Source organism: Diplotaxodon limnothrissa, linkage group LG13, assembly GCF_057381915.1.
Source record: "Diplotaxodon limnothrissa isolate DT_005_m linkage group LG13, D_limnothrissa_male_GT1.1, whole genome shotgun sequence".
In the NCBI taxonomy this organism is placed as follows: domain Eukaryota; kingdom Metazoa; phylum Chordata; class Actinopteri; order Cichliformes; family Cichlidae; genus Diplotaxodon; species Diplotaxodon limnothrissa.
This window is the reverse complement of record NC_140608.1, coordinates 26,882,449-26,954,537: the sequence shown is the minus strand read 5'-3', so window position 1 is coordinate 26,954,537 and position 72,089 is coordinate 26,882,449. Positions and strand designations below refer to the sequence as shown.

General features: G+C 40.6%; 1 protein-coding gene across 1 annotated transcript; it reads left to right on the top strand.

Annotated features, from left to right (window-relative positions):
* Nucleotides 1-31,511: 31,511 nt before the first annotated feature.
* LOC146620393 (cationic amino acid transporter 2-like) lies at nucleotides 31,512-43,090 on the top strand. The gene is made up of 12 exons (XM_085369589.1): nucleotides 31,512-31,522; nucleotides 31,652-32,016; nucleotides 32,431-32,586; nucleotides 32,689-32,854; nucleotides 34,065-34,195; nucleotides 35,508-35,730; nucleotides 36,696-36,832; nucleotides 38,843-38,945; nucleotides 41,822-41,946; nucleotides 42,146-42,312; nucleotides 42,712-42,820; nucleotides 42,969-43,090. Exons 1-12 carry the CDS (start codon nucleotides 31,512-31,514, stop codon nucleotides 43,088-43,090), a joined length of 1,815 nt encoding a protein of 604 aa, XP_085225715.1.
* The last annotated feature ends 28,999 nt before the right edge of the window (nucleotides 43,091-72,089 follow it).

The window sequence follows — 72,089 nt, the reverse complement described above, 5'->3', positions numbered from 1 at the left end:
GTTTTCTTCAAATAGAAAGCAACAAAATACATTATATAGTTTAACCTTTTGCTAGGCTCTCTTAACAACCCCCCCCCCCCGTGCTAATTTAGTATTGACTATCTCCAATTACAACAATTTATTACATGTGAACCTCTTGACTAAGAAGTGAAAGCCACAGGCTCAAGTGGAGAAAGATTTTCCTGTAAAATTAACATCATACCAATCGAAGGAATTGATTCATTTTAGGACAGAGAGTGCTTGAAGCATGCAGTTACTAGTCCCATGTGCAGGCAACCACCATTAGCAAGTAAAAAATCAATTACAGCCAAGTGCCCACACCCTTGAAGATTGTGTTAATATGGACAAATATAAAACTGCTAACAAAGGACCAAATTATACCCTCAGAGCTCTCTCTCTCTGAGCACTAAGTCTCATCACCTTGACCCCCCACCTGGAATATTAAGACACATTAATGGTTTAATCAATGTTTAGCGATTGCAAATGACATGTTAGTGCATGTGACAGGTTTTATTGTTATCATGGTGTGGGACAGTGTGCCTGGGTGATTGCAGCAACATCAAGGCTTCAGCTATAGAAGCCTTGATGTTGATGTAACCCGTAGATCAGTTAGGATTGAATAATGTTGTTTATTAGCAGCTGGGTACAAATTGTTTCACAGTTCAGAGCTAATAGCTCAACGAGTGTCTAAGATTTCCCAGTCCACATCTTCCATTGAGGGTTGACCCTCAATATTGCAGCTCCTCAGCCATGTACCAGTGTGCAGGAAGGACATGCCTCATCCTGTATCCATTTTATTTTTTTCTCATTGTTTGCAAGCAGTGTCAAAGCAGTGTGACAGTGTGAAGCTCAACAGTAAAATTTCCTAACAATGCATTCACAGAACAAATTCATTTGTCAGATCTACTTGCACAGTAATGATTTGGAGGTGATATTGGTTACATTGGTGAGCACTCAAAGGATTTTATACAACTTGCCTTGTTCAGATTGAGGCTGGAGCAGCCAGGGATCAAACTACCAACCTTCCAATCAGCAGACAACCCACTCTACCTGAATGAGCTACAGCCCTGTAACCCAGTATGCTTACAAACATATATTGTTACTTCCAGTATCTGTCTATTTGTTTCTATGAATCCAGCATTAAAATATTATGATTGTTTACTTGTTTAACAGAGGCAGCTGTTATTGCTAAATGTCTCAGTCCTCATTTTCTTTTGGTACTGTATAGGGGGGACTATGTCAGAACCTATGGTGTGCTGTCCTAAAATCAGTTTTTGGTGATGATTTCAAGGACTTAGAAACAAACTGTATGAAAGTAGAGTGGATGGGGGTAAGGGGAGGGAGCGAGAGCAACAAAACACAGCTGTGCGCATAAATCCTATACTTGTCTACACAGAGAGAAGCTCTCTCTGTGTAGACTTCTCTCAACTGCTGGTATCATTTGATAAAATGGGTACAAACACAAGTCATGGAAGACTGCTTTGGAATAAAGATAACCATCAACACTCATAAAATACACCAAAAAAATCCAACAGACACCTTAAAAGGAATAGTGTTTTGAACAACGTGAAAATGTAACCCGGATCAGACCTGTTGAGTCATCAACTAGAAACTGAACTGATTACATTTCCAATTGTGTCACTTTTATGTACACAAATGCATACATTTTCTATGTATCCATGTGATGGACCGAGCAGTGAAGGAACGTCAGGCACAGGTTAAAGTCCAAAACAAGTTTTTTTATTTAACCCAGAAACAAATTTGGTTAAATTATACAGAAAAATCCAAATCTTGGGCCCATAAAAGTAACAAAACTCGATTCAAAAGCTGAACACAAACAATACTACTAACTTAAACAAACTGACCTACCTCAACGAGACAAATAGTGGCTGATCAGCACACAAACTTACAAAAAGGGGTAGAACACACAAAACCCAACTGAATCTAACATAACAAATTCCACCCGCCCACCCCCATGATCCAGTGGTATGATCAGGTCTCCACTTACTCATCAACCAAGGGACTGGGAGCAGCTGCCACAGAGCTAACTCAGAAAACAGAGAAAGATTAAATCATACATAACAGTGTAAAATAAAATGTGTGGACTTATCTTAGAATACAGTATTATAAGAGTATGTAAATTAATTCTAAACCAATTCTTTATTATCCTGTAAATTAAATCCTATATTTAAAGAAAGAAAAATATAAGTGTAGTGTTATGAGTAAGCCTCTGCACTGATGTTTGGTATATTACCACTGTGTAGCTGTAACTGCAGCCATCACAATCCATAAAGATTTTACCAACTCATAAATTCTTCTAAAGAGTTGACTTGTGAGATACCTCCCAAGAAAGCAAGAGGAACAGAAGAAAAACATGTTAGTGTACACGTATAAGTGTTTCTTTTCCTTTACAAAAGTTTTTGTTTGTGATATCATGCCATATGCTATATAATTAGCCAGCTGTATGCAAAGTTTTTTGGGCTAGATTTAGTACTGCATTGTGTCAGTGCAATCTGAGTTTTTGTACAAAGTTTTACAAAGCCTGTATTTACGAAGAGCATTAAATGCCAGACAAACGCAGGACTTTGAGAGGCCTCAAAGCTGAACTTGGCTCACACATTAGTGGTGATGAGCTGCAGTTCCTGCTGAGCTGATTCATTTATGTTGTCATGAGATACCAAACTCTCATGTTTGTTACTTCTTCAGTTGTCTATTTTACATCCTTGAAATACGCCAAAATCAACACAATCTACTCACCTACGCTACTCCTGAACTTGACATGCAGGTGTGGCACTCCTTTAAATTTAGGTTGCTCATGAACTAATCAGTCAGCTCATTGCCAGAAGGCAACAGATCACAGAGCTGACAAAATACGAGCCCCTGTTAGTGGTGAGAGATTTGTCAGGTCTCAAGATGCATTTCTTTCATTTTAAAGATTGCTTCTGTGTTTTTTGCTTCACAGCGTCAGGCGTGACAGGACATATGGCGAGAGGATGAAACTTGACAAATGCTAGGGGCTGCATCTCATCCTGCAGCTGTCTTCTCATTTCATGAGTGGACGGTGAATGATGTATCACAAGCTATTAGCCACAGATCAATGTGAAATAACATTTAGCTGGACAGATGCCTAGATTTGTGGATGGCTATATGGTTTAATAAATAACAAAAACGACATTTATCTCATTAAACATGTGTGTTGCATAAGAATATTTTCTCCTACAAAATATAAAATTTGCCTTTTCTTTTCTTAATATTACACTTTCCACTCTGCATGACTAACCAATGAGTAATAACGCCGTTTGTCCTGACTGCTTCCTTCTCAAGTCACTCAGTGTCATCTCTGACTTAGCAACAGAATATCAAGTATACCTCACGCTATTCAGCTAATACAGACTATACATGTACACATAAAACAGGCACTCACTGATGCCTGGAGAGCCAGTGTTTTTCAGTAGGTAAAATAACAGATGATATACAGTCTGTGTTGACTAGAATTTTGTTTGTGTGTTAGGAAATGGGTGGCACATATATAGGATAACTGTGAATTTGTACTAAATGAATGGACACTTGCTATGCAATCAATCAGGATGGTAAATGTTCATTGACTACACCAAGAATAAATCCCCTTTTCATGTCACTGTATTTCAATATTTAATATAGAACAATCTGAATATGTAATAGTACATCATAATTTCCGTACAAAACATGAATAAATAAGTAGCTCCAGTATATTCCTACTGGTCACATTAAAAAAGTATTAAGTCTGTCATCTGCACAAATGACAATAAAATGCTCAAAATTGGGAAAGAAGACTAGGAAAGAGTTGACCTGTGGTCCATTTACTGAAATAAAAACAGGTTTTTGGAATTTGCTTCTGTACTCCCATATGGAAAAGATATATATAAATCTTATAAAGTTTGTATCTGTCTTGTGTGAAACTTGTATGAAAAGCATACAAGAGTGAAAACAGATATAAGATCCATAGAAAAATTATATAAATGAAACTTGTATGTTTTGGATACTTACTAAAACAATATATGAAAGTAATGAGAAAGTGGCCACTTTCATGAGTAAATCATGTAAGCCTTATATGATTCACTATATAAAGTAGGCCACATCTTATGCAAGTCTTATATAAGTTTTTTCTATTTTTTTTCTATATGGGCTTGATCAGTGGATTCTAAATCTAACAATTAAGATTTGATTGAAGTGTAGACTTTCAGCTATGCTTCAAGGAGTTTAAAAAAAGCATTGCATTAACATTTAAGAATTAGTCATTTTATACATAGTCCATCATTTTCAAAGGATCAAAAATAATTTGACAAGTAGGTTCATGGCTAGATTGGAGATGTTCAATCCATGCATTCTCCCAAATAATATCTGATTCCAGGTGTTGAACTTGCATTTTGCAGCTTTTCACCATATGTGGCGGAGGCGTGGCCCCGGGCGCAGCTGCAGGGGAGGAGTGGAGCGGAAGGCTCAACGGGGCGGCGCCGCGAGGCTGGTAAGAACAGCTGATATTGTTTATGGACTAATGATGGTCTCCTCCGCTGTGTTTATAGTGAGACGAGGAGGAGCGGCCAAGGAAGATCAGCTGGGCTCGAGCTGTCAGACGGTGCGACTGAGTCAGCTGTCAAACTACAAATATATCAATAAACGTGGAAGTTGGCTATACCTGCCTGTGTGTGCGTGCGTCTGTGCTGGGTGTACTCTACAAGTGGTGCCGAAACCCAGGAGTGGGGTGGGGGAATGTCCGACCCACAGGCCACGCCACCCGCCCAGCCTCTGCAATTCTTGGCGCAGATGCTGGCGGAGATGGCGACGATGAGCCGGGATCAGGCGGCCGACCAGCGTGCCCACCTGGCCGCGCTGCGGGAGCAGACGGACCGACAGACGCAAGTTCTGGAACGGCTGGTCGGGGCCGCTGCCACGCCAAAGCCCTCGCCGCTGTCGGTGTCGGTGCCCCGGATGGGGGACGGGGACGACCCACAAGTTTTTTTGGAGACCTTCCGTGCTACGGCGGAGGCTTGCCAATGGCCGCGGGAGGAGTGGGCTCCGCGGCTGCTCCCCCTGCTGTCTGGGGAGGCACAAACAGCGGCCCTGAGTCTGCCTCCGGCGTCGAGGAGCAGCTTCCCGGACGTGAGCCGGGCGGTGGTGGACAGGCTGGGGCTCACCGCCGAAGACCATCGCCGGCGGTTCCGGGCCAGTCGGCTGGCTCCAACGGACCGACCATTCGCCTGGGCCCGGCAGCTGCGCGACGCGGCGGTTCGCTGGCTGCAACCGGGACCGTCGGAGGGCGAGACGAAGCTGGTGGACAAGGTGGTGCTGGAACAGTTCACGGAGGGATTGCCAGCGGAGACGGCGAGGTGGGTCCGGTGCCACCGGCCCGCAAGCCTGGAGGTAGCGGTGACGCTAGCGGAAGACCACCTTGCCGCTGGAGCCGGGGAACCCGGGGACGCCGGACGGAGGCCGAACAAACAGGCCCCAGTGCCGGCCCCGAGACGCCGTGTGCCGGCACCAGGGCAGGCAGAGCGGCTGCCGGCGCTGAGCCCCACTAACCCTTTCGCGGCGTTGGTGCCGTCCAGGGCAGCCGAGCCAAGTGGAGCCGCCCCCGAGCCACGGAGAGCAGCACAGACGCCGGGGCCGGAGTGTTGGAAGTGCGGGCAGCCGGGGCACCTGAGGAGGGATTGTCCGCTTATGGAAGTGGGGCAGGTGTTTCGTGTTGCTGGCGCCCCAGCACCCTCCCCCGGTCCAGGAGGGACATACCGTATTCCGGTAAGGACTCGAGGGGGTATACGCCAGGCGTTGGTGGACACGGGCTGCACGCAGACCCTTGTACACCAAAGCTTGGTTCGCCCCGGGGCATTGCTGGAGGCAGAATGGGTGGAGGTGAGGTGTGTGCATGGTGACGTTCACAGGTATCCCATTGTGCCGCTGTTATTAAAGTATAAGGGCAAAACGCATAGAGTAACGGCGGCGGTTAGCCCGCGCCTGTCGCACCCCCTGATTCTGGGTACCAATTGGCCGGGGTTTCATCAGCTACTGGGGCAGTACGCGGGGGTGCGATCACGACCGGAAGCGGGGTGTAGCGTGTGCGCGGCATTCAGCGGTGACGCGGGGTCGTCCGACACCGACTCCGGGGGGGAGGAGCCGGCGGGTCCCTCACGGGACGTCCCGCCGGCCCCGGAAGTGTCCCCCATGGGTGATTTCCCACTGGAGCAGTCTCGTGACGGCACCCTACGCTCAGCCTTTGACCAAGTGATGGCTATTGATGGTCACGTGGTGCGCCCTGAGGCCGCGCAGACCTACCCGCGTTTCGTCTTATTAAACGACCGGTTATATCGAGTGAGTCGTGACACTCAGACCGAGGAAACACACACCCAGTTGTTGGTGCCGCAGGGCCGCCGGGAAACGCTTTTCCAGGCGGCCCACTATAACCCCATGGCAGGGCATATGGGCTACGAGAAAACTCTGGAGCGAATAACGGCCCGATTTTATTGGCCGGGCATCCGAGCGGATGTGCGCCGCTGGTGCGCGTCCTGCCCGGACTGCCAACTTGTTAACCAGCCGGCCATACCGAAGGCGCCGCTGCGCCCTCTCCCCCTCATTGAGGTCCCGTTTGAGCGCATCGGCATGGACCTCATCGGGCCGTTTCACCGGAGTGCACGCGGCTACCGCTTTGTGTTAGTCCTGGTGGATTACGCAACGCGGTACCCGGAAGCAGTTCCGCTGCGCACCATCTCTGCAAAGAGTGTGGCGCAGGCACTGTTTCAGGTCATCTCCCGAGTCGGAATCCCGAAAGAGATACTGACTGACCAGGGCACGTCGTTTATGTCTCGTACACTGCGGGAACTGTACGAATTACTGGGCATTAAATCTATTCGGACCAGCGTCTACCACCCTCAGACTGACGGGCTGGTGGAGCGGCTGAATAAGACCTTAAAGTCCATGATTCGGAAGTTCATTAACGAGGATGAACGCAATTGGGATCACTGGCTAGACCCTCTGTTATTCGCAGTGCGGGAGGTGCCCCAGGCCTCCACGGGATTTTCTCCCTTTGAACTGCTGTTCGGCAGGAGGCCACGTGGGGTGCTCGACCTGATTAAAGAAAGCTGGGAGGACGGTCCGAGCCCCGCCAAAAATGAGATTCAGTACGTGTTGGACCTGAGAGCAAAACTCCACACTTTGGGGAGGTTGTCACGGGAGAATTTGCTCCAGGCTCAGCAGCGTCAGCAACGCCTGTATGACAGAGGGGCTAGGCTCAGGCAATTCTCACCGGGAGATAAAGTGCTTGTGTTACTCCCTACTTCCAGCTCGAAGTTGCTCGCCAAGTGGCAAGGACCCTTTGTGGTCACACGGCGAGTCGGGGACGTGGACTATGAGGTCGCTCGGTCGGACAGGGGAGGAGCCACGCAGATTTATCACCTCAATCTCCTCAAACTGTGGCGTGAGGTTGAAACCGCTTCTCTGGTGAGCTTGGTGAAGGAGAGAGATGAGTTGGGGCCGGAGGTGCCAAATTCTATCATTCCCGCCTCCCTCCCTTGTGATGACCATCTCACACAGGCCCAGAGAGCGGATGTTGTCGCGTTGCAACAGCGTTTTGCGGACGTGTTCTCCCCCCTGCCCGGCCGGACGTCCCTCATCGAGCACCATTTCGTGACGCAGCCTGGCGTGACGGTGCGTTCACGGCCCTACAGGCTCCCGGAGCACAAGCGAAAAATCGTGCAGAGGGAATTGGCGGAAATGCTGAGGATGGGAGTAATAGAAGAGTCGCACAGCGCCTGGTGTAGCCCCATCGTTCTGGTGGCGAAGAAGGATGGGTCTATACGGTTCTGTGTCGACTATCGCAGGGTGAACGACGTGTCACGCTTTGATGCCTACCCCATGCCTCGGGTCGACGAGCTCCTGGACCGGTTAGGCACGGCCCGCTTTTTCACGACACTGGACTTAACCAAGGGCTATTGGCAGATTCCCTTGTCTGCCGAGGCCAGGGAGAAAACGGCCTTCTCCACTCCGTACGGTTTGTACCAGTTCGTGACACTTCCGTTCGGCCTGTTCGGGGCCCCGGCCACTTTCCAGCGTCTCATGGACCGGGTACTGCGTCCGCACGCAGCGTATGCTGCCGCCTACCTGGATGACGTGATCATCCACAGCGACACCTGGGCGGAGCATGTGCTGCGGGTGGCCGCGGTCCTGGAGTCCCTGAGGGGGGCGGGGCTCACGGCCAATCCGAAGAAGTGCGCGGTTGGACGGAGGGAGGTGCAGTATCTGGGGTACCACCTGGGGGGCGGGCAGGTGCGTCCACAGGTGGAGAAGACGGCGGCTATCGCATCCTGCCCGCGCCCCAGGACGAAAAGGAGGTGAGACGGTTCTTGGGGTTGGCGGGTTACTATCGTCGCTTTGTGCCGGGGTTTGCGCAGCTAACCAGCCCCCTGACCGATCTCACTCGAAAGGGTGCCCCGGATCTGGTCCAGTGGACGGGGCCGTGCCAGGCGGCGTTTGTGCAGGTGAAAAAGGCTCTCTGTGGGGAGCCGCTGCTTCACACTCCTAACTTTTCCCTCCCTTTTGTTCTGCAGACTGACGCCTCGGACAGAGGGCTGGGAGCCGTTTTGTCCCAGCAGGTAAGGGGGGCCGACCGCCCTGTCCTATACATCAGCCGGAAGCTGGCGGAGCGCGAGCGCCGGTACAGCACCGTGGAGAAGGAGTGCCTGGCCATCCGGTGGGCGGTCGGCTCCCTGCGCTATTACCTCCTGGGACGCTCATTCACCCTCTGTTCGGACCACGCCCCGCTGCAGTGGCTCCACCGCATGAAGGATGCCAACGCCCGGATCACCCGGTGGTATCTGGCGTTGCAGCCCTTTAAGTTCAAGGTGATCCATAGGCCGGGGGCGCAGATGGCAGTGGCCGATTTCCTCTCTCGCTCGCGGGGGGGGGAGTTGGCTCGGCCGGACGGCTCCCCGGCCTCGAACGGGCGGTGGGGGTGTGTGGCGGAGGCGTGGCCCCGGGCGCAGCTGCAGGGGAGGAGTGGAGCGGAAGGCTCAACGGGGCGGCGCCGCGAGGCTGGTAAGAACAGCTGATATTGTTTATGGACTAATGATGGTCTCCTCCGCTGTGTTTATAGTGAGACGAGGAGGAGCGGCCAAGGAAGATCAGCTGGGCTCGAGCTGTCAGACGGTGCGACTGAGTCAGCTGTCAAACTACAAATATATCAATAAACGTGGAAGTTGGCTATACCTGCCTGTGTGTGCGTGCGTCTGTGCTGGGTGTACTCTACACATATATTTCAGTACAGCATTCAAAGCAATGTCAATGCAACTGAAGGAGGCCTTCAGATGGGAATGTAAATACAGGAATGGCGAGGAACAAAGAACAGGAATCAAGAAAATCAGCTAAACGAGCCTTCCCGGTTCTGGTGAAAAACTTTTTGGACAGATGAAACCAAGATCAATTTGAACAAGAATGGTATAAGTATGGATGCGCACCGCTATAGCTCACCTGGTTGAGCAGATAACCTGTGTTCAGGTTAGTCTCAGACCATTTTGTGCATGCCACTCTTTCCAGCTTTCCTGTCAACTCTCTCCACTATCCTAATAAAATCTTCTAGTAAAATCATTTCAATCTTATTATCCTTTAAAGAAATGTAGATGACAAAATAAATTTCACAAAAGTAGATATAAGGAAAAAAAACAGCATATGATTTGAAATAAAAACACATCTGTCAAACATGATGGGGGCACTGTTATGGTTTGGGCATGTCTGCCAGTGCAAAGAACATTTATATTTTTCAGCGGCAAAGTCAGTCAGCTGATATTTATTCACTAGGGCATGATGTTAAGTTACTGAAGACAAAGCTGAAGAGAGAGACACTCACAAACAAGCAGCAAATGAAGGGAACAGAGATAAAGGTCTAGCATAGCATCTCAAGAGAGTAAATGCATCATGCATCAAGTTAGTGAGTTTAAATAGTGACCGAATGTAAGGATTTTCCTCCAATTATTATTGTTAAAAAATTTTTTTATATTTAAATCTATAATAGTTTGTCCAATTAATTTGAGCCTCTAAAAATAGGTAGCTATTAGGATAATATAATATTGTATAAAAAGGTAATGTAAATTTTCTTGAATTACTAACTCCATCTGTCTGAAATAACCATACAGAACTCACATTTTGTATAATAACATAAAAATTATTTATTCTCTGACTAAAGAAGAAATATTCTGCAAAATGAATTTTGATATTGAGCTATTCTGCAGTCTGGTTAAACACATAAGGTCTAAAAGTAGAAAAGATAGATCTTCTTCATAAACGTTCTTACATTTTAAGAAATATACATAAAAATAGTTTGGTTTATGAATACAAATCGAAAAATAAAAGCATCTGTATATAACAGGAAATGAGCTAAGCAAGCCTTAGCACATCCTGCTGGTGGTGTGTGGTTATATCCAGTGGCGTGTCTAGAAAATTTTTGTTGGGGGGGCCAGGTAGGGGCACAGATTTGGAGAAGGGTGGCAGATGTAATTGGCAGATAATGTTAAAAACAATTCTATTAACCATAATTCAATAACCCTGTAAACCTAATAACCGAATGCGCTTTTAACTCTTATTAGAATGAGATTTTAACCACTACGGTGCAAAGTTTTTAGATACTGCGTTGATAAAGGACAAGAGATACAATCAGTGTTTTGTCAGTGTTTACTCAGCATTCAAAGACAGCAATATTTGCATAGTATTTTTACTGACATATAGTACACATATGTTTTGGGCAAAAACATTTTTTAATATTAAAATATGAACATTTGTAACAAACAATTGACAAATTAGCCAATGCAAAACTTTATCTGCCTGTTAAAAAAAGAAGATAATCTTCTCACAAACTGGTGTTTGATTGTGAAACAGGAAAAAAGTGGGGAAACAACTGAAAAGACTAACATTTGAATAAAACCTAAAGGCAAGTAAATAAGATAAGATAAGATAAGATAACCTTTATTAGTCCCACACGTGGGAAATTTGTTTTGTCACAGCAGGAAGTGGACAGTGCAAAAGTTATGAGGCAAAAATTAGAATACAATAAGAATAAATACAGTACACAACTGTATAGAATAGAATAAAATAAAATACTATATACAGTAGAATAAAATAAAATAAATATACAATAAGATAAAAATAGAATACAAATACTTTCTATGCTGCCTTATGGTAAACTTTGGTAATATTGATAAAGAACAACACTGGCTGATGATGAAATCCAGTCAGCTGGCATGGTGACACTGCCAGTATTAACCTGCAGGGCTGGACTGGGACAGAAAATCGGGCATTTTGACTAGAGACCGGCCCCCCAGGTATTAAAGCCATAAAGCCTTTGACTGAAAACAAATGCTGTTGTGACAGTGATGTACAGTCTTGTTGGTATATGTATGATTTCTATACATTTTACGTCAGATAAAAACTTTGGTTGTAAGATTTAGATAATTATTTAATAAAAGCTAGATATTTTAAATGAGAATAAGAAAGAAAAGTATTTCTTTGTGCCCCCCTTTCCCTGTTAATGCCCTACCTGCCCCCTGGCAACACTTTGCTAGATCCGCCCCTGCACAGTTACCAGCTGTCAGCTGCTTAGAAAAGGATGCTGGTGTTATTTGTCTCTCAGAAACAGATCATAACTTCCCTTCAACTCATTCATGTCACCTAAAAGGTAAACCTGTTTCTCCATCACAGCTCTGATGATTCAGTAAGGACATCTCCTGGTTTCATCTTCATGTTTCCCTCTCACCACATATCCAAACCGACATCATGACCAGCAGCTTTACAGCTGTGGCTCCAGCAAACATCAGCTGATACTAGAAATTAATATTAAATAAATTCTAACAACAGCTGATCAAGCTTAAACGTGCTGCTGTTGTTTAGCGCGACATCTGCTGGTTTCCTCTTTCTGGCACAAAGTGGGCGATAAATAAACAAGAGAGACGATCAGCTGATCATTGATCAGTTTCATGATTGAAGTAGCAACAGGAGAGGGAGGGGGAGAGAATGAGAGAAGAAGAGGCAGCTGACAGCGTAATGACAGAATAACTCCAGCTTTGTGTCTTTTTCCATTCTAGCTAAAGTCCGGGACAAACTGCGTCTCTTCTCAGCTCAATACGAAACGTGTAATATTTTCTCTGATTGAGGGACCATTCCATTTTTTTAAGGAGCCGTTGGCAACTCTACTAACTAACCTTATGAATAAAATAAAGTTCACTATCAGTAACATCATAGCACCCACCCACCTAAAAACTCCATCAAGCTGGCTAGAACGCAGTACGAGTTATTGCAACTGAGGGTAAAAAGTCAGCACAACGAAAATAAACTCCACCTAAACTTGGTTCATATCTGACCCAGATAGACTGCAGCTCATAACTTCTTACCTGAAGTTCAGTTCACCTGACACTCGGACTGGCGGCCGCCTCGGGTCTCTCCTCCTCCTGCCTCCCCTTCCCTCATCCACCTGCTGGCCTCTGTGGAAGCCCCGCCATAGCCACCACCAAACAACTGAGTCATTTTTACACATTGACCTGCATCTGGCCAATCCACCACCTCTCATTGTTCATGCCATTACAAAAAATAAATAAAAAATAAGTCACCGGGCATATCCCCGGTATACCCGATGGCCAGTCCAGCTATGTTAACCTGCAACCAAATCTGCAGCTCCATACAGCAATGTTACGACTTAGATTATATCTTATAACTCATAACTCTTATGTTAGCTCCCCTCAGTAGCATACTGTCAGAAATATTCGAGAGCTGCAATAATTCTTTAAGTGTTATTTTTTCCTTGGGATTCTAATTTCACCGAAGTTTACTAAACTCAACAAACTTAATATTACTTACCGGGACATTTATTCTGTCCTCATTTTCTTTCACCGAAAAATTGTTTCCTGCAGTGCCGTCTTTCTGCTTGGCTCTCCTACCTTTGCTAACGTGATGCACATAGCGCAGAAGCCGATGCTGCATTCACTTACACTCGGATATCTGAGCTTCACCGTGAAAACATAATCGTACATTTGATATTTGATTGAATTTTATTGTTTTGCCTTTGGGGTGGCACCTGGGGTGGCCAGTCTGGTTGGGGGGGTGGCCTGTGCCCCCCCAGGCCACCCCGCTGGACACGCCATTGGTTATATCACCTGATTGATGGCTTTTTTTTATGCCCCTGCAACCCTAGGTTGCTGATGAGAAAATGGTTTGAACCATGTAAGTCAAGTTTGATTTTTGTGGTCACAGAAAAATTGCTATCAGTCAGATCTTATGAAAAATACTTACAAAGTTTGCTCAGAAGTCTGAGTTTTATGTGTAAACCAAAAACATTTCTATACCACTTAAAATCTGGAATACACCACCACCACTTTTAAGCCTTAATTAACTTACATTTACAAAGTATACTCCTCTGCCACAGTTTTTCAAGGAAAGAAAAGTCCGACTTTGTGAGTTTGTGAAAATGAGGAGGCTCTTCAGTGTGTTTTACACAATTATGGACCATAGGCTCCAACTCACAATTAAGCCAATAAATAGTGGTTATGTTAGAATTGATTTTTTTTACCCAGGAGTGTGCCTGCTCCTCTGTATCGGCCCATCACAGCAGCTGTCCCATCAGTTGCAAAGCCAATAAGCCATGTGTGTAACAATTTTGAGACACCATGCACTGCAAAGCTTTCAGCTGCAGGATGTGCATAAATGCAATTCAACAAGTGAAATAAACAGCTGGAAATTTACCCTTTCTAGGGAATTCTGGTTTGGATGATCAGATGTGTTTAACACTAAGCAGAAATATGGGTATGTTTCTTTCTTTGCCTTAATCCTGCTGTTTACTGTTTGTTCACACTGTGGGCTGAAGAGTGTGATTTAATTGATCTCTCCATGAAACATAAAGCAATCATCATGGTGAATGTGATGTCTATGGACAATAAAATGGTCTGAGCTGACTGAGCACCAGAAACTCTGCGAGTTTAGTTTTAACTGCTCCAGCTCTGGAAATCATTTGTCTTCTTTGTAGCTTTTCCAGGACTGCAGGATTACTTTCAGCCAGTTGAACTGCCAGTGCAGTCAGCTGCCAAAGACTCTATATTATAAAGAAAAAACCACAAGCAGAATTGCAAGACTTGGGAAACAAATAGCAGCCTCCTCCCTTCACTTCAAGAAAGAAGGTGAAAAACAAAAACAAAAACCATGAGCTTCTGTAACAGGCTGTTATTCAGCACGCTGCCAGGTTTAAAAAAAAAGAAGAAGAAAAAAGTGTGTTATAAACAGGGTCAGACTGATGATGACATTTATTTATTTTATTTTCATAATGGCTTTCATAAAGTAAACCCCAAATCAGTAAACTGTCTCGCACACAACGACCGATGAATAATAGTTGCTAGCTTTTTTCACATTAATGGTCATGGCCAAAGGTGTTTTGTTGTTTATGGGTTGTGAATTCTTTGAAAATATTGAAAAGCTTTATTGTTATTGTAAGTGTTGGAAGTTTTGGTTTCTGTTGGAGTTTTTTTTTTTTTAATTACTATTATCGTCATAGTAATCATGAGTCATAGTGTATCTGAGTTGCAGTCCCTGTATAGTAATTGTGTTGCTTTGGATTCCTGACTTGATTTCATCATTCTAATTGTAAAGTGATTTTTTTCTTATGTTATTTGTTTTTTGAGTCACATTCTTTGTTTATGTTTTTTCTCAGAATGAGATCCAACTCTTCTTCTCTACATTTTTCATACGATCATTTTTAGTTGTGTGTTTTTGGTTTTGTCTTTAGCGATCAGCATTAGACTAATAGTAAACTAATGTAAAACACAACCTGCACTGAAGGATAATGAGTTGCCATGTCGATGTACACTGGTAAGCAATGAACTGAACATTTAATTTACACTATTTACATACAGTTGGGGTTGGTCCCTAACTACTCACACAGCCCCTCTCTTCTTCTTTGTTTTGCCAACTTCTTCTATTTACAGTGGCACCATTTAGAGCACTTCAGTCTCGCTCTGCAGGCCTACTTGTTGTCCCTAGAGTATTTAAAAGTAGAATGGGAGGGAGAGCCTTCAGTTTCCAGGCCCCTCTTCTGTGGAACCAGCTTCCAGTTTGGATTCGGGAGACAGACACTATCTCTACTTTTAAGATTAGGCTTAAAACTTTCCTTTTTGCTAAAGCATATAGTTAGGGCTGGACCAGGTGACCCTGAATCCTCCCTTAGTTATGCTGCAATAGACGTAGGCTGCCGGGGGATTCCCATGATGCATTGAGTTTTTCCTTTCCAGTCACCTTTCTCACTCACTATGTATTAACAGACCTCTCTGCATTGAATCTGTTATTGTTATTAACCTCTGTCTCTCTTCCACAGCATGTCTTTTATCCTGTCTTCCTTCTCTCACCCCAACCGGTTGCAGCAGATGGTCCCGCCCCTCCCTGAGCCTGGTTCCGCCGGAGGTTTCTTCCTGTTAAAAGGGAGTTTTTCCTTCCCACTGTCGCCAAAGTGCTTGCTCATAGGGGTCATATGATTGTTGGGTTTTTCTCTGTATCTATGAAGCGCCTTGAGGCGACTTTTGTTGTGATTTGGCACTATATAAATAAAATTGAATTGAATTGAATTGGCTTGCAAAAGTATTTGGCCCCCTTGAACTTCCCCAAATTTTGTCACATTACAGCCACAAACATGAATCAATTTATTGGAATTCCACATGAAAGACCAATAGAAAGTGGTGCACACGTGAGAAGTGGAACAAAAATCATACATGATTCCAAACAATTTTTACAAATAAATAACTGCAAAGTGGGGTGTGCATAATTATTCAGCCCCCTTTGGTCTGAGTGCAGTCAGTTGCCCATAGACATTGCCTGATGAGTGCTAATGACTAAATAGAGTGCTCCTGTCTGTAATCTAATGTCAGTACAGCTGCTCTGTGACGACCTCAGAGGTTGTCTAAGAGAATATTGGGAGCAACAACACCATGAAGTCCAAAGAACACACCAGACAGGTCAGGGATAAAGTTATTGAGAAATTTAAAGCAGGCTTAGGCTGCGAAAAGATTTCCCAAGCCTTGAACATCCCACGGAGCACTGTTCAAGCGAGCATTCAGAAATGGAAGGAGTATGGCACAACTGTAAACCTACCAAGACAAGGCCGTCCACCTAAACTCACAGGCCGAACAAGGAGAGCGCTGATCAGAAATGCAGCCAAGAGGCCCATGGTGACTCTGGACGAGCTGCAGAGATCTACAGCTCAGGTGGGGGAATCTGTCCATATTAGTCGTGCACTGCACAAAGTTGGCCTTTATGGAAGAGTGGCAAGAAGAAAGCCATTGTTAACAGAAAACCATAAGAAGTCCCGTTTTCTTTTTTGCCACAAGCCATGTGGGGGACACAGCAACCATGTGGAAGAAGCTGCTCTAGTCAGATGAGACCAAAATGGAACTTTCTGGCCAAAATGCAAAACCCTATGTGAATAATTACGCACACCCCACTTTTCAATTATTTATTTGTAAAAAATGTTTGGAATCATGTATGATTTTCGTTCCACTTCTCACGTGTGCACCACTTTGTGTTGGTCTTTCACGTGGAATTCCAATAAAATTGATTCATGTTTGTGGTTGTAATGTGACAAAATGTGGGAAAGTTCAAGGGGGCCCAATACTTTTTCAAGCCACTGTATGTCCATCAAAGTCAGGCAAGCAGATAACGTTAAGCTAGCTAGCAAGTAAGTGTCTATGGTGAAAGGGCACTCTTGTGATTGAACATAAGCAGTTTTTGGATGTCTCTCTCAAAATGAGTCATGACCCAGATTGAATCAGATATTTTTCTTGAGATATTAAAGCCTAGTTGTAAATAGGGTTGCCAACCGTCCCTTAAAAAACGGAATCGTCCCGTATTTCGAAACAAAAGTACACGTCCCGTATTGAGCTAATAAGGGACGCACTTTGTCCCGTAATACAGTGAGAATCAAAAGTAGTCTATAACTTTTAATGGAATTAACGCTTTGTTGGAAAACATAATTCCCAGCCCCTCTCCTGCTTTGTGACCAATGAGCTGACAGCACACTTATGACAATTCGAGTATGACAATTCAGATTACCGCTTATCTCATTGGTCGAGGAAAGGTCGCTTACGGAGAAAATACCGGAAGACAACAGATGACCACAACAAGAAGCATGGCCAACAGGGAAACAAACGCCGTCACTGCGGTGCAAGTCTCGGACAACAGTACACCTAAAGCTGGGCAGACACTGTGCGATTTTTTTTCAGTCACGTTATTCAGCTCCTGCTCAAACTGCACGATTGACTCGCAGGGGTTAGAAGTTCGTAGGTCACGATGCAGGTCTCACACTATACCGCCCGATGCTCTGATGCGACCTGAGTGCTCACACTGTGCCTCCATAAAATGAAGGTTATAACAGAAATTCTGTCGCTCGCTCTCCCTCTCTGTCTTTCATTCACACAGACACGCACACCACCACCATCAACTTTGCTAAATTGCTTATGAAAAACATGATCAGGCAGCTGTGATTGAGCAGCAATGTAAATCCAACTATTTTCACGGTTGTTGTGGTCGTGATAATTTTGTGATGCCACATCGAAAAGGCTCGGATGAGCTTTCCAAAGTTCTACAAGTTGTGCCTCCATCACTTGTGTCCAGATCACACGCTGCACAGCCGTGCTGCTCTGTCTTTTACACCAACGTTTACGTGTTTGCGCGTGAGCAGTGTGAGCGGCTGTGGTGACACCCTCACGAGCGATTGATGATCGGGAGCTGGTCGTGAGGTGTTAATCGCTTCTCGTTACCCCACGTATACTACACGATGCACGATGAAGGCCAAAATTGGGCCGATCACCAAATCGGCCGCACGACTCAAAAATCGGCTCAAAATGGGCCAAAAATTGCACAGTGTGAGCCCAGCATTAGAGCAGCAATGTTTGTTCCCCTCAGAGAAAGAAAAATAGGCTGCAAAAGTACGGGGAGGAATGGGAAAAGGAAAACACCTGGCTGGAAAAGTGCACGATAACACCTATAAAGCGCACTGCACTGTGTGCCGGCGCACTTTTTCCATAGGCATGCTTCTAATGGTGGGCACATGAAGAACATGAGGGGCGTGAAAGCTCGGGGAACCCTTAACCAATTTCTTGTCCACCAGGCCACGGCAGAAGCAGATATGGTATGTAAACATTGGTTTGTTGTTTTTAAACCCTCTGGTTAAGGTTAATATGGGCATGTGCAGTGAATATCAGCGCTATGTGGCCAGAAGTGTGATAATATCATTTATTTTGTGTAATAAACAACTGCAAGGATAGATGATTACAACAAATAGATGACTAATACATAAAAGTAATACATAAATGAATAATGATGATGAGTTATGATGCGTAATCATGGGAACAAGTGGGTTTACAAACAGGAGCAGCTGATTAGCATTAGAAAAGCTGAAATAATACCTCAACTGAAGCCAATTGTACTAAATGCACTATATGTGCACTGTTACAAGAATGACTTTGTTCTATTGTTTTCTATTAATTTCTATAATTTTAAGTTAAGCAGGACAGAGTTCTTTTAAAGAAAGATTTACTTATATTCTCAAAAGTTAAGCATGACAGGCTTCTGTTTAAGAAAGAGACCTGTTTTACTGTGTTAATGTTGTCATTTTGAGCTAAAAAATAAATGGCTAAATGATCATTTGTTTCCCATATGGTCATATCACAAAGAATATGCATCTGCTTAAATCAAATTCAAGTCAAATGGTTAAAAAATAATTTCACACACAAAAAAAAGAGCTACCACACTGGGAAGGGTGAAGACAACTGGGTTGCCGGGCCCTGGCCACGAGGTGTCCCTTATTTATTTTTCAGGGAGTTGGCAACCCTAGTTGTAAAGTGGGACAATGGAGAGAGGTCATCATTATATACTAACAAATCAATTATTTTAAAGCTCACATTACATATTGTTTCTGTCACACAGGCAGCTGCAGACAGATAGTGGTTTAATGTTCACTGCTGGGATTTTTGTATTCTGGCATGTTTTTGAACATTTTCTTTTCACATTTTGCTACACCAGATCTCCTGTTCTAATGATATCCAGTCCCTAGGCTAATTCACTGAGGTGTCCTAAACCTTTTTTTCTCCTACTGACTACAGATTTGATGCTTATTACTTTGATTATTTATAAGCAATAGCTGTATGGTTTTGGTGTTGCTTTTGACTTCTAATTCTAATCAACCTTAAACTTTAGGGGGCATTAAAGAAAACTGAAAATGTCAGTATTCAGTATGTGTATTTATATGTAAGCACAAACATACTGTACAGTATATTATGTACATAAATTTTTAAAAAAAGCTTTACTGATTTACTCTCTGAGCATTGTAACATTCTTGAGGTGTATGTATTAAGGTTGAACAGCCTTCAAAGACTCGGCCTACTGCATATAACTTCTTCTAAAAACCATAATGTTAATTCTTAACTTTTAAGGAGTTTAAAGGCATTTCTAAAAGTATTCTCATCTCATCAGTACTGCAGCAAAAACCAGGACAAACTGACGCTGAAGCCCAAATTATGTAGAACTGCTACACCATAAGAATGCCTGCAGTAAAGCCAGCAGATCTCCATCAGTTTTCTAAAAAGACCTCCGATAATTCTGGTTTACTCAAGTTAACATTCTGTCTGACTGCTTGTTTTACTGCTCCATCTGCTCCAGTCACACCAAGTCTCTGTTCTGCTATATGGATGAACACCAGTGCCAACTTACTGGAACACTTTGTGTGTGTGTGTGTGTGTGTGTGTGTGTGTGTGTGTGTGTGTGTGTACACATGGTGGTCAACATGGATGATCTGCTGCTCAATTCAGGCCCAAAGCAACAAGAGCATTTGGTCAAAAGCTGTGACACCATATGCCTCATGTGCACATGACATGCAATTGAGAGACAACATTTCCATGTTGCACGGTCCATGTTTTAGCAGGATGATTCCGGTTTTGTTGCTTATGTTTGTATTCAAAGGGAAAAGAAAGCAGGAGAGACGCAACCAAAATAAAGTTAGCCAATAGAAATGATGTTTTAAAAATTAGACACTAACATAACAATGAATGTGATGAGTTAAAAGAATGAGATCATTTCCCTTGTAAGTTATTTATGTAATTTATTTATTATTCTGTTATTCATTTAGGACTTTTATATCTATTTAGAGACTCTGTCATGTAGTGATTTATATATTAAATATGACAGGCATTTAAATGAAAATATCAAGGAAGTGTTTTACCATCTCTATCCACTTCAGGTCCCAAAGTCAAACGAACACTGAGAGTTAAAAACTGTCTAAATTCTTTCATCTTTAATAAAAATGATCAGCGTTGCTGCTTTACCAGTGTAACAATTAAGTTTAACATCCAGGCATCCATGAAAACAGAATTTATTAAATTTAATGGAGTTAGAAGTTAGCAGGAAGTTAGCTCGCTAGTTTCGCTAGTTACCTAAACATAATATACGATGTTCTGACCGAGAGATTTTTGGAAAAAAAATAAAACGTACAGCTCTGATATCACTTCCAACATAAATGAAGACAGAAAACTACACTGCAGTGACGCTTGTACCGTTACTGAAGTTGGGCTAGCTGGTATATAATGCTGTGCTACGTGATCGTTAGCGACACAGCTATATTGGCATAACATAAACACAGTGAAGTTGGAGGATGAATGCTAACTTTTTTCCACTCGATAAAGTTCTGGATGGTTTTTGACAAATGCAATCGCATGGAAAGATGCTATAAATGGACCAAATTTCAGTAGGGGAGAACGACTGAGATAATCCATCCACAATATGAGGTTAGTCATTAATTTAAGATAAGATAACCTTTATTAGTCCCACACATGGGTAATTTGTTTTGTTACAGCAGAAAGTGGACAGTGCAAAGTTACATTGCAAAAATTAGAAAAACACTGCAACAACATGGGAATAGAGCAGCTGCAAGAGAATTCAAAATTAATGAATCAATGGTATGGAAATGGAGGAAGCAAGAGGAATGAGTTGAGTAAAGTTTGACTTATCTGACTGTTTTGTTTCATTTAATGCGTCTTATAATCCAGTGCACCTTATGGTCCGAAAAATACAGTAACTGTATTACTTTCTTGGAGAAGTAATCAGTAATTAGTAACTAATGACATTTTTTAAAGTAACTTGACCAACATTGGTTGTAATCAGACAGCATTTGTTAGCAGGATTGCAGTTGAGAACCTGACCACTAGTAGTGAGCATTTTAATTTTGTGCAGAAGTTAATTACCTTCAAGTAAGGCTACACGTACACAGGTAATTTTGAAAACTGACATTTTAGGTTTTGGGGTTGTTGGTTTTTTAAATCCCGTCCACCCGTGCAGTTAAAAAAAAAAAAAATCTCCTTCCACATGTGAACGCCAGAAATGAAGTCAAACGCTATCAAGAACATGCCAAATCCTAACCGTGTAGAAATGTTGGCCAATCATAAGTCTAGAAGCCTGGGAGGAAAAGAGTAAACAGGGTTTTATGCCCTCACAAAACCTTAAGTACTTCTGAAAAGTTTGAAAGGCAGCTAATTTTGTGTTACTTTTCCAGCCTTCATCATTTCAAACGTTAATAACTAAAGACAGCATTTTGGCTGGTATAGACTCACAACTTTGGAATAGACAAAATGCATACATAAATGTAATTTTTTTAAAAATGAAATCAGTCAGGATTTGGGTCGTGAGAGCGTCTGTGTTGAATGTAGAAGCCACGTCTGATGTTCACTCTGATGCCTCTTTTTCTAAATGGAGGAACAGTAACTGTGTGTATATGTAAGCATGTAAAAACTGCAGATACTAAGATTAACAGCAACAGTATTTTGTCTGTGTCCGCTATTGTAGAAATCTGTCCAATGTAAACAAAAACGTGGCCACGGTGTGACGTCAAAAATGGTGCGCACTTTTGACGTTGCCTCAGTAAATCTCAGTTTTGCTCGTCCACACCTAAACACAAAAACGTAGTTTTCAAAAATCTAAACTCTGGCAGGAGTTATTAAAAATATCACCTTTCAGTGATCCAAAATGCCGTTAACGTATGAACGAAAAGCCCAAGCGCATAGAAAAAGCTGCGTTTTCAAAAATACCCGTACATGTGGACATAGCCTCAGTTTGTCAAAAAATACTCCAATAGTCTGTTTGAGAAAAAACTTAGATGTTTTCTATTTTCCTAAATTAACAAGATCATCTCAGAAATAATCGTGTTAAAAAGAGCTTCTCGGAGTGACTTTAAGATATGATTAAGTACATTTTCTAATCTTGTTAGGATGCCTGGGTCGTTGACCCAGGGTATTTGAGTTTATTATATTATTTATACTTTTTAGTCTTTGGTTTCTTTGAGTTCTGTCTTATGGTTTATGTCTCTGTCTTCTTTAGTTGCTCTGTCTCCCCTATCACCTGTATCCCCTTGTCTAGTTTGCGTCTCTGTGTATCCTTAGTTCCTATATCCCCGTGTTCAGTCAGTGTTTGTGTCTGCCCTGGTCCCACGTCTCTGTTCCCTCTGTAGTGCCTGCATGTGAGTCTGTGTTATGTGTTTCCTGTTTTACTTTGAAGGTCTCTGTCTTATCTCAGTGTGTTCAGTTTACGCTTCCTTTTGTCTCGTCAGTTCTGATTTGCCCCAGCTGTGTTTCCCTCCTGTTATTCATTCCCTGATTGCTCCTTCTGTGTATTTAAGCCCTGTGTTTCTCTGTGTCCGTGTTGTGATCTACCGTTTATTTTGCTGTGTGTTTTGTCAATCTGCCGGTGTTAGTTTATTTTTGACCTTTTTCCCCAGTTATGTTATGTTTGAGTTCAGCATTAAATCTGTTTTGGTTTAAGTTCTGTCTCTGGAGTCTGCACCTTGGGTCCTATTCCTGTCTGCACACAGCCATACCTAACAAATCTATGTATAAAGCTGACAAATAGTTAAGTCTCCATTTGTTTTTCTGAATAATATATCCAAATCATCCTCTCTGATGTAAAATGTAGTCTAGACTTGCACAATGTAAAGTACATAAATACTGTTCTGGCAAGCAGGAAAATTGGGCTTCATATTTAAGTAAATTATCTTAAGTTTGTAAACTGAAATTTGACCTTACTTTAGTTCTTAGATGGTAATAATGTAAATTACAGAGCAGTTAATCCTCAGGGAAAATAGTTGTCCTCTTTCATACAGTTGCAGTGTCTCTTCAGTTTTGTGTTCATATGCTGGTGTTTTCATTCAAAAGATGTTTAAATGCTGTGATGTCATTTTAGCATGAAAGACTGCAGAATGTACATAGATTCTTTTTACTTTTAAGTTGTATGCTCAGATTTAGATATCTTTCATATGGAGACAAAAAAAATACTCAAGACAGAAGTGAAAAAACTAAAGCAGTCAATGTGTTATTAAATTTTTTCATTTATTCTAATAGTTACTTTAAAATTCTACTCTTAAGAGATTCATCTTGGCCTTCTTGCAGGATTAAAGCTCAAAAATGAATACACACACATAATATAATACATATCTTGTGATTGTTAGGCAAAAATGAAGAGAACCCAAAGTTATTAAAACAAATAACCACTAATATGGTCTTATTCTTGCTCTGCTCCCCAATTTCACTCCTGGAAATGTCACCATGGCAACAAAACAACAAGCATTAAATGACGTTCCAAACAACAACCAAGCTGTTTTCAGTGCTTAACATGTAACATATCTTTGTTATAAACTTTATTTGTAAAAATCTGTAATGTTGATGTGCACAACCTGGGATTCTGGTTTGAGTGGCAAGATGAAATAATCCACTACTGATGATTACAAGTGTGTTTTTATTGCCTTCTTAAAGTGGAAAATGTACATAGACACAACTTGGCACATGTGAGACCAGTCTGATAAAAACTTGTGTTTTTGCAAAAGTGATAATGGAGAATTTATGTCCTGAATGGACTTCAGTGTAGCTAAGCACATTCTCTTTCTAACCTGTGGTTATTAAGACAAATGTGATGCATATATTTGATCACTTCCCTAATAAAACTGTTTTTTCTGTTTCTTATTGCATTTTTATTCCCTATTTTTTCCATTGTTTGTTTTATTTATTTATTATTGTGTTTGTGGTCCCATGGTTTTATTATATTTTCTTTAAGGAGATAGAGATCACAAGTGCTTCACAGAAAAATACCAGAGCATTTAAAACATATAAAGCAAACAAAAGGAAGTTAACCAAATGCAAGTCCAAAAAGATCATTTTTAGTTGAGACCATCTGGCAAACAGTAGATTGAGGCTGAGAGAAATAAAAGACAAATATGGGCGATCGTGGCTCAAGAGTTGGGAGTTCGCCTTGTAATCGGAAGGTTGCCGGTTCGAGCCCCAGCTTGGACAGTCTCGGTCGTTGTGTCCTTGGGCAATACACTTCACCCGTTGCCTACTGGTGGTGGTCAGAGGGCCCGGTGGCGCCAGTGTCCGGCAGCCTCGCCTCTGTCAGTGCGCCCCAGGGTGGCTGTGGCTACAATGTAGCTTGCCATCATGTGTGTGTGAATGGGTGGATGACTGGATGTGTAAAGCGCTTTGGGGTCCTAAAGCGCTATATAAATACAGGCCATTTACCAAAGAAAAGTGTTGAACAGAGATAAAAATGTCCTCAAAATAAATAGAAACAATATTTAAACTCAAAGTGAAAACAAGGTCCTGTGTGTCCTTTGCTTTGTGTGGGGCTGGACACATGCTGGCTAAAATGAAAAGAATCCATGATGCTGATAAAACCTCTGGCAAAGGGGTTGACGTCATCATCAACGTGTATGATTAAAATATAAGTAATCAATATAAACAACTATTAGCAGTCTGGACTGCTTCATAGTAAAACACAGTAAGACCTCCTCCATGACCAGACACCCGAGGCTCGCTGATGAAGAAATAGCTATCTGGGCAAAATTCAATGAGGGACAAATAGTCTAAGTCACCCTGCCAGTGCTCAGTCAGAAATAAATAATGAATTTTTTGGGAAAATATCAAATAATTCAGCAAGATTTATTAGTTATAGATAGAGCATTAAAAAGCGCCATGGTCTGTGAGGTAGAAGCCTCATTATTAGCAGAATCTCGAGTTAGGGGGTGTAAATACTCAGGGTTTGGGCCACTATGCTCGCAGATTCCACTCACCGAGGGGATAAAAGGCCGGCCAGGAGGAGAGCTTGTATGGACCCTCTTGAGGCAGCATGATCCCAGAGACCTGAGCCCTGTGTATCCAAGCAGGGGCATGAAAAACGAATTCCCCTCAATTCAAATTTTCTGAGTACAGGTAACAAGATGTCGATGTCGCATACCAGACAGACCCTGCTGTAGAACAGCCTGAGGTTCACATGGACAGCTGCTCTTCTCCTTCTCCATGGTCTGAGGACACAGCTGAAGTCGCTGGACAGGAATCCAGGCACTGGCAGAGGATGGAAAATGCCGACACAAGGGGATGAGACCCATCATTGAAGATCAGATAGATAACAGCGTCTATCCGGGGCAGCCAATACATCATTGATACGGAGCAAAAACAGGACAAACGCAAACACAGGTGCCATCATACCATCACTCTTTTGACCACATTTTTAAGACTAAGAACTAGGAAAAATTCACAGATATGCAAAGAAACTTCTTGGGACACTCACAGCTAACTGGATGCGATTTACAGTTTTGATTGATTTTAGCCAGTCACACAGAATGCCCATTACCACAGTAATTTCGACTGCTGCTTAGCTGATGGCACATTTGAAACTGATGACTCTCACTGGTGGACTCAGTTTTCCTCTGTAAATCTCTTGTATTTATGGGTTTAAAATGTGCTTTCATAACCTGCCTCCCCTTCTCCCAAACAAACATATGGCATTGGCTTGGCATTTCAGCTCATTAGTAAATAAGATCAAAGGTCACAAGGGTCATGGTCTGTCAGTCCTCACCATCCAACCCTTTTTGCTGTGTTTTGTTATGTTCTCTCCTGGATTCCTGCTTTCCTCTATGTGGGTGTAAATCAAGCAGCCTTTTGCTGCTTGATTTACAGTGAAGATGGAGACTGAGACAAAGTATGGTGGAAGCAAGAGGCACTTATTTGCCTACATATATCTAAAGCCATGACATTCAATAGCAGGTCAAGCCTTCTACAGCAATCACTCCTCTGTCTAATGACAAATGGCAGCCTTAAATACTCTCAGCTGTTAATGACTAAACCAATATTTACTCTCAGGTGAGTTTACCAAATTCTAACATTCCATAAACATTGTACAGTACACAATCCCAATAAATAAATATACATACATTTTAACATTCTGATAATTATCTGTGGGGATACTGGTGGGCACGATTCAAGATTCTTCCCTACCACGACTCACCTGTTTAGCTAAGCTAATTCATTAGACGCAAACTCACTCATGGGAAGCATTAGTTGACTCCAGAGTGGAGCAAAACTTGGCTAAGTCTTGGCTCTTAATGGGATCCTACTCTCTGACATCACTCACGCGAACACTCAGCTGTCTCTGTCTGGTGACCACGTGGAGGAGTGTGTGTTTGTTTTCCATCCCCCAGTACTCCAGTAGTTCTCACCTACCCCTGGTTAAGCAAGCACAACCCACAGATTTATTGGGCTAAGGGCAGCATTTCAGAATGGAGTACCTGGTGCCATGAGAATTGTCTGCGTTCTGCTACACCTAGTGTCTCAGCTACAGAGCCGCCTGACCCAAGTGACACATCTGATCTCTTTGCCATTCCTAAAATCTACCACGACAGACCCAATGATGGTTTCATGCTTTTCAGAATTTTCAAGACACTTTTATTAACAGTTGCTGGAATACACAGCTACAGCTGCAGCTTTCCAGTTCGCAGATCACTCTCCGACAACAACAACGCCATGACAGGACCCAGTTTAAACGTTAAAACTGGCGAGGCGTGATTGTAGATGCCGCTCAGGTGCGTCCACCTCACCTGCAGTGGCACCGCAGACCACGCCCTGCCACATCCTTATATTTATAAAACACTTTTGTACTCCTACTGACCCAAGACCACAAGTCACATCTTTGCTATTCATTCATACAGCACTACATTCTGTGTGCTTCAAGCACTTTATTTGCCTCACATCCATGGCCAGTTTAGAATCACCAGTTAACCTAATATGCATGTCTTTGGTCTAAGGCAGCGCTCCCCAATCCCCGGGCAACAGATACCAGTACCAGTCCGTGAGAGTTGAGGCTCGGGTGTGAAATTTATCGTTTTCAGTGTTTTTTTTATCAGTTTTTAGTGTTATTTTTGTTTTTATGGTCAACTCGGTTTCCCTGGGATTTTTCCCATGTGTTATGAATAAATCTTTTTTTTGGTACTGGTAGTGGTTTTATTTTGTTGTATTTATCCGCGACACCTTAAAGGCTGGTCCGTTCAAATATTGTCGAACATAACCGGTCCGTGACGCAAAAAAGGTTGGGGACTGCTGGTCTATGGGAGGAAGCCAGAGTACACTGAGGAAATCTACAAAGCCAGAGAGGCAACAAACCACACACTGCTGCCATAACATTTTGATTTTTGAATGATTTATATAGACATGTTACTCAAGAGAAGCAGAGTTAAGTGGGTTGGATTAGGAATTTGGATCATTACTGTGATTAATACTGTTTTAAACTCATGGCTTCTGCACACACTTTGGTAATATTTCTGTTTAATAGTGATGTTTATATTTGTTTGGTATAGAAGAAATACATGGCATTGCTTCTCTGTTGGGGCAGGATTCTCAGGGCTTTGTCTACTGAAGTTCATTCTTTAAAAATGCTCCAGAAGTGACCTAAGATTTGATGTGCAGGGGGAAGGTGCTATAGCTCTGCTCATTTGTTGTGGTGTGTGTACACACTATTCTGATAGCAAATGACTATGTCTTCTCTTCTAATCATTGTGTATTTTTTTCTGTAATTTTCATTGTATTAATGCATATTGCTTGATTTATTTGTAAGACACTCAAAAACAAAAGCGCTCTCTTGTTGAAATCTTCCTTAGAAATGTATCTTTCCTCAGGCAAGCGTTTTGGGAGTTTTTCCTTGTTAATATGATAGTGATGTCTAAGTAATTTTGTTTGTGTTGCTATAAATTTCATAATTTTTCTTTAATTTAGTTATTTTCTGCTCTTATTGGTCATTGTTTTATTGGCATGTGATTTGCTAATAAATGTTAAAGGAATTCACAAACCTTCTATCAATGAGATCCTAAGTCACTCATTATTCAGAGTGTGACATATTAACTGACTGACTGACTGACTGACCCAGCCTCCCAACAACCCATTGGTCAAATCGAAAATACCTCTGGTAGTTCTGATCTGCCACTAGACACACAAGATATATGCAATCACACCACAAAGGTGTCATTATGAACAGTGTGGGGAGAGCAATGAGAAAAAGCATTGATTTCTACTCTGAGAAAGTGCACTCGTAACAATTACCGTTCCATTACAATAGAGCTAACTGAGTGCAGAGAACAACTTTAGAGCAGTCCTGACACATACAAGCGCACACACAAAAACACTGCTGGCTGCCTGCCATCGCCACAGCTACTAACACACACAAATGTTGGAGGTGGGGCTGTGCAGAGTGAGTGAATTTATTCAGAGGTATTTCTACTGTCACAGTGTGCATGTTAATTTTGCAGGCTGAATTGTTAAAGCTGCAGAGCAAAGACATCCCTCACACAGCCTACAGCAAGACATGAAGGAAAAGAGTCCAGTGTTTTAAAAGGCGATCATTATGATACAGACACTGAATTCACTAAATTATAAACACTTTATTATTTGAACAAATAAAGGATATTCCATCAAATTCCATCACTCTGTACCTGACAGACTGAAGGTGTTAGGGTGCCAATCTTTTCCATCTTCCTGGATTTCAAACAGATTTCCCTCCTTTTCATTGACAAAGGGATTATGTCATCAACTAGAAAGCCAGAGAGGGACCGAGCAGTTTAGGATCTTTTCTGAATACTTTTGCTGCCATCTTGTGACCTTACCAGGTATTGCAGACTAGAAGAACCTTAAAGTCATGTTGTTGTCAAAGAACTGATGAGAAAGACGTTTGACAAGCTTAATATATATGTTAGGGAATAGTTTGGATATAGAGAATGCTGGTGGCATGAATTTAAATGTTTGTAGCTTCATGCAGTGATGAAACTGAAATCATAATAGGGAGGGATTCTTCTATCAGATGGAAAGATGAATTAAAAACAGCAAAATTACAATATGTAAACTTGTAAAGGAATATTATAGACAGTTTTCAAAGCTATAGATTGATCTGTAAAGATGTCAAGCAGCTTCTAGATGCTTAAAGGAAGCAGTAAGGTCAGTTTCCATTCTGGGTTTTTAGCATTAATAAGGCAACCTGCTCCAAGGTGAGTTTGAGGTCTTAAAGAAGTCAACATAGAGAATTTTTTTTTACCAACTTTATTTAGTGCTTTTCTACTCTACCTGAACATTCAAAGCGCTCTATACAGGTTGCCTCATTGACTCATTCACACCTGTTCATAGAAGCCCTTTCATACTGATGAATGCATCAGAGAGAAACTTAGGGATAATGTCTTGCCCAAGGACATTTAGCATGCAGTCTGGAGCAGTCACGGATCAACCCAAAAACCTTCTGATTAGTAGATGACCTGCTCCACCTCCGCAGCCACAGCCACCCCTTTAGGGTTAAAGAATCATTTTGAAAGTCATGTCCATAAAAGGTACAGTAAGTAATTTTTTTTAGGTGATTTGATAAAAAAAGAAAAATGTTGTACTTCTAAATACACAATTTATGTGTTCCAACAAATTGATACATTGTCACAAACTTATCATTTATCTATTAAAAATACATAGGAGCTGGTGTCATTTTGTGGAAGCTGCCATCTTGACCCACCATCTGGAATACACTGGCTGAGATGGGCATCGCCGCTCCGCCTTTTTACATTTTACATAACTGGCTAGAGACTGGCCACACTTTATACATTAGTTTTAATTTAAAGGTCATAAATAGCTCTTTCTCATTATATATGACCATTTAACATATGTACATGTATATTTCGGTGATCTCTTTCTCAGTATGTTTTTCTTCTTATGTTAGTTTGGAAATAAGCTAAGATTAAACCAGTTAATGTTAGGCTCTAGTGTCCTAAAAAAAAAAAAAAAAAAATCACACTTTTCCCCTGATAAACAATTTGATTGCATTCTCACATCGTATGGGAGTTCATTTACGACTAACAGCCAGTTCAAAGAAAGTTTCACCTACATGGGCAAACAGCAGTGATTATCAACAGAAAAGTTCAGTATATAATAACAACTGACCTCAGTATTGCTGCTAGTGGACAGAAGTGAGCGTCACTGACTCATATCAGACTCCTTCTTTACAGTTTTACTAAATGTGGACACCAGCTAAGCTAAACGGCTGACTGACAACAAAGATGTATTCTGCTTGAACCATGTCACAGCATCCACTTATTAATTAGTGAGAAGAACTTAACATATGATTAATGATAGAAATCACAGTTTTTGTGTTTTTCTTTCCCCAATCTGATGCTGACCCTTAATGGACCTTAAATTAATGGCCTCGTGGTAGCAGTGCTCTAAGTCTGAAAACAAATGTTTTACTAGATTAATATCACAGTGACATTGTGACACTGTAGCTAGTTATAGATTTAGGCCATGGCTTTTATGCTCAAGGTGGATTTAAGGCTGCTGATGATACCATTTATGAATCATCTGATTTAAAGGGGAAAAAAACCCAATGACAACAATGAAAGTATTTGCATCTTGAAATGGATCCAGCACAATTTGTTGCAGGACTGCTGAAAGAATCTTGTACAGTCTTAGTTTTTTGTCTAAAGTTTCTGGATCCTGGAAAAAGTTGGAGCTGGAGAAGTGGAAATGTCAACATGATTTCCAAGAGCTGATGGATTACCAGAAGCAAAAAACTTTGGGGGATTTATGTAGCTAACCTGTTTATATGGGCTCAGGAAAACATGGCTCCAACTCCGCTCAGGCTTGGACACTGTGATTTTGCCAGCAGCTTGAAAATCAGAGATAAAGTCTGATGGAATAGTTCAATGCTGGAAATTAAAAACCATCCGGCATGTCATATAACCCTGTGAGACATATTGAAGTGAAGGCCAAGAGGTATTTGGTTAGCTGCCACATCTGGGGCTTTCTGTTATGTGTCTGTTCACTACAAACAATTCCCAGTTTCTGGAAACAGCATTATCTACACTCTACTGTGAAATAGAAACAGTATTAAATTCATATTTCTATCTGTGCAAGGCATATTAAAGTGTTTCCATCACATGCAGCATATATACCTCATACTGTTGACAATTCATTGATAGAAGCAGTGAGACAGGAGGCCTGAACATCCTCATGCTGATTAGCTGAATTGATGTCAGGTGTGCCGCTGCAGCAGTCTGCAGGGCTGTTAGCTGGAAAGAGAAGAGATTTTTTTTCTTCTCCCCTCTTCTAGTCCACACAGCAGAAACAGATCTAAGCACCTGTGAAATGAGTAGCAGGTAATGTTTGTTTTGGCCTTTTCATTATAACTTCAAGCCAGAAAAAGTCAGGCACAGAGAGGCCACATAATACTTGAATCCTTGACTGGTGTTGGTTGTTTTGTTAAATCACAGTACTACTGATTTCAGAATACGTTCTGTGTTAGCGTTCATCCGTTCCCTGGCCCGTAAGAAGCCTTTGGAGCCAGCAGGTGAGCAGTCCAACTTCTGCCGATGCTTGACCAGCCTGGATCTGATTGGCCTGGGTGTTGGCGGCACGCTTGGAGCAGGGGTTTACGTGCTCTCAGGGGAGGTGGCGAGGGAAGTGGCTGGTCCTAGTATCGTCATCTCTTTCCTGGTTGCTGCAGTGGCTTCAGTCTTTGCAGGATTGTGCTACGCTGAGCTTGGTGCTCGTGTGCCAAAGATGGGCTCGGCCTACCTTTACAGCTATGTGACTATAGGAGAAGTGTGGGCATTTGTGACTGGCTGGAATCTGCTGCTGTCCTATCTCATTGGTAAGTGGAATTCAGGGGGCACTATACATCTTTACCATGTATTTGACAAAATACATAAATGCAGTATGCCAAGTGATGTAGTTGTGCATCAAATCCAGTTTTTGCAGTAGTTTATGGTAGAAAGTGTGAAAAAACAGACAAATGTTAAAGCTGACACTGCCTGAACTTATTTATTTTTATTTGATTCTATTTGTAGGGAGTTTGATCATATTTAATATAAAAAATTTGATATTTACTTCTTTACACAAGATGACCCTTAGTCTCAAATGTTTTGTAAAAGCTGATTTTATTCAGTTTTATTTGTATAGTGTCAAATCACAACAGTCACATTGAGGCCTTTTATATTGGTAAAGACCCTACAATAACAATTAATGGAGTTATCTTCCATGCCTTGTTTTTTGAACTTCTCCTTAGAAACATCTAGTATAGCCAAAGCCTGGACTGGAGCATTTGATGACCTGATACATAATGTTATGGCTAAGCATCTAGGGGAACACACACCAATGGACTCACCTGGCTTGGCTGAATACCCAGACTTCTTTGCTGCTGCGCTGATTATGTTGCTTGCTGGTGACATTTGCAATTTTGACATGAAGTATTATTTGTATCATAGATGGAAAAACATTCTTAAAGGTAAAGTACATCTGTTTATATCTTTCCCTCTGTTTTCAGGGGTGCTTGCATATGGTCTGAAGGAGTCTGCAATTGTGAATACTGTTTTTACAGCAGTAAATGTGACTGTGTTGATTTTTATCATCACTTCTGGCTTTATAAAAGGAGATCTCAAAAACTGGCACATCAGTAAAAAGACAGTTCTAAATGCAACTTGGGAAATTATGTAAGTTTTATTTATGCTAATTTTCATTCACATTCTGATAGATTTTTTTTTTTCGTGTACTGCAAAAGTCAGTTTTAGGTTTCAGTTTATATTTGAAAATTTTTACTATGCTGGACACAGTACTGTGAAAAAGTATTTACCCCCTTAGTGGTTTCATGTTTGTCACACCAGCATGTTTCAGATCATCAAACAAATTTTGATATTAGAGAAAGATAACAGGGACAATATGTACTACAATCAAGTTTTTACAATAACCGGTGATCTGTCTTGATCTGTGGAAGAATTTCAGCCGACTTTCCTTTGCAGAACTTAATTCAGCCTTCACACAGGGTTTCCAAGCATGAACTGCCTGATTTAATGTCATGCCACACATTTTGTAACTTCTATCTTGTTAGTCCACAGAATATTTTTTTCAAAACTCTTGGAACTCTTGCTAGACTAATTACTACACACTTTTCTCATAGGCTTAGTTAGATGGTTAACATTTTTCCCTTAAAATAAAATATTTGTTCAATATTAAATTTGTTTGATAGTTTAGGCTTGCCAATTCTTCCTTGTTTCTCAAGTTCTCCAGTTTCCTCTATTGTGTATTTATTTTTGGCATACTGGAGTTTAACATTGGCTCTGGTTCATTCCTTGCATGCCCTTTGCACACTTGGATGATTCATAGGTTGGTGTTAAGTGATCAACAAAACTCTGAAGATAGTCAGGTACGAGGAATAGACAGGAATTATTGAAAAAGCAACCAGTGTCCAAAGAAAAACTTTGAAAGACCTTCAAGAAGACAGGAGAACTATTTCTTTAAACAAAAACAAGATGCCCAGTCTTACTTTGGGAGCAAAGTATAAAGAAATGAGGGGTAATGGAGATCTAAAGAGCTTAGTAAGAAGAGGTAGCTTGAATGGGGTAATGGAGACTTTTACACAGTACTGTATATTCATAGCTGCCTGTCACCACGTGAGAATGCTTATCCCAAATGGTGAGGAGACTTGATCTAAATAGACAATCCGATTTATTTCATTCACAACTTTTTTCCCCCTCTTTGTGCTCTTTATAGTTTCATGGTATATTTAAGATTTCTCAAATTGCTCAGTCATATGTATAACTTTTATACAAGCAGAAAACCAATTTGTCTGATAGTATGTACATCATTAATGTGGATATTTCCATTGTGATATCATGTCATGAAACTACTGTTGCTTTTGTGCAGGAAACTTGAGCCGAATGAAACTGTTGACTTTGGTGTTGGCGGCTTTTTCCCCTTTGGTTTTGATGGAACTTTGGCCGGGGCAGCAACCTGTTTCTATGCTTTCTTTGGATTTGACTGCATTGTTGCTACTGGTACTCTTGAGTAGGATTAACTTTGTTACCTTTCATCTGGCCACAAACATTTTGCCCTGTGAGGTTGTTTATTATATTCCAGTCTGTAATGCACTATGTGGACAAAAGTACCGGGTCACATCTCTTAATTATTCAGTTTAGTTTGTGAAATTTCTTCCATCCAGGATATTCCACATTCAAATGTAAGTGGCATTGCAAAGTACAACCACAGTAACTTAGCTACAAATTGGCAGGAAATTTCTGAGTAAATTCTGAGTATGCCTATTCTTCTACCTGGTGAATTTTCAGAAAACATCAGGATATATGTTGTTGAAGCAAAGGAAAGAAAACAGCCTTTAAGTTCTGAAATAAATGCTTTCCAAGAGAAAACTATGTTGTGTTGGGAAAATTCACTGTGAGCAGAAGCAACTTCCGGACTACAGAATACTCAATTTGCATGTTTGTAGAGTTAATAATAGTGATGTGGTTGCAGTGTGACGACACCCTACTTTTTACTCTATGAGCTGTTTTAAAATGGTTCCCTATGGGAGACAAACGGGGAGAAAGCTGTGCTTTGATGATATTTGTGAGATGATCGTAAATCCTATCTCAATGAGAATAGCACTGGATGAAATAGAACTACGATAGAGAGATGGTTATCAAAACATAGCTATCGTGTGTGTGTGTGTGTGTGTGTGTGTGTGTGTGTGTGTGTACACACATGTATATTGAAAAAAATAAATAAATACAAATCCCTAGCAAAAGTTTAAGACCACTTGAAAGATGGCAAAAAATCGTATTTTGCATGGTTGGATCTTAACAAGCTTCCAAGTAGAGCTTCAACATGCAACAAGAATAATAAAATAAAATTATAATAAAAATCACTCCACACACTTTGCTATCTGGAAATCTCGTGGACAAATCTAGTTTTGATGACTGCCAGGAGAATGTTGCCTCCATTGTACTAACTCTTAAGCTTTGGAGGTTGGATAAAGCTATAAGACTGTCTGTGTTTGGCCCAGGCGCTTAGTTCCAGGGAAGGGAAGTCTTTGTGGGAACAGTTTGGAAAAGGCCCTTCTCTGTTGCGGTGCCGTTTTAGGAGACCAACTCTATATTAATGCCTGTAGGCCTAGAATAGGATGTCATAAATTTCCTGTAGGTGTAATGTGCAAGTGACTCAGTACTTTTGTCAGTATAGTGTTTGTGCTTTTGTTGCAAAATAATCTGTTGGTCTGTTTATTTGATTGTTTTGGCTCATCTGTGTGTAGATCATTTCATTATTAGATTGTTTGCTGAATCAGGAAGTGTACGTCTAATTCATCTGCTTTTCTAGGAGAGGAGGTGCAGAACCCACAGAAAGCCATACCTCTTGGGATTGTGGTATCCCTGCTTATTTGCTTCGTGGCTTTTTTTGGCGTGTCGGCTTCCCTGACACTTATGATGCCCTACTATCTGCTTGACGCTCACAGTCCATTACCTGTGGCCTTTGAGTACATTGGCTGGGAGCCTGCAAAGTATGCTGTTGCTGTAGGATCCCTTTGTGCACTGTCAACAAGGTAATGATTTGTACACCTGTAAAACACTGAGTCAGTTCCAATTGCTAAATTCATTTACACAATTGTTAAAACTGCATGCTTAAATTTACTTTAGTGCTACAGAAATCTTTTCTTTCTTTTTGTTAAATTGTTGTGCACAATTGCCTGATTTACCTGAAGAAAAAAAAAGGTTCTTTGCCCCTCACTGGCATCAGGGGGTGTTGAAATTTGACCATTTTTCTAAAAGCAGCAAGGGCAATCTGTGATGATGTAGCCTGTAATGACTTCAAAGCAGTGGAATACTTGACCCCATTTGCTCAGGCTGACTAGTACTAATCATGATTAATATATTGCCTTGTAAGCTATACAGAGATTTGGTGTAGTATATATCGTATGTGAAACTAAATACATAGTATGCCAAGTTCCACACACACACATGATAAATAGAGCTAAGTAATGGACTGTTTAAATACTAGAATTTAAATCACAGAAACTGGAGAAGTTGTCGAACGAGATGCATGTTAATTCATTCACATGCACAAATGCCACAACTACCTGCGAAGTCAATTTCAATGACTGGAGTTACCAGAGGAATAGCAGACTGCTTAAGGCTGCAGCTCCATGAACATAATCTAATAAGCCATTATTTGGCTTATTAGTTGTCAAAAATGAAAATAATTCAACCTCAGTACAACATGATGATGGAAAATATCCAGAGTCCAGTACTAACCATCTTATAGGCAACAAAGTAAAAAGAATGGTAGAAAGAAGCTCTCCTTATTGTCAGAAATCATAGTTCAGCTCTTGTTATAAGTGGCTTTGCTTGTCTATCCTGTATGTGTTTGTGCTACCAAAGCCAAATAAACGGCATATAAAACTACATCTCATTCTTTGTTGTAGTTATGGCTCATCTGTGAAGTCTGTGATGTGCAACTTGCTGTACCTGTAATTTCACGTTTAAAATGCAGTTGATACGTCATTCACAGTTTGCTGGGAGTGATGTTGCCAATGCCACGGGTGCTGTATGCCATGGCCAGAGACGGCCTGCTCTTCAAGCCACTCAGCTACATGAGTTCCAGGCAAAGTCCTGTCTTGGCTACATTGTCCTCAGGAGCTGTGGCTGGTAAGGCAGCTCTTTTTAACCCCTAGCAAATAGGTTATTAACCAATTTCAACTTTTTTGGTGTTCACAAAATCAAAAACAGGTGCAGCAGAGGGGCAACAATATGTCAACACCCAAAACTGGAATTATTTTGTAGGTGGAGGCTACTGACATAAGCATTCAAATGGTTCCAACCAGTAAATCTAACATAGTGTCTTGATGCATGCTCAATTGTCCAGGTAAATAAATCTCCCACTGAAAACGTTACGTCCAGATGGACAGAATCAAACTTTTGGGACTAACATAGATTTTCTGTTACCTTCTCACTTTTTCTGAATTTGTAAAGCTGCTTTACACCCTCTTCTGCTTTATTCGTTTGAGGCTTTATCTTATTTAATGTTGTAGTTGTCATTGATGCCTCTAGTTCTGCACACAGGGTCTTTCTGTTGCTCCTTGACAAAATGTCAAAGCAAATTAGTGTCTAAACATTTTTTTTTTTTTTTTTTTTTTGCCTGTCCCGTTTGGCTCTTTTGCCATCAGAATTGTTGTCTAAAGGCGAAGAAAGATGCCCAACGGATTTACTTTACCAAATTGACCATCCCAGCCTTGCCGTAATGGTCCATTTGATTCACCTTTTATTGTTTATTTTATTTTCACTTACTGAATACGGGACAGACTTGACTGGAGGAAAGAAGGGGAGAAAGAAAGAGGGAAAGAGAAACAGCTGAGAAGAGGGACGGGGGAGAAGGGCAAAAGACAAAAACCAACAGAATGGGCAGCTAAAAAAAAATGCATATATCAATCACCTGGAGTTGGCCGTCCGACTGGGGTCTGGAATGTGGGGCCTCCCTGCTGCTGCGGAGTCGGGACGGTCTGCCTCCCCCCACCGCAGGGAAAAGGGTAACACCACCTGGGTCTGGGTGCAGTTCCCCCCTCCAGGGGCAAGGGTACCTAGACCCGGTTCGTAGAGTACGCTTGGGGAGTGTGATCGTGTGTACAGCGTCTCTTTATGTCTGTCTCCACGTTGGTTGAGTGTGGAGTAAGTGCATATGAGAGCATGAGGGTGGGAATGGATGTTTGTATCTGTGTGTGCCTGTATGTCTGTGTCTATATGTCAGGTTGGGTATCAGACGCCACCTCTCTGGGGACATCTCAGGCCCTCCAAGGTTTGGAGGCCTATCTCCCCCTACCACCACTTCCCCTGCCAGTGTCGGACTCCCTCAGACATCGGTGCGTTGGTGGTTCTTTGTGTCTGGGGGTGGGCGTCCAGGTACACACCGGCTCACTCCTTGGCGGCCGCTTATCGGGGCCTGGAGCCTGGGGCTCGCTTGGGCCCCTTCGGAGGTGGGGTGCCCACGGCCTCTCGGCCTGGGGCTCGGTCACTCAGGCACAGCTGGGGGCCGGCGGAGCTCATGGGCGCGTCACTGCAACTCCCCCTGGCTTCTGCTCCGCGGCTGCTGAGTGAGCCCTCATCTGGGACTCTCCTCAGCTCTTTCTGGGACAGTGGCGCGGCTGCCCCTCTGTTGGTCTTCCTTGGTCTCTTGTGTTCTGGGGGCCTCTGGATGTCTGGAGTTTTGATCTCCTCCATACCTGCTTCATGCCCTGGAGGACGGGGCTGTGCCCCCCCCCCCCCCCCCCCCCCCCACACACACACACACACCCTCTAGCAGATCATTACATGAAGGAACCTTTTAAAAAACAAAAAACAAGCGCGTCCATGCTCACAGGTGTACACACGGGTGATCACACCCACAAACTACACCCTTTTTGGCTCCTACCTCAAAGCACACTGTGTTCTGTTGATCTTATGTGCTGCACAATAATGTTTAATATTTAGTATTTACTGTCATATTCCCATATATCATTGTGATGTTGTTTATTCTATTACTCTTGTTCTCTTCTGCTTGTTTTCTTTTTTCTTTCTCAGCAGGTGATCCAGGTGATTGATATATGTGTCTAAACATTTTTGATAAGTGTTAAATTGTAGACTTTTGTGTCATCTGTAGTTGGGTGTGTGTTGCTCTTTTTGCAGCTTTCATGGTCCTTTTATTTGACCTCAAGGCACTGGTGGACATGAGCTCTATTGGGACCATTTTTGCATACACTCTTGTTGCAGTATGCCTTCTTATATTAAGGTTAGTACTCAGCCTAACAAATTAACATATGCTACTGTTCACTAAAAAACAATATATTCTTGTAAAAAAACCAAAACAAACTAGCCAGTAGAATAAAGATTGCAAATCAATTTGTACATGCATAGTGCTTTTATCCCCAGGTTAACTGAAAAATCTAAATTGCCCATAGGTGTGAATGAGAGTGCGAATGGTTGTCTGTCCCTGTGTGTTAGCCCTGCGACAGACTGGCGACCTGTCCAGGGTGTACCCCGCCTCTCGCCCTATGACAGCTGGGATAGGTTCCAGCATCCCCCGTGACCCTGAAAAGGATAAGCGGAAGCAAATGGGTGAATGGATGGATAGTGCTTTTATGCTTCGAGCACCCAAAGCCCATCCTGTCCAATATCTTTAGAATGGATCAACTACTGTTTTGACTTATCGTCTTGAGTTTAGTTAATAGATGATGTATCCTACATCACTGGAAGAACATTTACAGCATTTATACAATGCAAACTTTAAACTTGGTGCAAAATAGCATTGGGACAAAATGCTAAGTACATATATACAAATTAATTTATGTGAGCTCACAAACTTTAGGCAGAACTTCATGGTACTAATGATTTGCAAATCTAATACACCTTTATTTTAATCACATTAAAACACAGATAACCTATAAAATGTATACACTGATATTTAATGGTTTATGGTATTTTATTCATCCCAATCATTTGATTATATATGCATGTTGTACAATCATTCTATCCTGAAGAGAGAGCCGTTGAAAGTAACTGATATATAACCCCAGATTAACAAGATACACTCATGAGTAGGGATGGGTATCGTTTAGGTTTTATCCGATACCGGTGCCAAATCGGTACTTTTGAAACGGTGCCGGTGCTTAAACGGTGCTCAAACCGGTGCTTAAAGAATGGAGAACACAAAATTGGTCCAAAAACCTCATGTTCAGCTGTTTTTTGTAAAAAGATAACAATGTTAGCCTTTTCTGCAGCTATGGGGCATATATGGTATCACTCTTAGCTGGAAGCAGTGCTTAATCAATGGAAAAAAAAAAAACACAAACTTTGTCCAAAAACCTCTCATGTTTAACTGTTTTCCACTTTTTCTTTGGTCATTTTAGCCTTTTTGGCCAGGGTGAAGGGAGTATCTGCCATCAAACAAGAAGACAGCCGCATGTAACTACGATGATGTTTGCTAGTTCACCTTAAATGCATTAATGTAATGACGTGGTTAGCCTACTAAACGTAAATTACACACGAACAACATTAAGCTACTCACGCAGAGAAGAACAGCTGCTGCCATCAAATACGGCGCATTTCTCGGCTTTTAAAAAAAACGCTATGCGTCGCCAGGTGTTTCATCAGATTCGAGGTGTTGCCTCCTTTGCACAGTATCACTTTTTTTTTTTTTTTTTTTTTTTTTTTTTTTTTGCGTCCCGTTTGGATCTTTAGCCATCAGAATTGTTGTCTTAAGGCCAAGAAAGATGCCAAGTGGATTTATTTTACCAAGTGGATCATCATGGCCTTGCCATATTGGTCCATTTGATTGACCTTTATTATAATTATGAATTTATTTTATTTTCAGTTGCTACAAACGGGACAGACATGACTGGGGGATAGGACAGGGAGAAAGAATGAAAGAAAGAGAGGGAGAGAAAGAAAACCAAAGGGGAGAAGAGACGGTGAGAAGGGGGGAAGAAAGAGGGAAAAAAAAAAAGAAAAACAAACAAAACACCTGGGTCACCTGTATGGAGAAAAAAAACAGAAGAGAAAGCAAACAACAAAGAGCAACATAATAAAAAAAAAGGCACCATCACAATAAACTAGCTAGCAGTAGATATCAGTAGATACTAGATAATAAACGATATTGTGCAGCACGCAAGATAGACAGCACACAATGTGCTTTGAGGCAGCAGCCAAGAAAGGTGTCTGTGAACACCCGTGTGTACACCTGTGTGGATCAGCATGCTTGTATTCCAAAGGTTTCTCCATGTAACGATCTGCTAGGGAGTGTGGGGAGCCATAGCCCCGTCCTCCAGGGTATGAAGCAGGTATGGAGGAGATCCAGGCCCCAGATCACAGTATCAGCTTAAAGCACTTGTTGCAGGCTGCTGAGTTTGCATATTTTGCTGTGAAGTAAAGCCAGACTTTTGAACACTTCACCTTGGGCATTTTTAATCTGTAGCTCTGCTCTAAAAGAACATACGTACCTGGACCCGCCTACTATCCTCGGAAACTTAGAAGGCTAGAATCTAAAGTGTATCACAGCTCAGGAAAAAAAAGCACCAAAATAAAGCACCGAAATGTGTGCTGCTTTTCGGTCTGGTTACTACAGTTTATGTCAGAACCGGTGCCATCATGGCACCGGACACCGGTACCCATCCCTACTCATGAGTGTATGTACAGCTTTTTTTTTTTTTTTTTTTTTTTTTTTTTTGAGCACGACACATGCTTTTCAGCAAGATGTTGTTTTTTTTTTTTAATCAAGATGATGCTTAACTGCAGCTATTGCAACAACACAGATTCATAGTACTAGTGTGCTGAAATGCCCACCATGCAGTCAACTTTGACATTAAAAATACAAGAAGAATGTGACCATGTTCCTCTTCCAAAAGTCAAGCAACTGTTATCTATAATTCCCAGGTGTTTTCCCAAATGCTCTGTTTACAACTGTGTACCGTTGTAAACAGGGCATTGTCCCGAATCTTGAGGTGTTGCTGCTATCAAATTCAAAATAAGCCTTTTTTTTTTTTCTTTTCATGAAAAGGTAAAATGTCTGTTTTAAACATTTGGCATGTGTATGTTCTACTGCAAATGACTTGGTCAAACAAGAGTTCCAGATTAAATGTAAGCCTGACTGTTTTTGTTTGTTTGTTTCAGGTACAAAGATAATGCTGGTTTTGTCCTCAGACTGGAGCCATTCTCAATAAGGGATGTGCTCAGGCCTCCATTTCGAGCTACCCACCGCACCTCTAAAAATGTCACCATTCTCACCATCATTATCTGTGAGTCATCCTTTATCACCCCGCCACACACACCCCACCTGATTTGCTGAGGCTCCTGACAGCTGCTTCACTTTGATACTTTGTATCTTGAGCAGATACTGCTAACACTATTCATTAAAAATATTTTTTGCTATTAAGAATGCAGAAATGAAACAAAATCCTAGTATTATGTTTTCTGACAGCTCCGACCTCTCCCCAGTGTTCCTGGTAATCGTTTTAACCGTGCTCCTGTCTGAGGCCTTGTACTCACTCAGCAGACGGGAACTATGGAGCGTGCTCCTCGTCTCTGTCCTCATGCTGACATTGGTCCTTGCCGTTGTTATCATCTGGAGGCAGCCACAGAGCAGGACTAAAGCTTCTTTCATGGTAAAGCAGATGGTGTTGGGCGCTTGGTTCCAAATGTAGGATTTCATGCTTCTTGAAAGTCTGCTTCTATTGATTTTCATTGAATACAGCTTATTTGGGGGTCAGTTGCTGGGCCTCACTAAGGGTCTGTTGCAGGGCACAGAAAGTTTATAGCAAATAAATGTACGGCATGTTTACTAAAGGGAGGGCAACCAGTGGGCAAATGCTGGCTGACATTTTTTTTCTTCTTCTTGTTAAACTCCAAAAAGAAGGAATAGTAAGGAGAGTACTGGTACTGTCTGTCCCTGCTTGAAAAAGAAAACACTTGGCCTTTTTACTTAGGAAAAACAATGAAAAAGTGTAACTTCTAAAGTCAAAATGACATGCATAAATCAGTCATGGGTTCATATCCTTCTGCAGGTTCCCTGTGTACCTGTAATTCCAGTTTTAAGTGTCTTCATTAATACCTACTTGATGGTTCAACTGGAAGGAGAAACCTGGGTCAGCTATGCTGTTTGGATGGCAATTGGTAAGAGCGTGCATTTTCAGCCATTTCAGGTAACTAGGATTGCTATCAAATGCTTTTATTCTTCCAGGTTTGCATCATTGTAGAGAGCATATAGATGTATTAAGGAATAAAGACAGTAAGTTCATGGCATGCTATCCCCTTTTCTCAGGTCTGATCGTATACTTTGGCTATGGAGTTCGTCATAGTGTCCAGAAACAAAGACTCCAAGAAGCTCATGATCAGCTTAGTAGCAATAACATAAGCAGTAATGTTGTGGATTGTGCTGCTTGATGCTGTGTTCCACAGCATATTTAAGATGATCAAGAAATCACCTTAAAATCCTATTTTGGAATTTTACCCTGACTAACATAAAGCTGGTATGTGTCCTTTGATGCATAATGTTTAGCTAACAACTGCCTGAACTAAATATTACCATGGCAACAAATGTTGCAGTTCTATGTTTTGGTTTGATCAGTCAATCTGTGTTATGCAATCTTGGCTATTGTTGTTTAATGTTAGTATTTCTGAGTTAATATTTCACTTTTTAAATATTGATGTATGTTTCTGAAGTTGGGGGGGGGGGGAGTAAATTTGTTTAAAAAAATAAAAATAAAAAAGTAAACTAAATGTACCTAAATAAACTTGGTTCAAGTGAAGAAATTATGGTTTCCTGTTAGGTTATACTTAATTACTATTAATCTGTATTTTTATTTTGTCACTGTGGGAGTGCAGAAGAACCTGAAACACTTCATTTCCTCAGCACTTGGTACCATAATGGCTGATTAAAATAAAGTACACCTTACCTTTTATTTACACTGGCAGTAATTGTATTGAGGGTGTGGGGGGGGGGGGGATATCAAAAATGCTCTCAAGACGTTCTGCAAGGTTTTTCTTTGAGCCAAATTAAAATGACGACGTGTTCTGTGCACTCACGGTGCTAGACTAATCAAATTTCGAGTGGAAAACTTTGGGACACCTTGAATACTCCAAAGACCAAACTGCTTTTCATTCATTCATTCATGACATAATTTTCTTCACTATTCATTCCACCAGTGTGTGAATGAATAGTGGAATTGTACAGTGCTTTTCAAAGCGCTGTACAATTTATTATTATTATTATTATTATTATTATTATTATATTCCCTCTCTCTCTCATTTGTAGCTCTTAGTTATTACAAATACTTAATTGAAGTTGGTGGCAGTGGTGGCACAACCAGTTATTAGTTATGACCCATATTAGTGTAGCCTGAGACTGAGCAATCTATGAGGCCCTTTTATTATGCACACATATCGTCCCTTCATACACAAACGTCATGAAGTCACATGAATGTGGTCAAAAGTGTGCAGCTGATGGCAGGTCTATGGTATTCAGAAAAAGTCAGATTTATACATGTGAAGTTCTTCATGACGTTCTTCAGTTTTCTTACAAAGAATCTGTAAATGGCTTTAGAGCCACACATTCCTTCTTATACTGCTCTATAGCTGTTTATTGAGGTGAAACATTGGTGGTATGTTCGTGACTAACCGTGAATCACTTTTATTGCACTGTTCACGATTTTTATTTTTATTTTTTAAAACAAACAAAACATTTAAACCTACCGGGTAAAGAGTTGATTTGTGTTACCAGGTTGGGAGATGGTCTCTGTGTCATTAATACAAAATAACAGTGAAGTGAGCAAACCTGTGCCATCTGTTTAGTGGAAATGGGTGATGAACAGTGATCTTTTGTTATCCATCCACCACAGAACTTTTCAAGCATCAAACAAAACTTCAATACAGTAAAATGAAAATGTCAAAACTGTACATCCAAATTAAAATATTCACCGACTGTTACACGAAGCTTGGCTCATGAATTTATGCAACTGGCCCCGATATTCACTTTGTTTTCAGGAGTTCTTCCACCATTGACCACTGAGTGGAGTTGGCATAGCATTTTTTTGCTCTCCATACAGTTTATGAATTCAGCTTGCTGATATCAGGATTACCTGATAACTTGCACTGCACCCACTAATCTAAATCTCATCTACTTACTCCACAACTCCATAATACTGGTCAAAACTCTGTCACTAAGGCTTTGAAGTCCGAGTCTGAAAATAGAGGGTTGTGCCATAGGGGCTACAACAATCTTTACATACAGTCTATGGTATGTAGTGCTTTTTCAAGAAGCCGTTTTGAAGAAACTTCTTGGCCTCTGATGGGCCTTAAGTGTTCTAAATCCTTCCATCTGTACAGATTACCTGTCTGCTCCCAGATGCTATCCTCCGTCCGAAGGACCGTCATCTAGGAAAGGTCAATTAAATAATGTTGGAAGTGAAATTCCTCCCATGACATTTGGACTTGAGAATGCTGTATGTACATAATATTACTGGCTGCTAATAACAATGCTGGTCTTTTGCGCTAACTGATGTCCTGTCATTGGTCCACATATTACTCATAATACTGATCCATTCAGATAGACAAAAACATAAAGTTTATACACTAATCTGTCTTATATTTTCCAGCTGGTGTGTTGTTGTTTTTTTTGGTTCTGCACTTTAAAACACCTCAGTCTCTGGGGCTCACCTGAGCAGCTGCCACCACCAACACTCAAAATGAGTCCATCAGGGGAGCACCGACACACACTTGTGCAAACTTGCCTTATTAGCTGCTCCAGATTGGCCATCCTAAAGCCCAGATGTCTGTGACCTCCCACTGCCCCCTAAATGCAAAGCTATTGTGATTAAAGCATGATTGGCAGTGCTAGTTATTAATTCTAATCTGGGCCACATATGTGGGGTGGTGGGCAGAGGGCAGGCAGCAGTGTGTGCCAGGCTCACGCCAAACGGAGGCTAATTCAGTCTGACACGCTATCAGAGCAGACTCTCACACACACATGCGTGCGACATTCCCCCGATGTGCCGACACAGCTATAGGCAACACACATTTTTCCTCTAATGCGCAGGAGCGAGGAGAGAAGGTTATCCTTTAACAAGAAGCGCGTACACATTTCACAGCACTCCAACACAAAAGTGGCATTTCCCGAAAACCATTAAGGTGCTCTGTAACTTCAAGTACATCATTTGAAAGCAGAAACAGCATGTGTTTTGCAAATCATTTCCATCTCGAGACTCGTATAAAGGTCTTACATTTACCACTTAGAGGCAGAAACTAGAGTGAAGGGTTATTTTCAAAATATGTTTTCTTTCCTTCAAGGTAAAAGCCTCGAAGCAAATGATGTCTTGTCTGTATTACCAAGTCACTTCTCGGGTTAAGGTGTCATCTCTGTGGCTGCAGTCAGCCTGGAATTACTGCAGGAGTATTACAGGAGGAATGGACGGACTCTGGCTACTCATCATGGGGATACTGTTTTATTGTAGACTCTAATGAAAATAACAGCCAACGCATGGTGATTTAAATGTATGCAGGCTCATTTGCTAGGACTAACATCTCCTGTAATACTTGAAGTAACTTGGTAGTTGGCAAATGAAGCAATCTTTAAAAGATGTGAACAGGATTAACATTGACTATATTGGACACTGTTGTAACTCAATGTTTTTGAGGCCACAAACTACTAATTTGCAATTTAAAAAAAGGTTTTCTGCTGCAATGATGGCTCTATTCATCTAAATCGGAGGTGTGTGTGTAAAATCTAAGCGGATTGTAAGTAGAAGGACAGAGAGAAGGATGAGGTACTGTTGCTTTTCCTGTAGAGGGCATTGCTTTATCATGGAAGGGAAATGCATTCATGTTTTTGACACAGTTGGTTGAAAATGGCAGCAGAGAGGAACCCTCTGTTTTTGAGGGCAGCTCAAATCAGCACATTTACATGTACAGACTGGCAGATTTGGTTTACAGTGCACAGTATGAATGAATGTATGGGTAAATGTAACTAGTACTTTGAGTCATAGCTGGACTGGCCATCGGGCATACCGGGCATTTGCCCGGTGGGCCGCTGGCGATTTTTTGTTTTTATGGGCCGATGTTTTTTTTTTTTTTTTTTAGGAAGGGTATATATAATGAAAGGTGTTGGATTGGCCAATTGGTCATGATCGACTCTGGGCTGGACCAATTACAGCCGAGGAGGCTGAATGCACCCGCCCCCTTGTTTAGCAATCACGTGATTTTCGCGCATTGCATGCCGGGAACTCGTGGCAAAACAATCCAAGTACCGCATCAAATGCAAGCATTTGCAGCACCGCAAAACGTTCATTCTTCGATTCCAATAAATTCTTGTTTTTTCTTTGCCGCACAAAAAAGGTATGTACAAAACAAAAGGAGAACAATGCCGGTCCGTACAAAGACAGACTCGACGAAAAGACAAAGAAAAGATACGAGGAAAAAAATCAAAGGTGTGAAAGGGTTACCCTTACGAGCACGCAGAGGGACAAAAGACGTTAGCGTGCTGCCCAACTTTCACCACGCTCAGATTTATAATCATACGGTTCTTGGAGTGAGTGCATACACTCATGAAGTTTAGTAACTTCAGGTCACTGCAACAAGCCCAGGTACAGTTTACCGACGGATGGGTACAGGACCTTGAAACGCACCGTGTAGAACGAAAGACCATCGTACGAACAAAGGTAAGTTTACCAGTCTCACAAATCGTCGTCATAAATACACATTCGTTAACAGTTTATTAATGTAACCTTTGAGCTCAAGGGTAATTAATTAGTAGTGGAAATAATTTCTGGTTCATCACAGAAATGTAGCAGTGACAATAATACTGTATGCTGTAATCGTACTGGACAATTAGTGATACAAAACAACTGTTTTATCCTGTGAATAAAAGTATATGTTTTTGTCAATGTACCATGGTAATAACAGGAGTGAAACGCAATATTGTGTCAGGACAATTCACTATTTATGCACAATAAACAAAGGATCATAGCGCGACAATTTCTGTTCAGCGCCAAACTTGCTTGTAACCTATATCACCAATTATGTTAAGAAAAATGACGCATTAACGACAAAAAAACTCTGACCTTTGTGGGAATGCTTGGAGCAGACTAACATGTGAGCTGGAGTGTTCTGGGACGTTATATTTGGTATATCCAGACCATCCGTCGTCGGCTCTTACTTCGGAAACATGGCTTAAAAAATTTCTCTTCAACGACGTAATCCGATAAAAAAAAAAACGATCGGCTTCCCGTGGCTGTCATGCGACCGGCTGTTGCAGTTAATAATACAACAGCTTCTTGCCATTTTTTGTGTTTCTTTTTAATCGCTGTGTAACTGAGTTCAATTGAAAGCCTGCGTGCGCTAGTACCTCTTGCCACAAGTTCCCAGAATCCTTTGCGGTTTTACCCCTGAATGACGTCACATTTTCAATCTTTATCCTGGTGGGCCGGTCTCTAGTCAAAATGCCCGGGCCGATTTTTTGTCCCAGTCCAGCCTTGCTTTGAGTGGTCAGTAAGAAAACGTGTGAGTACATTACAGCATATATGTTTTTGTGGATCGAACACACTGTGGTCAGACTAGTTTGTGTATTTAGTATTAGTTATCTCCTTTTTGCTGGATTAAACAAGTGTAAAACCAGGCTTATGGTTGAGTAGTCCACTTGTAACTCTCTAATTGAGGGAAGTGACCCAGACACACCAGCATGGCCACCATAATAACATCTGCTTAAATTCCTTAATGCTTCCTTTGCAGCCATGTCACTTATCGGGATGACTGGAAAGTGGTACAAAACAACATGTTTTGTACCACTTTTTTGTACGATTGTGTTTGTACTATTGTGTTTGTACTATTATGGGAAACATGTATTCTGTTTCCCATAATATACCATAACTTTGCTAATACATATGTTTTGAACACACAAAAAATGTAATGGAAACATCTATTAAACACAGTTTTATAAAAGTGTGCTTGCTATAGTCGTGGGGGGGTGGGGGGGTTTCTTGAGTGAAGGGAGTTTTTTTCTTTTTTACTTTAGTTATAAAAGTGCTGCACAAAGGAAGATAATTATCCATATTCATGTGATTAAAATACATGTGAAGTCTATGTAATTTGTTGTGCATTGGCTCTGTCACCAAATTGGACGTTGCTGTAGCCAGTCTTCAGGATTATTGCTAATTAATTTGACTTCAGAATTGCTGAAATCCTTAATAAAGACATGTGGATCATCTCTTCAGCAGAGGGAGAAAATGAGTGGACACCAGTCCTATTAATGTCACTTTCAGGCTGGTAAGCTTTTATATTTTTCAACCTCCGTAGTGAAGTAGAAACATGGACTAGTTTGTCCATGTTTCTACAGTCTGTACAAAACAACACGGTTATGAAACACGGGCATTGCAGGTCCAATAAAAACACATCAAAGTCATTGTAACAGATTAAATATCTGTGACTAGTGTGAGTGCAGCCTGATTTTTGGTATGTTTTAGGAAAAAATGTATTTCATTTACCCCACAGTAAATAAAAGAATAACCAATTAAAACAGAAGTACCTTCAAATAAAAAAGAAGCGACAAAAACCAACAAAAACAGTTGAATGCGTTCAAACCCAACCTTAGGAAAAAATATTTTAAAAGTATTCCAATTATCTGGAATGGCCCTTTGCAACTCTTGTTGTCCTGACACTAGTTGCAGTGCAAGTAGACAGAACAGGTTAATCAAGAGCTGGCTGAAGCTTTGGACCTCTTTTTCTAGTCGGCAGCCATGGCAGCACAGCTGATCCTCTGGCATACCGCTCTGGTGTCTTTCTGGTGTCCATTGTGCTCGTCTCTCTTATGTTACTTGTATTTCAGGCCTGAAGCTCCAAATTACAGCCACCAAAATGTCCTAGTTAGTTCTTGCAGCCTTTTGTCATGCTACTCAGAAAGCCAAATTATTCAATAATTAAATCTAGCAGGGTAAACATACCAATCAATTTTTTATACAAAGAAAAAATGAAATAAAACAAGCAGAAAACCTAAACCACTAAAATCAACAAAATAAACATGCAAAACACATTAAACCAAGTATTCTGCCTGGTGATGAGTACTGATTCCAGTACTTTTCTGCACAGTTTTAATTCTGCACACTTTTTCTACAAGCTGCATGAGGTAATGGAGGGCCCACTCCCGTTAAGAGATCTGACTGGGCAGTGCAGCTTCAGTTATGAAAATAAACGAATGCGCAGCAACCCTTCAGGCCGGCCCATTGGCCCAAAAATGAAAAGTGCCCAGCATGCCAGATCACCAGTCTAGCCCATATCTCCAGCATGTATTTAGTTCTATGGATTTATAAATTGAATTGTTTTTCCCTGTTAATTCTGACAAACTTCTTAAGCATTTCCCTTTTGCTTTGCAGTTGACATGAATAATAAATTCTGCCATGGCCTTTCTGAGCTCTTTCACAACCTTATTTCTCAGTATAATAAATAAAAGCCTACCATTTTGTGCTTTATTCTAAAGAGGTACCTTAGAGCATGGTCCTTTGGTTTTATAAGTGAAAGTACATTTCCATTAAAGCAAGGCAAAAAGTCTTTTTGGCCTGTTTTACTTTTCATTTTTCAAAAAAAAAAAAAAAATCTATGTATAGTTCTCTGAAGTACATGAAAGCATTATAGCTATTATCCAGGCTTTTTGCAAAAAAATCACTACAGTTTATTTCATTGATTTCCAGACTGTAAAAGCCAAGTCAACGAGAGTTTCTGAGATTCTAGTTGATCCTTCAATAACCTGTTGGAAATAAAAGTTGCTTGTTACCCTTTTTAATGCTTTTCACTTTAGTGTATTATTTCTAATGTAAATTGCAGTCCCCAAATAAAATGGCCTAATTATTGTTACCACGGTCTTTAATATTCACTTTGTCATAAAACACTGCAGATGGTAGTCTATATGTTCCAATTATAGTGGAGGCCATTTGAGCTGAGAGTGTTAATTTGAGTCAGTAACACATGACTAATTAATCTGTTTACAGCTATTCTTAACATAGAAAAGCACAGCCTGCCCTGACCATCAGAACATATTGCAACCTTGCACATTTAATATGTCAGCTGTGGAGTTTTCATGTAGTCGTGTTTCTAAGAACCACAAATTAAAAGAAAAATCCAAATGTGGTTCATACATACAGTAAGATGTTGTAGTGTTTCAGTTTAGGAATGGAGCTTCATATTTATAAATAGTCCTCTTTCTTATTTGCCATCAAGGCTGGACTGGGACAAAAAATCGGCCCAGGCATTTTGACTAGAGACCGGCCCACCAGGATAAAGATTGAAAATGTGACGTCATTCAGGGGTAAAACCGCAAAGGATTCTGGGAACTTGTGGCAAGAGGTACTAGCGCACGCAGGCTTTCAATTGAACTCAGTTACACAGCGATTAAAAAGAAACACAAAAAATGGCAAGAAGCTGTTGTATTATTAACTGCAACAGCCGGTCGCATGACAGCCACGGGAAGCCGATCGTTTTTTTTTTATCGGATTACGTCGTTGAAGAGAAATTTTTTTAAGCCATGTTTCCGAAGTAAGAGCCGACGACGGATGGTGTGGATATACCAAATATAACGTCCCAGAACACTCCAGCTCACAGGTTAGTCTGCTCCAAGCATTTACACAAAGGTCAGTCTGCTGTTGTAGTTAATGCGTCATTTTTCTTAACATAATTGGTGATATAGGTTACAAGCAAGTTTGGCGCTGAACAGAAATTGTCGCGCTATGATCCTTTGTTTATTGTGCATAAATAGTGAATTGTCCTGACACAATATTGCGTTTCACTCCTGTTATTATGGTACATTGACAAAAACATATACTTTTATTCACAGGATAAAACAGTTGTTTTGTATCACTAATTGTCCAGTACGATTACAGCATACAGTATTATTGTCACTGCTACATTTCTGTGATGAACCAGAAATTATTTCCACTACTAATTAATTACCGTTGAGCTCAAAGGTTACATTAATAAACTGTTAACGAATGTGTATTTATGACGACGATTTGTGAGACTGGTAAACTTACCTTTGTTCGTACGATGGTCTTTCGTTCTACACGGTGCGTTTCAAGGTCCTGTACCCATCCGTCGGTAAACTGTACCTGGGCTTGTTGCAGTGACCTGAAGTTACTAAACTTCATGAGTGTATGCACTCACTCCAAGAACCGTATGATTATAAATCTGAGCGTGGTGAAAGTTGGGCAGCACGCTAACGTCTTTTGTCCCTCTGCGTGCTCGTAAGGGTAACCCTTTCACACCTTTGATTTTTTTCCTCGTATCTTTTCTTTGTCTTTTCGTCGAGTCTGTCTTTGTACGGACCGGCATTGTTCTCCTTTTGTTTTGTACATACCTTTTTTGTGCGGCAAAGAAAAAACAAGAATTTATTGGAATCGAAGAATGAACGTTTTGCGGTGCTGCAAATGCTTGCATTTGATGCGGTACTTGGATTGTTTTGCCACGAGTTCCCGGCATGCAATGCGCGAAAATCACGTGATTGCTAAACAAGGGGGCGGGTGCATTCAGCCTCCTCGGCTGTAATTGGTCCAGCCCAGAGTCGATCATGACCAATTGGCCAATCCAACACCTTTCATTATATATACCCTTCCTAAAAAAAAAAAAAAAAAACATCGGCCCATAAAAACAAAAAATCGCCAGCGGCCCACCGGGCAAATGCCCGGTATGCCCGATGGCCAGTCCAGCTATGTTTGCCATGGAAGGTGGCAACATCGTCAATTTATGGCCCCACAAATATTTACATCCACTCTTCTGTTAGGAGAGGGAACAGAAAGAGGTTTTCACCCACTGCAAATGTACTCCAGTGGATTCCTCCAAAATCACAACTGAATGTCGCAGGATGCAGATGCCGTATGTGTCAGGGGAAATGGGATTGGTGGACCAGAATAGGGAAGGGACTGGGACAGTTCACTGGGAACGAGAGAAATGTGAATTAAAAGCCAGCAAAGATTATTTTAAAAACACAGTATGAAAAAAAAACATGGCTGCAGGGACTTTAGGTCATTGCTCTGTGATTTGTCATTTATATTTGTTTATTTGCTTATTATAAAGTTTTATGTGACGTGGCTTGGCACTGCGGATGAAAATTAGCAGCTTCAGTAAAACATTGCATTTCCCCACTTTACATGTTTGATTACTGCTTAATATTGATGATCATTAACATGTATTGCCCATCGTAAAATAAAAATAAAAACCCACTGGCTGAAATTCTCCCACAGACTGTGGATTCCCTTTGGATGCCACTGATAATCAGAAACAGAGGACAAGCTTGTTGATGCTATTTGAGGGCATTTGGAGGTGTTTGGTTCAAATTTGCTTTTAAAGAAAGACAAGAAAAAGGAGAGAGCTTGGAGAAAAGTTCTGGTAAGTTGTGGAAATCTGTCACTATAACTTTTTTCCAGTTATCAGCACTTCTTCATGTCCCAGTGGACTGAATTTACCCAAATAAAAACATGCGAAAATTCCCTTTGCATTTGGTGTGAACGCGCCATTAAGATTCAAATTAATGGATGGCGGTGCTTTATGCTGCACTATTGTGGCTGGTTGTAATCAGTGTGGAGTCCAGGACTGAGGTGAGAGCACTTTAATAGACTCTCAGCATCAGTGTTTAGTACTGTTTTATTATTGTTAAAGCATTACAGACACACACACACGCAGAGTATCATTTGCAGCTAGAGTTAAAGAAGTTCTCTTGATTCCCTCAATGCTCCCCGGAGAGGTTTGAATTAGGACAAAACAGGAATTTATTTTTAGTCTCCTTCCACTTTTTCTCTGTGCTCCTGTTCTTCTGCTTTTCTTTTCTCCGCCTCATCTCTCCTGCCCAGTCTTGGTTCCTTCTTCCTCATAATGTTCTCTAAAATATCCTTTTTTATACTCTTCTTCCGCCCCTCTTTCCCTCATTCCCTCTCGACCCCACTCGTCATGAGAACATCTGGAGGTGTCATTAAAAAAACCCTGTTCCTTCAGGAGTACACACACTCTCTCACACACACACACAGATCAGCATGGACACACATTACTTCTAGTGACATTACTGTAATGTTATTTTTATGCGAATTCAACATAAAATTGGCGGGGGAGAACAGAAAAGACAGAAAGGAACATTGAGAAGTTAAGAAAAAACACAAAACCAAAGGGACACAAGGAGCACAGAGCAATCTTTCATTTATTCAATTAGCTAACGAGGTGAGGGAGCCAGGCGCCGACAGAGGATTGATAGAGGGGAAAAACTTCTCTCAGCAGGCGACGCTTACTCAGGACTTTTACTCCTGTCTCTCTTTAATTCTCTCCGTCTTCTCCTTTTTTCAGAGGAGAATTTTGGCAGGAGAAAGAAGGGAGGAGACTGTGAGGATGACCTTGAGCAGCTGTTCTGTGTCTTGGGAGGAATAACAGGGAGCAGATGAAGACAAAAAGAAAAAAAACCAGAAACACGTGAAATGTTTTTGAATCAATACTTTATTTTATTTTTAAATCCTTACTTTTACTTTTCAGACTTTAAGAACGTTTAACAGATTATTTATTTATTTGGCAAACATTTCAAGAAAAATGTATAATGTTGTGTTGATGTTGTATCAGCAACTTTTTCCATCACCTCCCTTGTAAACATCGAGCCTAGAGTGACTGTCTCCTCAAATATTGAATATTGATCGGACAGTTATGTGGTAAATATTGAGAATACTTTATGATATCATGAATAACTTTCAGGCAAGGTTACATGCGATTCACACTCTAGGCTTTTAAATCTTTCTCATTGATACTCTGAGAAACCGCTTGGAAACAGTGGTGAGAGAAAACTGGCATTCAAGCAGGAAGAAAGTTGAACATGGCTGCAGTGGCTTCAAAATATTTTAGTGGTGAAGTTGCAGAGTGAAATAAATTGAAATTTGTTGGCTTCTGGTAGAGTTTTCCTTTAAACAGCCCAACAGAGTGATTCAGCTCCACTGCCAGGTGGATAGATACAAAAGCTATCACTCTCTATAAGACTCTCTTGCATCTGGAAGAGAATCAGTAGGGTCAGGTAGTAATGATATATATTGTTTATTATCAGTTTAAATCCTATTATTATCATTATTATTATTTCAGCTACTGTATTAAAAGAATTTCCAAAGTAGCTAAATGTATTTTTTACCATATCGTATGAACACAACACACAGTTAGAAGAAAACAAGGAATTTAAAGAAGCTTTAGCAAGCAGCCCATCCCTTCTGCTGACCATAAATATCACAGCACAATATCAAGGCACTGATGACAATGTTTTTTCTTTTTTCACTAAATAAAATAGAATTTCTCTGTGTAGTCTGTTTTTAATTTGCCCTCGGAGAATGCAGATACCTCCTGCCTCCAGTCTTCATACTAAGGTAAACTGATTGCTTCTGGACAACACAATCTATCACTCAGCAACAAGGTGAAGAAGAATCTAGCATTTACCTACTGTGGTTTTGTTAGCATGTCATCATAAGCAATAAAGGCTTAGACGAGCTAACACTGCAGCTTACACAATCAAGTAAAAACACGCAGTGGTCACTGATAAGTACCTAACTGACTGTCAAAAGGTGGACTGTGTCTTCCTGGCTGACGAATGTCAAATGCAGCTTTTTTTAGCCACAGTCCAGTGCTTGGAGAGTGACATGCTGATCCCTGGCCCAGGTTCACGCTCTGACATTAAGCTTGACATTTCAGAAGGATGTCAGCTTCCATCGCTAGTAAAGGTCAGCACTGCTGTCCTGTCAGCAGAAGGTCATAAACTCTGACCCCAACGAAGAATCTCTGTATTTTTACGTACGTCGAAATGGTGATTAAGAGCATAATGAATGGCTTTTCCAAACATCTGCATTGAGCAAGCCTTACGTACACACTTACACTTATACACACACATGTGGTCCCAGTGACCTTGAGGGGTGTTAGATTTGGGTCAGGATCAGTAAGTGTCTCACAGCCCATCTGTGCCACTCTGGAAACAGTTCCAAGTGAGTCCACTGGGAGAGAGGCCACCTTTGCTGGTGTGGCAGCATAAACCAGCAGTAATTTTAAAGAGAGACAGAGAGGGAGAGAAGACACAGTTGGATTCACAATGGATGAAAGAGACTGGAAAGTAATTACAGTGGTTGAATGTAATCAAGAAAAATGTCCTTAAGTGCTGCATGAAGTATCATTTTGAAGTACTGTTATTTCACTATTTTATTCTTCATCATATGTCTGAAATTGTTTGGCTTTAGACGTATTATGAGAAAGAAGCCTGTAATTGTGTGTTTACTGCAACTGTGTCAAGTTTAAGAAAGAAAACAGACATTTCCTCTGTGAAGTCCAAAGATAGTTCAGAGAACACTTGGTAAACGCTGTTTAGAAGCACTACTTTCATTTCATCATTAGATGTCAGGATATGGCAGATTGCAGTCAACTGAATTCAGTTTTCTTACATCTCCCAATTCAAGCACATAATCCTAGCTGGCCACTGTAGGAGAAACAGCTCTGGTGACCATTGAGCATTAGTGAGTACAGACCAGGTGTCCACGTCCAGTTACTCTAGAGGAAACTGTAAAACTCTGTGAAAGGAGTTTGATAGCCATCAATTAGTCAGTGAAGCTCGCTTCTGTCCTGTCATTAGCTTGCATAATCTTAGTTTACAACAAGCTTCTGTTGTTTAACCAGCTCCTTGTCAGCTATCCGGAGACAGGAGGGTGCTGTGTTTAATCTGCTGACAATATCGTGAATAAATAAACACGGTGTTGCACGTTTTCATGTGTTGGAACTCTGAATATGGTTCCGGATACGAGACTTGTGGTTGGGAAGAAGAGAAAAGACATAATGAGGTGAAGATGATAACATGTATACATAAAACCTGTTAAATGGTCAAATATAGTCTGAGAGAGCTATTTGTAGTCTTTAAATTAAAAGTAACTTTTAAGGTGTATTGTGGACATTCTCTAGACACATATAGAAAATACGATTAGTTCAAAATAGCAATGTACATCTTGGCCAATCTTTTTAATTGAAGTTAATTGAACCATTTTTGTTGGAAGATGTAATTACACACTAATCAGTCTATATTTATAAGTACAACATTCCTTTTCTTTTAAATGACTTACTGTACTTTTAAGAATGCACTAGTGGTATTAAGGAAGTTAGAAGCAACACACACATTTGAATCAAACAAAGCCAAAAATAGTTTGCTATCTGTGTACTTCTAAAAGTCTTTTGTTGGCTAAAAGCTAACATCAGGGTCCTTATAGCTCATAAAAGTAATGTAATATCTTGTGATAATAATGTTAATATTTATATTAACTTGTTTACACTGGATTAGTCTGGTAGTTGACTGAGATTTGCTAATTAGTCAAGATATTTGCAGAAAAGCCTACTTGTTCATAAGAAAAAGTGCTAATAGTTTTTTCACATGATTTTTACAACTTTTATTAGGAAGACACTCAGGGATCGCTACAATTAGAATTAGCTAATGATTGGGAACTATCCTCTGGGGACAGTGAATGAGTGAACAAAATGTGCTAATTCATTGTGCAGGTGTTGAGTTATTTCAGCAGTATCTGCTGTTGTAGACCTTATTTTTCTTTATTATATAATGCAGTCAGAGGAGACAGAGATTGAAAGACACACAACAAAGAAACCTCAGGTCATAGTCAAACCCAGGCTTTTGTATTTAGCCTTAAGGCACAGTCGCCTACTCAACCGGTGAGCTAAACTTGTGCCCACACACTCCTTGGTCACCGTGCAGACCTTCTAACATTGTGTATGCCCCACAAATTAGCCCCACGCAACCATCCCCGCTCTTTCTAAACCTCAAGTTCAGAGCTGCACTCAGGTCCCAGTGAATAGTTGCAAAATTTGAGGCAGATCGCATGAACAGCTGTCAAGATAGCTGAAGAACAGACAGACATCAAAAGCTTCAACGTGCTGGATCTGACGCAACTAAGTGAAGCAACAAAGGATATATGTGACTCGACCAATACGTTTTTGGTGACCATTAAGTTACGTATACAATGTAACATGTAATTCTAGATGTTTGATATTATAACATATTATTCTATATCAGTTTGACAATAGATGACTGAAGTTGTTGTTATAGCACAGAATTACAAGTGGAAAACGTCCCAATTACACCAAAAAAAGCTAACTTAAAAACTCACGTGGAGCTAAATCAGCAACTTATGTGAACTTGACAATGCAGTGAAGTTGAGCACAGCAGGGTTCAAAACTGCTTCACGTGACTGCTATCCAGGTGCATCATGGGAAATTGGCGGTTAACAACATGTTCACTTTACTTGGACGTTTTCTAATCATCTTCATTGGAATCTACTTTCAAGGTGAGTAACATTGATTATAACTATAAGGAAAGAGAGCTACAAAAGTTAGAATAAGTTTTAAATCTATGGCGTGATGTGTGTTTTTCTCTTTTACCGAAATGTTTGCTTTAGCAGATGTTACTTTAGCCCAGTGGTTCAAAAACTTTTTTTGCTGGGCCCCCTTTGTTTTACATGAAAAATGTTCGCGCACACGCACAAACACATCCTCCAACCACACACACCCATATTTTGCACTATTGCGGTTTATTTCACACCTCAAACATTTAGTAAACAATTAATTAAATACATGTAATCTGCAATAAATTACAGGTAGTACGAAAATAAACTACTAACTCTTTTACGCTACGTCCACACCTACACGGGTATTTTTGAAAACGCAGCTGTGTCGTCCACACAATAAACGGCGTTTTGAATCACCAAAAACTGAGATTTTTTTAAACTCCTTTTTTGCGTTTAACGTGTGGACGAGGAATACAGAGTTTGCCACACAACATCAAAGGTATGTGCCTTCCCATATGGAAAAGATATATATAAATCTTATAAAGTTTGTATCTGTCTTGTGTGAAACTTGTATGAAAAGCATATAAGAGTGAAAACAGATATAAGATCCCTTGAAAAATTATATAATGAAACTTGTATGTTTTGGATACTTACTAAAACAATGTATGAAAGTAATGAGAAAGTGGCCACTTTCATGAGTAAATCATGTAAGCCTTATATGATTTACTCATGAAAGTGGCCACTTTCATGAGTAATCACATATAAGTTTTTACTATTTCTTTTCCATATGGGTTTTTTCACGTCACGCTGTGCGCCACGTTATTGTTTACATGAGATGAATTGCAGAATGGCAGATAGTCAGATTAACAGTATTTTGTCTCTATCTTCAGGTTTTACACGCTTACATACACACATGCAGTTACTGTCCCTCTATTTAGAAAGGCAGAGGCGTCAAGGTGTAATTATTTTACATGTAGTTGTTTTTTTCCTGTGTAATAATATTCAACATTACTATCAATACATTTTTCAAAAAATGTCTCTCTGTGTAAAATGGGTTCAAAAACATAAACAACTGTGGGATACTGTTTGTCCATGATTTAGACAGGGGGAACAAATCGTGGCAGGATCAGCCTGATATTATTTGTATCCCACTGTAACGTTACTGTATAAAGAGCTAACATCTCCAAAATGTCAGGAGTAGTTAGTCATTACAAGAAGTGTTTGTGAACTAAAAATCAAGAATGTGGGATCCTGTTTGTCCGTGATTTGAACAGCCCAGCGGTGCTCCCGACGAAGGGAAAACCAATTCTGCAGGGAGACCTCGGCACTTGTGCAGGTGAAGCCAGAGGGAAGATTTGCTTCACCATATTTTCTAGTCTTTGGCTTAAAATGAAGTTGGTTTGGAAACATATTCAGCGATGCTTCATCTCCTGCTTTGCGTTTGTGTGGGAGCCCCGTGCTAGCAGTGTCCAAGCGTTGTTTTTTTTTTTTTCCCTTTTCACACCGCCCCCCCCCCCCCCCCCCCCCCCCCGCCTGCAATGGCTCTGCACCCCCCCTAGGGGGCGGGCCCCACACTTTGGGAAGGTCTGCTTTAGCTAATGAGGTCCAGCTTGTGTGTCATGACCAAACTTAACCTAATAAACTGAAATATGGCATTTTTTGTGGTTTTAATGTAGCACAGACCAAATCAAAAGTATTGTTCCGCTAGCTTTAAGGTTGCACATTCAACCACTGTTGCGATATTAGTAAGCTAACTCAGCTAATTAATAAAGCTTATTTCATATTGTCTCTGTACTTGTAAATTTCTTTCAAGTTCACAGGCTGTTGTATTTTGGTGGAAGTTCATTTTGCCAATATTTACAATAAGTGAGTGGGTTCAAAAAACTTTTTGGCAGGGCTGCTATGCTTGTTGTCATCTGTTTACCTCTATGTAATCACTTAAGTTTACTTATTGTTTATTTACTGCTGCATGCTAAGCTGCAAGAGTGCACTGATGATTGAGACAAAATATAGACTACAAACCAGCGTTATATTAGTTTTTATCAGATAGTCATCCAGCGCGTTTATTTCTTGCAGTAATGATATTCTGCAATTATTTCTTTCCATTATGCTTAACATCAGCTCCATTTTGACTTATTTTTGAACTCTTGTGATCAGTATAACGAAATTGTGTGTGAGTTTCCGTACTAAAAGAGCTGTAGTGATAAAATAATTGGCATCATAGACGAATATTTTTGTCCAAATCCCTCAGGTTGTTTCTGATTTTTATTTTTATTTTTCTTTCTTTCTTTTTTTTTGGTGGTGGTGGGATAATTTAGCTTTTAATTTAACTGCATTCCCCGTGTTGTAACAAAAATAAAATTGTTTATAGGTGTCAGAAAATGATATGCAAACACGCGCATATATGGCGAGAACAATATAATTATAATATATATATATATATATTTTTTTTTTTTCTTCTTTTAGGTCTGTGAAGCCAAACTTGAGGCTGGGTATTTATTTTTGTCAGTGGAGTCAAATGTAAGGTAAGTTACCTTTTGTGTATTTTTTTCATACCGGAAACACCAAAGATTATATTGTAATTTAATAGCTCTGTAGAACAAATTATATAAAGATTGTAGTGTCAGGGTACTTCTTAAGAAGTAATATAGCGCTATTGATGATCACATAAACTAAATATTCAGATGTGATACAAACAAATGATTCATTAACAAAAGCAATGGAGCAGACTGTTTAGGCTCTTGTGGTTGTAATAGCATCTATAACTGAAGGTTTGTCATTAATTTATTTTCACAGGTCTAGATGATCACATCTGTTTTTGTCATTTAAATGAGGTGGACTTCCAAACATTGCGTTTTTTTTTGTGGAAATTGCTGTCCACTACCTGCATATACACAGAATGTGCACAGTATTTCAGATCTAAAAAATGCCTTAGAGGTTAATTTAAGAGCTCATGGGGTCACAGAAGGAGTATGTAATGGACTTGCTGGCTTTATTGTAAAAAGCCTGTTGTGTAACTTTAGTGAGGCAGTTGGACTAAAGCAATATGTTGTTCATCAAGGTAAACATCTGAGGAATAAGGAAATTGTTACTTGTCCTTTTGATCAGTGTTCTTTTACATCCACATTTACTCCAGTTTTACATCACATTAGAGTTGTTTTCACACTCATTCTGCTTTAAAATATTTCAAGATAGATAGAGATATTGTTCTCTGAATGACAGGTAAAATGCGTCTTTTTGTTTGTTTGCTTTTGTATGTGTGTGCGTTTTCTCTAATGGTTCTCAGATGACGGTTTGCTTAAATTTAGGTCTCAAAGCATTTTAAAAAAATTCTGCCTGTACTCCCCACGCCTCTTCTTTCATTGCTCAGGCTGAAGCAGAATTTGGCCGTCTTACATCTGTTGACCTGAAAGGGTCCCTCTTTGCTGGGCTTGACCAATATGGAGAGTTTCATGGAGCTGTACAAAACCGAGAGTGGCATAGCAACTAGGCTCATAAAATGCCTCGATGATGATGTAAGTGTTCAACTGCTAAATGTTCTCCTTCAAGTTTTAGGTTATCCATTTCAACTGATGAACTCATTCAAAGAAAGCTGATAAGTCTGTCATCATATTTCACAACTGGACATTTAGTGTGTTAACGTTTACAGAATCTGTGTATATTGGTGGAAGGTTGGATATCATATTCTACTTGAATGCGCTGATCAGCCTGACTCAAATTAAAAGATATTAAAACATTAAAAGGCAGGTGTAACTGACCCAGTTATCTCCATTGATACTCATATATTGATGAAATTATGTAGCAAGAAGCTGTGAATTTGGAGCTGCCTACATGCTTCATAAACACTGTTTAAAAAGTATTTTGTTTTCTTTTTCACTTCTTTGACCAGAGCTCTACACAAAGGAAGAAGACAGAGGACCTCATTTTCTCAAGAAAGATCCCTCAAACACTTTCAAGACTGTGAAAGTTAGCATTGTTACTTTTAGTTAATTCTATATTTACAGCACCACAGTGGATTTTAAATCAAACAATCCAGATGTGAGTGAAGTGCAGACTTTCAGCCTTAACTCAAAGGGTTAACTCCCTCCTCCCTGTAAATGCCACATGACAACATGTATACTTTTCCTCACCAAATGTATTATTACGACTTCTGTGACACTGGATTTGGTCTGGGTTTCAGAAAAACTAACTGGGAAGCTAGCATTGATATTGTTAGTTTCTTGTGTTTAGTCATGTCTTCCCCAGGGTCTTTGACATTTCGCTGCTGTACTGTTCACTACAGCTTTGCGTTTGATTTCTGACATTGTATATAGTAATGGCAGAGATATTAGGATATATAAGGGGTTGCAGTGGCTGCTACAGCCCTGACCCCCATCACCTCATCCCCCATCACACTGAACACTGGTGCTCCACAGGGGTGTGTACTGAGCCCTCTCCTGTACTCTCTCTACACCTACGACTGCACGGCCACTAACAACTCCAACATCATTGTGAAGTTTGCGGACGACACTACAGTGGTGGGTCTTATCACCAAAGGTGATGAGGGAGGAGGTCAGCGAACTGACCCACTAGTGTCAAGACAACCATCTTACTCTCAACGTCGCAAAGACAAAGGAGTTGATAGTGGCTATCGCGGAGCTTCCACAGATTCAGTAACATTAGCAAGTGGTGGAGGCCAGCAGGTGGATGAGAGAAAGGGGAGGCAAGAGGAGAGACCCGAAGCGGCTGCCAGTCCGAGTGTCAAGTGAACTGAAGTTCAGGTAAGAAGTTATGACCTGCAGTCCATCTGGGTCAGATATAAAACAAGTTTAGGTGGAGTTTATTTTCGTTGTGCTGACTTTTTCGTACTGGGTACTAGCTAGCATGACGGGGTTTCTATACAGCTGGGTGGGTGCTATGTTACTGATGTTGAACTTTATTTTGTTCATACAGTTAATTATTAGAGTTGCCAACCGTCCTGTAAAAAACAGAATCGTCTCGTATTCAGAGAAATTATTACGCGTTTCGTATTTAGGTGAAAAGGAACAGTTTGTCCCGGACTGCAGCTACAATGAAAAAGACACAAAGCTGGAGTTATTCTGTGTCTTTGCTGCACAGCTGCCTCTTCTTCTCTCATTCTCTCCCCTCCCTCTCCTGTTGCTACTTTAATCATGAAACTGATCAATGATCAGCTGATCGGCTTTTCCCTCTTGTTTATTTATCGTCCGCTTTGCGCCAGAAAGAGGAAACCACCGGATGTCACGTTAAACAACAGCAGCACGTTTGATCAGCTGTTGTTAGAATTTATTTAATATTACTTTCTAGTATCAGCTGATGTTTGCTGGAGCCACAGCTGTAAAGCTGGATATGTGGTGGTTTTGTCCCAGTCCAGCCCTGTATGCAGCTCATCTGCAGTCTGGTGTTACCTACATCTTCCTATTGGGAAGGCAGAATTTCTGAGTTCTGACTACAATCAAAAGCACCACATCTGCAGTTTTTGTGTTGGATATAGAAAGCGCACATGACGCTGTAACGTAGGCTAGAATCATGGCGGTGGTCAACGACGGTCCAGGCGTGGGATTTCTCTCGTGGAAATATGCGCATTATTTTTTCCTTTGGTAGGTGGCACAGTGCACTTGTGGCAAGTAAGCAAGCTAGAAAACTGGCAAAGTTATGGAAGAAACACATTAACAAGAGAATTCTGAGTAAAACCAAAGTTACTTTCCCTAGTAACTAGTTACTTTGAAAGTAACGAGTAACTTGAAGTAACTGAGTTACTTTTGATGGAAGTAACTAGTAATGTAACTAAGTTACTAATTTAAAGTAACTTACCCAACACTGCATGTACTGTACCAGTGTACCTGCACATGTGATGTGACAATAAAAGTGATTTGATTTGATTTGAGCTGTGGGGTGCAATACTTTGGTGAAATGTCTTGGACCCTGGAAAAGAGACTGTGTGGACTGGGTAAGCAATTAAAGGTTACTGGCCCAGAGTCAGAGACAGCTGGATAAAAGCAGATGTTGTCATTCAGTGCCAGTTATGCAACGTGTCCAGCCATGTCTATATGCTCTTTTTTCATGCTGTTAATATAAGAGGAAAAAATAAACTGTTATTAATTAAAGAAGCATGGTCTGTGGAGCCACAATCTGATCCTGTAGTTTAGCTCCAGTTTGCACATTTCATGTATTCTCAGTCACATTTGACTCAGAGCCCTTAGCCCAAGTAAATTTTAATTTTTGTTCACATTCTGCAATTGAAGATATGCTCTGTTATTTATGAAAATGGTCTTTGTTTAAAGCAAGAAATGGATTTGTAACATGGGGGTGCCAATCTCATTCTGAAAAAACTTCAAGAACTAATAAGTGTTACCCAAAGCCAATGACCATCATCCAAGGCATCAGTATGGCTCTTCTATGGAAAGACAGGAATCCTAAAGCACAGGGAATAGTGTGTAATTTTTTGAAATCAAGTATGTTAGATGATTGTTTGTTTGTTTTTTGTCTTTGAACCCTTTTATAGCCCACTGATATTGAAGACACATTTACTAAGAGGATGAAAGTTGGCATTGTGTTGGTGAAAGAAGAAGACATCATCCATGTGTTGGTTGTCCTTGATGCGTCAGTAATCCTGTCTAATCTGAGGGATGTCTCAAGTGCTATTTCCATGCTGATGGGCCTTCTTTTTGCTCTCAACATAGATTATCCAAATGAACTTAAGTACACCTTTGAAGTAATTCAGAACGTCCTCGTGAACACTGGTGGAAGGCAGTGCTCCTCACTTGTGCATGGTCTAAGAAACAGACTCTTGCGGAAAGCCATGCAGAACTGTAATTGTATGCTCACAGCATTAAAGACGGCGTTAAAGACAGTTTTTATTTTACTGTTTGTCTTTACATACTTGCAAGCTCTCATATTTCACTTTTGTATGTCACTAAATGACTAGACTTTACATTCCTGATTAGACAATCACTCATTTGTTCATGGTTGAAGAAACGTACTTCTGTGAACAACAATATAATGGTGGACTCTGCAAATGCTTATCTCATGCAAGTCTGTAGTTTTTCCTTTGTTTTGCAATTGAGCCGACTGAAACTGATGTTTCTGAAACTTACATATTATCAAATGTTTCAGAAGCATGCAGCACTCATTTTCAGAGCAGTTGGTTCTGTGGATTTGTTGCAGTTGTAAATGAAGACAAATACAAGAGTTTGAAGTCTTAATTGTTATAAACTGATCTCTACTGTCAATTAACAGTACAGGTGTTGTACTATTTTAATATTTCACGTTTTATGCTAACAGGTGTGACTAAGCCTGATGAGCTACATCACTGATTCTTCTGTTTCTCAGATGAGTAAGACGGCACAATAAATGTTGAATGTTTGGTGCTCATGAGTTATTGTCTTGTCATGTTCTTAAAACAAGCTTTCTGTATGAAATGATCTGATACACTTTAATTGAATCTGTGGGTTTTTATTTTTTTTGTAAACAACAGAAAATTAATTTAAATGAATGTAGACATTTAAACCTGAGATCAGAGATAAACCTAACAGGTAGTTTCGCTGAAATGGATGATGAAAAGCTCAAAGAAATACTTAAATCCAGTCAATCAACTCTGATAATTAAAATAAAACTGATTTACAAGTTCACAAGTTTACAAGACTATTAAAGCAGTTGAACTGACTAAAAAACCTCAGTCAACTAAACTAAGACAAAAGTTTAGACAACGTGTGATTTTTCATCAAGATACCATTTGGTTGTGTTACAAGGACAAACTCTATTTCTTGACTTAACTTAAAATTTTAAGGCAGCCCTTTACATCATATTTTTAAGTTGAAAGAACAAGTTATATTTTACAGTGTAGGCAATATATGTCAACTTGGTCTCACGGCCATTCATGAAATACTCATAAAACTTAATCTGTTCAATGGGTTGTTTAGATGTTAATAATGTTAATAATTGCTGTATGTGTAGCTATACAATATTTTTGCAATGTTCTCTGCTGAGAGATACTGTATATGCATATATGTACTTCAATCATTATAATAATAAGTATGTGGAAATGTTCTTACATTCCACAAAAATCAACTGCATATGCAAAATTACGATTGGATTTAAGAAATGTGCACATTGGCCTGCTTTGTTCTTACAAGTGTTTTATATTCAGTCAGAATCATTCTAAACAAATGATCGTGCAATCTGAATACAGACTAAATACCACCTTAATACTGCCATCACTGTAAAGACAAACATTTTCAGAGTTGAGAGAAGCCTGCACCTCTAAGGCAAGAAGGCATTGGAAAGTCTAGCTGAAGAAGCATAAAAGGCACAGCTTTCCAACGTGTTTCCACTGAACAATCAATCACTCTTTATTGATAGACTTTACGTCCATAGTTTATAAAATTACAATTAAAATTAAAAAAAAAACAGAGCACAGCACACAAACCTTAGTAAAAAAAATATAAAATATTTGTTACAATATAAAACTATAATATACATAAAAATGCACAATTACTTACAAGAAATTAATAAATACACAAACACTTCAACCAGCGCTTCCTCAGACTGGATGAGTTACAGGAACCACTCATTGTCGGCTCTGTGAGTGCTAAAATTATACTGAACTGACAACAGGTTTTTTTTTTGTTTGTTTGTTCTAAGGTGCAGCCACTACATTTTACAACAATGCATATAACTCCCAAGCAAAGAAACCCCTAAAATTGACTTTATTAAATTACAACAGTTTTCTTCCGCCTCTTCAACCGCTCCCTTCCTGTGACATCAGCACTAAACAGGATGCTATAAATGCAGGAAGTGAAACAGCACTTCCTCCTTTTGCTCGTGGAACACAGTGCAGCCTTACAGTACGCAGCCTTAATGGTACTCAAGGGCTGTATCCCAATTCAGGGTCTGCAGCCTTAAAGACTGCATTTTAAGGCCGATTACATCACAGCGAAGCGACGAAGGCTGTCCCAATTCAAAGGCTGCTCGAAATACGGCCCTCAAATGCGTCCTTCATTTCCCTGAATTTTAAGGCTGTGGCGGTGTAGACTTCGTGGCCCAACATATCCCACAATTCATAGCGCGGCAGTCGGTGTGGATAACTTTGCTGCAGACGGCAGAAGCGGAGCGGCCGAAGAGTAAATTGTTAAAAGTAAGTACTGAATATTATGTCACAATCTATGTGAAAATGTTTAATAATGAGGAACATTAAAACATTACTGTTGGCCACATGTTGGCAAAGTTATTTGCCATTAGCGATGTTTGTACTTTCAGCGTTTACTTGATTTTAAAGCCTTTAAAATATAACAATACATGTGTGAGTCCTGTGATTAAAGCATCTTTCTTTCAGCTTAACGAGTGAACAGTCAGCTCGTTCAAACACACGTTAAAGTCCGTTTGGCTCGACACCACCGAACAGAGGCAATTCAATTCAATTCAATTCAATTTTATTTATATAGCGCCAAATCACAACAAAAGTCGCCTCAAGGCGCTTCATAGATACAGAGAAAAACCCAACAATCATATGACCCCTATGAGCAAGCACTTTGGCGACAGTGGGAAGGAAAAACTCCCTTTTAACAGGAAGAAACCTCCGGCGGAACCAGGCTCAGGGAGGGGCGGGGCCATCTGCTGTGATTGGTTGGTGTGAGAGAAGGAAGACAGGATAAAAGACATGCTGTGGAAGAGAGACAGAGGTTAATAACAGATATGATTCAATGCAGAGAGGCAGCAATATAACATAGCTAACATTAACAGTGCAGTGAATCCTGCTTGTGCCGTGATATTCAGGACTGCAAAACGAGCAGCATCACTGACTTTCAGCCTGTTGTGTTTCTGGATATATGACTGACTTTAACTGACTCTAATTAATAAAATCATCACATTCTCTGTAAGATTAAGGCCGACTATTGAACGGCGTATATTTTAAAGTAAATGATTTAAAACCAAATTAGTACAGACATCACTAATGTCACATAACTTTGCCGACATGTGGCCAACAGTAACGTTTTAATGTTCTTCATTATTAAACATTTGCACATAAATAAGTGACATAATATTCAGTACTTACTTTTAAAAGTTTACTCTTCAGCCGCCCCTCTTGAAATGCTGTCTTTAAGGCTGCAGACCCTGAATTGCGATACAGCCACAGGTAAGTAAGGTGAGTTCAAACAAAGTAAACTGGACAACTAACAGCTAAAATAAATACAATGTTAACAAACTTGTCAAAGTTTGCAATCTGTAAAAGTGCAAAACATAAACAAACCCAGGATAGTAAATGTTTGTAAACTACAGAATAAAGATAAGGAACGGCTAAATAGAAACAAGAATAACAGGCCTAAACTCTGGGCAAATGGTGTTTTCACCCACTTTGTCACAGCTTATATGAAATAAATAACAGATACAAGAAAAAGAAAAAGATAGGCGGAGTTCAAGCCGCATATGGTCGGTCAAACTCACTCCACTGGAACAAACAATCCAGATTTCAGGTTCTCCAGTCTCCTCTAGTAACAAGAAACTAGAACGTAAGTGCTGACATCCAGCAATGACACAAGTCCCTGTCATAGAAATATATTATCATTTAAGACAGAATAAGGAATATTGGAATATATTTAAATTAAAGGTTTACACACATTACACATTCTGATTTATTATTTTCTTTTCTTTACATGCAGAAATCAGCCTTACCGCAGTGTTGTGATAAGCTGTATATAATGAACAATGGTAATAATAATAAAACTGCCACATGTGTGATTTACACACATTTGTACGTAGAAGCTGTAAATCGGGCGTGTCATCTTTGTTCAGTCATTCAGAAATTAATAAAAAGTTCGTAGCCTGTAAGTGCATTTTTATCTGTACACACATACATATATCATTTTGTACGTTTTTAACAAAGACATACTTGATTGTTTGTGCTCAGGACAGTATTTGTCTGTCTTTGCTTTTCTCTTTTCCCCCTTCCTCCTCTCTCCTGCTCGTCTTCCATTCTTCCAGGTTTGCCTTTAATTTTTAACCTTCCTTGATCCCACCCTCCCTTATTTCAAGCTCTCTCTCTTCCTTCCTATCTGCTCCTCTTTTTCCTTGTTTCCCGCTCGCTCTCTCCCCTGACACCTTTCTTGATCCTTTCCTGTTTTTTTCTGTCTTCCCTCTTGTTCCCTCCCTCCTACCATCTCCTCCTCTGCTCTCCTGCTGTGTCTCTCCTTTATTTACCATCGGAGCTGCTGAGTTTTCCAGTGGGTCCTGACACTTTAGGTTCTGATGGATAGTCCTGCCAGTGGACGAGTGTGATAAACGGTGAGGTGATGGATAGATCTGCTGGGGCGGTGGAGACATCACACAGCAGTTTCACTATTTTGCAGCTCCTTGCCAGGCAGCAGGAGGGCCTGAGGGCGGCCATTTTGTGCCAAGCCACAGGCCCCTAATGGAGAAACCGGGGCCTAATGAGGCCAGATGATTAGACAGTGAAAGGGGGAGGGAGGAGGGATAGTAATCTGACTCCAGTAGAAATAATGGGACTTCACAAAAGTCGCACTCCTGTTGAGGCAACCTACTCAAGTTATATGTATCATAATCGAAATTTATGACATCACAAATCGGTTGAAGCCATTCACATCCTTGTATGAAATTTGAGCATGAATGTGATGGTAATTTGGGGCTTTTAAATTCTTTGCAGGCTCATATGTATGCATACTCTTACTATCCACTCATTTGATAAGTGAAGATTCTGCCAACTTAAAAATTAACTTCTCGTGGGACTTTTCTGACAGTGCTCAATGGACTGACCAATGCTAAGAAAAATGGGTGAGTGCCCACAGTGAGTGTATGTAAAGCTCTGACTATCACTTCCATTCTCCGAAAATGACTACATAGTTACAATCATATGATAAGAAAATTAATATAAAGTCACTTAAAAAGCATTTCCTTTTTAAAAAATGTTGGAAATATCATTTTGAAATAGATGAAACTATTTTTTCCCCATCTATCATCTTAATGAGAAAAATAAAATAAAACATTTTTTTTTTAAACGATGTCATTAACAATTTACTTTGGGCCAAACTTGGGTTAGGAGTATCCTGTTTGCTTCAATTCTTAAGGTCACCAAAAGTTGAATCCCTTCATATCTGAGTCTAAATAATTCATGTCTGAGCCAAAATTTAAAACCTATCATTGAGATTCTCCTGAGAGGTTGCATTTCTGAGACTAGGAAAGGATGTGAAGTCTCAGTGAGCTTTGACTACCAAACAGTTCATTTTTGACTCCAATTACACATGTAAAAGTGAAAAAAGAAGCATATTGTGGAACAGTGCATTTCCTATGTGTTGTGATGTGAAAAAAAATCTTTTGTAAAGCCTTGCTTTGTTTTTCAAAGAAATTTGATGAGACACGGGTTGGTTTAAGTGCATAGAGCCATTTCCAAGTCTTTTAGTGCAGCGGTCCCCAACCCCCGGGCCTCGGACGGGTACCGGTCCGTGAGTCGTTTGGTACCGGGCCGCGAGAGTTGAGGCTCAGGTGTGAAATGTTTGGTTTTCAGGATTTTTATCGGTTTTCAGCGTTATTTTGTTATCGTTTTTATCGTTGACTCGGTTTTCCTGGGTCTTTTCACATGTGTTATGAATGAATCTTCTTTTTTTGGTACCAGTACTAGTTTTATTTTGTTGTATTTATCCGCGACACCTTAAAGGCCGGTCTGTGAAAATATTGTCGGGCATAAACCGGTCCGTGGTGTAAAAAAAGGTTGGGGACCGCTGTTTTAGTGGAAACATTTGGAATCAAGTTCTAGAGTTGGTCATTTGGCCTAACTGAGAAAAAAGGTCTATGAGCAGGGAGGTGATCAGGAATGCACTGACCTTTTCCAAAGCTGTATCAGAGCTGAACTTGTCAGGATTGATGGAAAGAGGAATGCTGCCAAATCTAGAAAGGGTCTTGAAAATGAAACTACGCCAGGGTGCAGCAATCTGATCTGCTTTTTACCAAGACTTATAAGCTGAGGCACACACCCAAGTCAACTAAGAAATGACTGAATGAGAAGTTCTTGAATAGCCAGCCAAAGTCTTAAACCCCACAGGAGTTGTGTAGTGACCTGAGGATGACAGTTCAGACTCATGTATGTAATGAAGCATGAGAGGATGTGCCAGGAAGGATCAGAAACTGCCCTGGAACGGCTGGAAAGGAGCTTTGAGCAGAGACTGTGCAGTATTCAACACTTTTGTAAATGAAATATGTATGAAAACATATTCTATGTGTTGAGTGTAGATTCATAGAGAAATACAATGGGAAATACAATCCATTAAAAAATATATATATAACCCCAAAATGTCCAAAGAATATCACTAGTGGCTACGTCTAGTATTGGTAGATAGATCTAACTCTATTTTCTGATATGCTACTGCTGTGGTTGAGACTTGACTTATGTATCAACCATAAAACTAACACTAAAGGTTGGAGGGAGAGGTAAGGCAAACGTGTGAGTGGCCAGAAAATCTGCCAGAGTTACAGATCAGTCTAGTTAATCTTTCTTTGTTTTAAATATATTATCAAGGGTTCTAAGTCCTACAGTATTGGAGCATCCCAGTGATAAGCAAGCACTTGGTGACACTGAAGAAGAATAACTCCATTTTGAAGGCAAGATCTCAGAGCCAAGCACGGGAACAGCCAGCCATCTGCCGTATCCTTTTGGGAATTAAAGGGTTCAAGCCCCAGCTTGGACAGTCTTTGTCGTTGTTTCCTTGGGCAAGACACTTCACCCGTTGCCTACTGGTGGTGGTCAGAGGGCCCGGTGGCAGCCTCGCTTCTGTCAGTGCGCCCCAGGGTGGCTGTGGCTACAGTGTAGCTTGCCATCACCAATGTGTGTGTGAATGGGTGGATGACTGGTTGTGTAAAGCGCTTTGGGGTCCTTAGGGACTAGTAAAGCGCTATACAAATGCAGGCCATTTACCATTTAGTTCCAGGTCACCCAATCCACCTCTAAGCTTAATCAAAAAGTAAAGTTTGAAGGTGAATCCAAGCAGTGAGTAGTGACTGTCACCCAAACCCAAACTCTCTAGAAATGTCTAGAAACTACAAGAGAGCCTGCAGTCTACGTGTGAAGA

Bases quoted from the DNA above. Each gene is read 5' to 3' on its own strand.
- LOC146620393 (XM_085369589.1), top strand. The intron at 32,017-32,430 runs GTAAGTGGAATT...ACTTCTCCTTAG, and splicing joins GCTGCTGTCCTATCTCATTG to AAACATCTAGTATAGCCAAA. The intron at 35,731-36,695 runs GTAATGATTTGT...CGTCATTCACAG, and splicing joins CTTTGTGCACTGTCAACAAG to TTTGCTGGGAGTGATGTTGC.